The following is a 60,638-nucleotide window of genomic DNA, read 5'->3' as shown; positions in this document are numbered from 1 at the left end:
AACAATCAAAAGTCCTTTATGGGAAAAATAAAAACTTTGTTCCTACAGAAGTACATGTGATTCAGCAGCTTGAGCAGGTTCGGTGGCCTGAGGGGGGGTTTCAGGAGAGTTTGTGCAGCTGGAGCCAGCCCTCACAGCCATCCTTGGCTTCCTGTGGAATACTGCTGGAAGAACAATGTGAAAAAGGGAATTATTTTAATTTTTTATTTTGTAAAACCTTTTAAATACAACAAATCCACATCTCATCGGGCATTATTGCTTGCAAAATAGAGAAAAACCACTTTTTATAAATTCACATATAACTGCATTCCACAAAGCCCACCAAAACAAAAGTTAATGTCATGGTCAGCACAGGACTCATGTGGAGCATTGCCTCTGCTGGTGTGGGCACAGTGCCCCTGCCTGGCTGTGCAGCTCCCGGGCTGTGCACGGGCTGAGGAATCCTTCACTGCTCTGCTCCTGCCTTTTTGTGTCTTCCACAGCCCCTGGGGAGCAATTCCAGCACCTCTGCAGTGTGCTGAGACAGGGGCAAAGCCCCCCCAGCCCCCGAGACCCTGCGGGATGTCAGGTGTGAGGAGATGGGGATCAGTCCCAGAGAGGAACATTCCATCCATCTGATCATCGCCGGCACTTTCCATTTGCCTTCGTGGGGATGATTCCCACACCTTGCCTAGCTCTGCTCCTGGGTTTTGGGACTGGCTAGAAACACAAGGAAGCTGAGTTGAAAATTTCTTTTGTACCAAGAATTAACCTTTCTTTCCCAAGTGACTTCATGTTTTCCTTGTTTCATAAGACTCTTAAACCAGCTGCACTGAACTTCCTTCTCCAGCCTCATCTTCCCCAAAAAGCAACCCCCAACAGAGAGACATCAGAGCACTGCTTCCAAAAAACTTCCAAAACTTCCCACTCCTGTTGCTGTTCTTGTCATGCCACATTGTCCCTCAGATTCTTGGCTTGTTTGGTTTTATCTGTATTATGCACATTAGTACCAGGCATGTCTCAAAATCCCTCAGCAAACAAGAACAAGCCAAATGCTATTTTCCAAAACCTTACTTTTCTGGAAGCACAATACTGAGGTGTCCCACCAAGATCTGCTCAAGCCATCCAAGTGCTGTGACTGTGCTCTGGGATTGAGGGATCCCACAGGGACAACCTCCCTGTGCCTATTCACAAAGGGAGTTTGCAAACAAGCCCTCCCTTCCTTAGCAGCCTGGGGCCTGCATATCCACCTCACTCTTCAGAGCACGCTGCTTCCCATGGCTTCTGATGCTTCTGTTCACTGCTGGGAAAGACCAGAACTGCTTCAGTCTCTACATAATTAAAATTAACCCAAATTCTCTTAGAATAGCCTTGTCACAAGGGTAAGAAAGCAAAAGGAAAGGGGAGCTGAAGGGACACCAGGGTGACAGGACACAACCAAAGACCTTTTTGAGACATCTCTGCTGGAGACCGGCAGTTGAAGGACCCCCAGGTGGCCTTGGCACCCGTTGGCAGAGGGACAAGGGGACAATGTGATGTGGAGGGGTGAGAGGGAAGAAACAAGGGGCAGCTCCAGACGTGCCACATCACATCCCTGTGTGCTGCAGGCTGAGCTTACTGCACAGCCTGGGTGCTCCTGGGTCTGCCCGGGCTCTGCACAGCATAACCAACACAGCAGCAGCTGTGCCCCATCCCTGGCAGTGCCCAAGGCCAGGTTGGACAAGGCCTGGAGCCACCTGGGATAGTGGAAGATGTCCCTGCCCCTGGCAGGGGCTGGAACTGGATAGTCTCTAAGGTCCCCTCCAATCCAAACTATTCTGTAATTTTTTTTGTCATTCTGTTTGTGGAACTCATCCAGGAGCAGACCCTCAGTTTGTCTGGGATGCTGAAGCTTTGCTGCAAAACAATGACACAGAATGAGACCAAAGCTCCAGCCGGGAAGGAGGGCTACCTGCAGCAGGGACAGGTGTTTAAGCTGCCTCATTGTCCTCAACAGAACACAAATGCATTTGATATCATGACAATCAAAATTGTAGGTTTATTTACACTCATTTTCATACAGCAGTGTTTTCAAATGACAGGTATTACACAGAAAAATGACTTGAACAAGATAATTTCCCCTCTAACACTGGTACAATGCTCACTTGGAGAGAAGGAAGGGAGATGTGTTGCACTGCAGTCACTCTCACTTTGGATCTGGTGTTTTGTTGAACTGTGAGTGTGGTGAGAAAGAGAGGTGAGGCAGCGTTGCACAGGAGTTCATCTCTCCTCCTCCACTCCGAGGACAAGGAAAGGTGGAACCTGCTGGCTGGAGAGTCCTGCCTGGGCCAGGAATTCCGTGGCTGCCCAGGAGCTGTTGTAACACGGGACGCTCCCCACAGGAGCCAGGGTCAGCCTGCCAGGACAATCTGCACCTCAGAGTGCTGTGACCACTGCTGAGCCCTCCAAGGGCAGCACGTGTCAGGGCTTTGCTGCTCCTACTCCTGCCCTCCACACAAGTGTGCTTCATTTCTACCAGTGCCTGCCCTTCTGAAACCAGCTCTGCCTGGCACAGCTTTCCTTTCTGTGAAAAACGCATATTTTATGATTGGCTTTTTGCAAATATTAAAGTGAATATTATATGTGTTGTGTTAGAAAGTAATGCTGTATTAATTATCTTAGGAAGTGTGTTAAATATAGTTTTAGGTTATAAAAAATGTTAAAATAGAAATGATGCTATGTAAGATACTTTTTTTAAAGAAACAACTTGCAGTGAGATAGCAGCCACAGGACACCTAAATCTTTCAGAGAAAAAGAATTTATTGCCCTCTGATCAGAAGAAACGAACTTCTTCCTGCCTCAAAGGCATTGTCAGGATTCAGAGGAAGAAGTTGACGATGACCTGACAGAATCCCGTGTTTGAATGGAATTTATGCATCATGTATGAAGTGTATGAATATGAAACAGGCTGTTGTTTTTAAGGGTTAACCCTTTGTTAACGGGTGTCCTTTTTCGGGCTCGTGATGCCCAGAAAATGGTACCCGGACGTCCGTAACTCTTTGTATTTGTTGTCTCGAATTGTCCTAATTCAAATTGTCCAAATTATTATTACTCTAATTGTATTACTATTTTTATAACCATTTTATTACTATTAAACTTTTAAAAATTTAAAAACAGGTGATTGGCATTTTTCACACTTTCCCTGCCTAGGGGCCACTTTCCATCACTGAGCTATGGAAGAGCTTGGGTGCTACAGGAGCTCTTCCTGCTCTGTCTGATTCTTTGCAAAACTTTACAACCCCTGCGTGGTTTGGATGTTGATAAAAGCGATGCAGGTTTGCTCGCAGGGTGTTTGCCGAGGCCTGACTCCCCTGTGTGCCCGGAGCAGCCCCGTCGGGCCGGGCAGCAGCAGAAGGGGGCTCGGAGATGGTCCGGGCAGAGTCTCCAGCGGGTACCCGGAAGGTGACCCGGCCGGCCGGCACTCGGTGGCACTTCCAGACTTGCTGCCCCAGCTGAGGGACCCCTCAGGTGACCCTGCAGAGCTGCAGGACGCTGTTCATCACCGCTGGGGACGGGCACCCGGAGCTGCTGGCCCAGCAGCGGCTGCTCCGTGCCCTCCGTGCCCTGGGCGGTGCCCCGGGCTCGGGCAGGACGCGCCGCCGGAGCTGCTGCAGTGCGCGAAGAGCCGCGGTGCCCAGGGCTGCCCTCAGCCGTGCCCGGGGGTGCCTCGGCCCGTGCCCGGCCACAGCAGCACGGACCGGGCAGCCCGGGCAGCGCAGCATCCCTGCCCGCCCGCAGCGCCGGGAGCAGGGCAGGCTCCGGCACCGCTCTGTGCCTGGGCACACTCGGGACAGCGAGGGAACAGAAGGGCACAGCCCAAAGCCAGAGCATCCTCATCCTCATCCTCATCCTCACCCTCACCCTGCTGCAGGAGGGCAGGGCTGGCTCCTGCTCTCCCGCTCGGGCTGTGCCCGGGTGAGCAGCAGCGCCCAAAGCCAGCGGGCAGTTTGTCACCTGTGCTCGAGAGGGGCGTTCAGCCCTTGGAAAAACAAGGATAAACTGCTGCAACTCCATGGCAGAGCCTGGCTCCATCCAGCTCATCCTCGTGTGAAAGCAGCACACACTGACGGGGAGCACTGCAAACCTGGGCAGAAACAAGCTGGCCACATTCCAGATCACAATTTGTCACATTTAGTAAAGGCATATTTTAAAAAATTATTTACTTTGTGTTTATTTTACTCCTTTTAAAATAGTTTTCGTTTTTCCCAGTCCCTCTGTATTTTGTCACTGACACTTCCATGACAAAGTTTCAGGACAAATTCTGCTTCAGAGCTGTCAGATGCCTGCAAGGGCCAGGCTGAAATCAGCACAGGTACTCTGCACACACACATCTCTGCAATACAGCCCTTTATTTCACAATGCCCATGTCACCTGTACCAAGGGAAACATCAGGTATGTCTTGGTACCTCATGTTAAATTTATCAGATCTTAAATTCATTAGATGATAAATTCATCGGATCACAACAGATGGGCTCAAGATACTAGAGACACTGGGCCAATTGGCAGATTAAAGGTGTCCATGTTGGATACATCTGTGCTATACTGATGTTGCTTTTAAACAGAAAAAAAAAAAGGAAATTATTTGGAATACCTTTACTTCTTTTAGCTGAAACTTAGGGGCATAGGTCTCATCTTCCAATTATTTTCAATTTTCTCTTTTTTTGCAATGCAGGCCATGATTGAGCAGAACCCTTCAGAACATGCTTTATTTTAAGATTCTGGATAATTGCTGTGAAATTGTAGTTTGGGACATAGGAGTGCCCTTTTGAATCAAGACCAAAGTCTTTTACTCCCAAACATACACATGGTATCCAGCATCAGAAGTTGGTGAATTCAGTTAATAAGGAGGAATGGAATCTTTCAAAGTGTTTGGTGACATTTCATGCAAAGTTCTGCACTGACAATGACTCGATCACATATTTTGCAGCTGTTCATAGAGAACCTCCATGCCCAAGGGCCAGATCAGGGCTGGGACAGAGCAGAAAACCCCAGACCATCTCCAGAGAGGTTCAACCCACAAAACTGCCTCCTTTCCCTTCCCACAGAGCCCGAAGAGGTCTGCTCCAAGACACATTTACAAACTGTCCATCCTTGGTCAGTGACCAACTCTAGTGCTGATGACAGAGAAATAAATACATAGATTTGGTGTCCCTGTGGTGAAGTCTCTTCTTGGTGGCACAGAGCTTGTCACAGATACAACATTGTGCTTCCCCTGTCCCAGCGGAGGGCATGGATGCACTTGGATCAGGAAATGCTGCTGGCGGTGCTGTCAGTGGGAGCTGCTATGCTCCCCTCATGGGTGGCTGCACTTCAGCAGAGCATGAAAACACCTCAGTTCTCTCTCAGCCCAACGTGCTCCACTGGGCTGCTCTGGGATCCACAGCTCCCAGGAACAATTAGTCCAATTATCTGCCCTGTGGCCCTGACCACCCCAAAACCAGCCCATGCCCTCGAGTGCCAGAGGGTGGCACAGACAGGGAGCCACAGGGTGCCTGGGGAGGAAGGTCAGGGTGAGTGGTGTCATCACCAAATCAAAGAGCAAGACAACCATAAGCAGACATACATATATAATATGTACAGTGGCCATGGGTGCATTTGCACCATGAAGGAAAACATCACATTTTAGACTGCAGAAAATGATCAAACTCTGGATTTTTTCAGTGCCAAGTGTCTCTAACTAGCCAGCAAAAAGAACAGGAAATGTCCAAATGTGGGCTGAATGACCTGGTGCAGATGTCAGCTGGGGAATTCTTCCCTTCTCAATTTCAGACACGAAATGCAAGAGCATTCTTTTATTTTTGCTACATGCTGTGGACAGAAAATTATCTCAGTAGTGTTTGGTTTGGTTTCTACTTTTTCTCTCACTCTCTTCAGCTTTTCCAGTAGATTCACTAGGACTGAAACACAGAGCTAAGGTACAGCCATTAATTCAGTCAGCAGAAATTCCCAAGCTTCTCTGTAGGAGTGACCCAGGCTTTTGGAACAGATTGAGATAATGCAGTGGAAGAAAAGCTCTGAACCCACCTAAATGCTCTCCATGTGGTCTTCAGTCAGTGATCTGTGGTTTTTCACTGTGGAGTACTGCTAAGATATCTCCAAAAGTGTCTAAGAAAGTTAAACCTGCTACCATTAATCTGAAATTCACCAGTGAGGAGGTTAAACCTCTGCAAGAAAACTACTGGGGGGTGCACAAGTTGTTGGAGGAAGAAGTTGTTAGAGCTGGTGAAAACCATTGCTCTGGTTACAAAATCAGACTGTCACTGAGTCTGTGCAGCAACTGGATTCAAAATATTTACTGCCAAAATTCAAAGTAGGTAGTGATGTGGGCACAGGAACCTCCCTGGGACGCTGCACGTTGGCAAAAATCAGCTGGCCCAGATGGAGTATTAGAGGACTCCCCAATATTCCAGCTGCAGGCACCTACAAACATTACATCAGGCTGTATTAATTACTGGCTTGCACTGGAAGCAAAGAAGGAGCTTGGGAAAGACAGGGAGATGAGGATAATCACCATCAATAATAACAGCAGCAGCAGCAGCTGTTTTTCCCTTGCTTATGTTCCTGGTCCCTAAAAGTAAGATGCTGGCTAGAACTGAGCTTTGGAAAGGCTGAACTATTAGCAAGACTGACAAAAGAAAAGTGCTCCTGCCACTCCTATGACAAGGCCCGGGCTGCTTGCAATCCAAAGGACTGAAAAATAAAAGGAGAGCTGGATGTTGCTGCTGCTGGCTCCTCTGTGCTGCCAGGGTGGGGAGTGCAGAACACCTTCCCACAGTGTGGGGGCTGGGGAAGGGGCCACTTCAGAACATGCACATCACAGGGTTGTGTGTCAGCCTTGGCACAGCCCACGGCCCCTGGGAGCTGCTACAAGATTGTGGCTCCAGCAGCATCTGCACTCCTGGGGTCCTTCAGGCCAATGATGAAACTGTTGGTTCTCCTGGCCCCGTGCACCAGGGACACCACTGGGACTTTATCCACCTGATGGCCCCTGGCCACAAGAAATGCAATGTCTTCTTCAGGAAACTCACCTGCAGGGATTTGAAAAGAAAGTTGGTAACTGAAACCAGGGTTGCCTTGGAGGCAAAGGTCTGTCTAACACTGCTGGGGCCTGCAGTGGGGGAAACCTGCCTGCTGCTCTTTCAGAATGTCCAAACTCACAAATTAGGACCTTGTGAAGTTTCAGATTTAATTCCATTTTAACTTCCAAGTCTGCAGGGCACACCACAGGACAGATCCTATTTAGATTTTCCTCTGAAATGGGAAAAGCCCAGGAACTATGGCTATTTGGTGTGGAATGAGAACCAAATTTCACTTATGGTTGGCTCTGGTGAAGTCTGGGGCAGTGTGAAAAACACCAAATAGACCAAGACTGACAGTAACAAGGACAAGAGCTGACAGTACAGACTGCAGAGGGCCAGCACTGATGCTGTGTTTTCAGCACTGTCAAGCTACAGCCCTTTCCATAAGCCTTGCCTTCTTCCCAGCTGCTGGAATTAAGAGACATGGACTGAAAAGTGAAGGAATATAATTTATGTCAGTGGGAATAAAGTGCAGGAAGTTTTAAGCACATGTCTGGATGAAGCTGAGGCTGCAGCCTTGCTGAGTTGGATATTGTCCATGGCATCTGATCTCCAGAAGGATTTTAAGGACAGGACAAGGCCACTGCCAGGAGATGAGCTGGGACAGAGGAAGGGCTCGGGAGAAGCACCTGAAAGAGCTTGGAGAGGTGGTGCCAGAGGGGTCAGGAAGCATTTCCAGGACAAGAGGGAAAGGACATGGCTCAGCAAAGGCTCCAAGCTTTGAAGAAGTTGAATTCTGATTTTCATCTTCCCCAAAACCCTCCACACCCCTGGGGACCCTAGAACACGGTGACCTGTGGTGCTTCCATTGCACTGTGCTAGGGAAATCCTGCTCTTTTCCTAAACTTCTGGATTTGTGTCCATCCGTGTCCCACCCAGTGTCCATACTCACTGTCAACCTGCAAGGTGTTGGACTGAAGCTGGGGGTGAAGTCGACCAAGTGACAAACTTTCACTCAGATTCTTGTTAAACATTAAAACATTTACCAAAACCTGCAAGAGAATAAATTATCCTCAATAATAAAAAAAGCTATGAGAATAGGAGAAGCCAACTTCCTGAGTATGCCCCAAATTGGTGGCTCCAACATCTGCACATGCAGCAGGCAAAGGAGATTTTGAACCATTTACTGAACTGCATGAACTGCTGCAGGGCTGTGCACACTCTAAGAGGTCCTTGGAATGTGGCCTGTATATTGTTGCTTGTAAAGCATGACATTTTCAGGATAGCATGGGCTTTTTGTCACATAACTCCTGCTAAAGTAGCAGAGTTGTGTGTCTGGAGCATGATGTAAGCTCTAAAAGTGTTTGTTACAGCCAAAAGCTCAGCATGTGACTTCTCCAAACAAAGCACTAGGAAGCAGTTCTTGGCTTTGGTTTTGCTCTGAAGAATGCTTTCCAAAGGTAAGGAAACTGGGAGCCCTTCTCAGGCTTTTCTTTTCAGCAATCCATTACTGCTGTACATGCAATCAAGCTATTGGCAAGTACTTCACCTCCTTTCTTACAAATCATAAATTAAGAGGAACTGCCCAATTTATATTCAGTGTTGAGCTGGAAGAATTCAGTTGGAAATGCCCTAAAAGGAGCTTTTCATGTGGAAAAGGGTTAAAGGGCTGCCAGTTTCCTGCAATTTGCTGAATAAAAAAATGTGATTTGCTGAATAAAAAAATGCTCCTTCTTTTCTTAATCATCCTTAAGATGAGTTTTGAACAGGTACTAGAATGACAAAAACCATTACAGATTTTGCCAAAATGCTTCTCTTCTACAGTTATGAGTGGTGACACCAGGAAAGGTGCAAGAAAAATAAACTGGTAACCCTTAGAGATTTGAAACAACCCAAATGTGGAACTGGTGGCACCAAAGTTTGAACCAGTAACCTGTGGCCACCAGTTTTGACCCAGCCTGGGACAATTAGGAAGGGAAAGGAGGGGACCCTCCTCAGCCTTGAGCGAGCAGCTGCCAGGGAGGACAGGGCACTGACCTGCACGATGCTGCTCAGGGCTCTGTCGCCGTGGTTGGCTGCCAGGCTCAGGTAGGTGCCACACATCCCCTCCGAGGGCCTGACGATGGTGGGCAGCAGGAAGGAGCGCGGCCGCTTGCCAGGCTGAGCCAGGTTTGGCTGCAGCTGAAGAAAAGTTACACCAAAAAATGTCAACAAGCCAATGCTCCCACAGAAGGAGCATGGAGCTCATCACCCTCTTCAAAGAAGAGGGTTTTACAATGCACAAGGCAGCCCTGGAAGCCGCCAGCACAGGTCTGCATTTGTTTCTTTCCAAAGCATTTTTCCTGCTACTTGTTACTTTTTAACCTGAAGGGCAACAATTCATGAAGAAACTGCTTAATACAAGTCCACATTGTTACTTAAAGCGCATCTGGGCTGCAGGGAAAGCAGGTAATGGTGTTGTTTGATAATTCTGCATTGTAATAATAACTTATGGACACGGAGCTCTCTGTTTTCTCACTTTCAGTGGCTCATATTATGAAAAATAGCAGCTTTCTACAGGCTGCTGTCTCTGTTATTAATAAGGCATTAAATAGTTCCTCTGTTGTGAAGATGAGAATAATACTGGAAAAAGAAAAGGTAAATAAAGAATTTGCCATGCCATTCATTACCGGCCTGGGAATGGAGTGGTTCATTGTTTTATTTTGCCAGGAGAAGTCCAACATCTGGCTGTTCAGGAGGATTCCAGAGGGTGTTACTATTCCACTGCCAAAGGGACGATTCAAAGAACTGAAAAGAAACACAGGAAATTTCATCAAAATCACTCCAGAGATTTTTGTACACCTCAAGGCTCTCAGGGCTCAAATTTTCTGTCCCACCTTGTCTTGATAGAGATTCTTTGATGGTTCTCTAGGGCTGGTGACACTGAGGAGAGACCAATGCACTTAGGAGCAGGAGACACCTATGCCACAGTAGTCTGTCCCTCCCTGTGTTTGAGGATTCCCCTTGCTGAGATGGATCTGCCTCCATCAGTCCCACATTTGCCACCCCCTCTCCCTGGGGAGCAGGTCCAGGCCACTGCAGCCACGTTCCACTGCCAGAGGGCTCCAAGGCTGCACGGGGCAGAGCAGCACCAGCCCACACATCTCAACCCACTCTCCCATTCCTCTGCTGCAGGACTGACTGGGACAGAGCAGCCTGCCTGATCCACGTCTGCTCCCACCCTGCCCTGCTGCTCCTACTCCTCCCCCTGCTCCCACCCCAGCTGTAGAGGAGGAAGAGGCCAATCCTTTACCTCACCACAGCGACGATGAAGTCATCGGGGCCCATGACCAGGACCTGGCTGGCAGCAGCCCCACTCTCCAGGGGGGAGGGAGGTGTGGACAGGAAGGACTGGGAGTCATTGATCAACTGGCGCAGGGAATTGGCTTCTGATTTGCTTCAGCAAGGAGGGAGGGAGAGAGGAAAGCAAGCTGTGAGCCTGGGGAGCTGGATGTGTCCTGGTGTCTCACACAGCTGGGGCTGAGGGTCCCGAGGGGCTGCACAAGGACAGGGGGCTGGTTTGGTTCACCCCGAGGAAGGAAGGGGTGACAAGGTGGCTCAGTCTGCACCGAGAGGCGCTCAGTCTGCCATGAGCCTCCAAAGGCTCTGTCTGCCCCTGTTTGCCCTCACCAGGAGTAAAGCCATCCTCAGTGGCCAAGGTGACAACCCCAGCTGAATGGCAGTCTTCAGCAGGAGGACAAGTCAGGCCAGCCCAAACACCAGCCGTGGCTCAGCCTGGCTCTGAGGGGGGAAGCTGGGCTCAAACCCCAGGCCTGGCCTCTCCTGTACAGCTGGGTGTTCTGCAAGGCCCCGAGCCCCACAGAGGGCCAGGGGAGGCAGAAGTGGCACGTGTGGCCATGTCCACAGGGACAGCTGTCTGTCTGACCCACTCAAAGGGAATGTTTAGGGTTGTGGCAAAGTGGGAGGAACCCTCAAGCTCAAGCTGGCTCCAGGAAACCTCTGAGTGAGGACATCCTGCGACCCATCCCCAGAGCCCCGTGCCTGTGCTCAGCTGTGATCCTTGTAAAAGAATGAGCCCTGGGAGGACACTCAGGGTCTGACCCTTCCTTCATAAAACAGAGGGAGAAAAAGCTCAGGGCACAGCACACCCAGGAATGATACCCAACCCACACATCCTGCAACTTCACCTGCCTGTCCTCCTCAGACATACCTCACCATGCCTTCTGCTGTGTGAGTGACAGACACGTCACCAGATGGGTCTCCCAGGTTGCTCGCCAGACTCAGGGCTATTTTTAGTGTCTAAAGAAAGAAAAGAAAGAAAGGAGAAAAGGAGGAGAGGAGGAAGAGAAGGAAAGGAAAAGAGAGGAGAGGAGAGGAGGAAGAGAAGGAAAGGAAAAGAGAGGAGAGGAGAGGAGGAAGAGAAGGAAAGGAAAAGAGAGGAGAGGAGAGGAAGAGAGGAGGAAGAGAAGGAGAGGAAAAGAGAGAAGAGGAGAGGAAAGGAAAGGAGAGGGGAGGGGAAAGGAAAAACATTTATGTGGCCCTGGAAATATAGCTTCTAATACTCCAAACTAGAAGAGGTATCTGGTGTCCTCGTGTGTTGGCTAAAGCTTGTGAAGAAAAATTACCAGAAGTCTGGGTTCTGGGAATACCTCAGTGCAAAGGCTGCCACATGTGGGTATGGGAACCAAGGAGCCTCAGTCCAGCATGGCAAACTGTGCTGGAGGAGCCAAGTGAATCCAGCAGTATTTGTACAACCACAGAATCACAGAATGGTTGGAATTGGAAAGGACCTTAAAGCTCACCACATTCCATCCCCCTGCCATGGGCAGGGACCGCTTCCCATGTTTCTCCAACCTGGTCTTGAATGCTATGAGGGATGGGGTAGCCACAGCTTCTCTGGGCAACCTCTGCCAGCAGCTCACCATCTCACAGGGAAGAATTCCTTCCCTATATCCCCTCTAACCCTGCCCTCTGGCAATAGGAAGCCACAAGTGCAACATCCCTGGCAGGAGCTGATGTCCAGCTCAGCGGTTCAGCCTCACAGCCAGCTGGCACACAGGGTCTCCAGGATGCCATTTACCTTCTCATTCCATTCCTGAATGGCCACCACAACAGCAGGGACCAGACTGAATCCCAATGGGACAGAGGTGCTGGGCTCGCTGCTGCCTCTGGACCCCAGCTCTGCTGGCCCAGCACCAGTGCTGAGCAGAAATGAGCTGTTCTGCTCTCCAGCTGCTGCCCAGCTCCTGGCTGTAAACCATCCAAAGGGCTTGAAAAGAAAGCATCAGTCCCAGTACACATCAGGGAATGATGGTGCAAAAGGAGGAAAAGATTTGGTTTCTCAGACATGCAGAATCCTGCCTGAGCCAGTCCATTGAAAATGGGAAGATGCAATCTCAAAGGACAGGGTTTATCCAGCCCTGGGACCACAGCATAGCCAGGGCAGAGCCATGAGGAGAGAGTTGCTCCTCAGCCAAGCCAGCCTTGAGAGAGAAAGGCTGAGCAGAAACACACTCAGCATTCAGCTGGCAGGTTGGGCCATGGTCATTCAGGATCCAGAACAGCCCACTCCCCTGCAGGCAGCCAGCGAGACGTGGCTGCTGCTCTGGAATGTGCCACACAGCAACAGCCTCTCCTTGGTTACCAGCTGTGTGGAGAGCAGAATGTGACAAAGCTCTGGAGAAGGCAGCATGTCCATGGAGCAGTGTCCTGACCACCACACCGTGTCAGGGGGACAAGGGTTTGGAGGCCAGGCAAGAGCTCCATGGAAACAGCAGAGCACTTTCACCCCAGAGGCTGAGGAGCTCTTAACCTTGGTCCTGGTTGTCCCAGGGCTGGATACCTGAAGCTGGCCTAGCACTGAACCTCAGCCCCATGCTGAGCTGTGAGACCCAGGCAATCAGGATTACACATCTCCTGAAGTGACTGCCTTGGAGCTGGAGGGTGCTGCTCCAGGATAACCAGCAGGTGAAACTCTTGGCAGAGGAAATAGATTCACCCAAAGCTTCCTGAAGAGAGCTCAAAAATGACTCAGGTGAGCCAATCTCCTATGCCTCTGCACAGCGTGTGACATCTCCAGTTGCTGCATTTTTGCTGAGACACTTCCATGCACTCATTGTCCTGTCTGCTACAAGGGTGTAGTTAAATCCTCAATTAAAATTCCCAGCTGTTAAAGTCCAGCTGTGGATCTGTAAATTACCAACTCATAAACCCTATCTGTACATCTGTGGAACATCTAAGACCACAACTCTGCTTACAGAGCAGGAGACAGAACACTTGTTCAACCTCCTAGAAAGCTGCAAGGTTTTGGCAGGAGAGTCCTAAATACTGGAAAAATTCTGGACCTCAGAGATCAGGACATGGGCAAAAATGTAAACATTTTTTTAAAATGTGAAGTATTGGGTAGGTTTTCCTTGTCATCACCGTGTAGAGGCTTTTCTTGCAGCACACCTTGCAGTGCCTCAGGTGCTCTGCAATGGCAGAGGTGGAGGAACTTGATGGGACCACCCTCAGGTGCAGTGGGGTCATTCTGCAGAGATGACTGTATACAAGAGAGGGACAAAGCCACAGTTTGCTCTGAAAAAGCTCTTCCTAGGCAGGAAAGATGCTCCTGCTCAGCCTCTGAGACAGCAGCACTGCTCAGTTTTACACCTTAGCAGTCTATTTGCTCATTCTCCTCTGGGAATAACATACAAACATTTTTGTACAACCACAAAATAAATAAATCATTCTCTAGCAACACAAGCAATTCAGCCAAATGTTGAACCTCCTCTTACCTCCACCATCCAGTGCAAGATATTCCCTCTGGATCCTTGCCTTGTGATGTTAAAGCCCTCGAGGATGTTCAGTGCTGAGATCAGTGCAGGCCCTGCATGTGGAGGTGGGGGGGTGAAAACCAGGTGCCCTGTGGAGGGAAGAGAGGAGGAATGAAGCTGCTTTTGTCAGACACCATCCAGTGAGAGCACTCATCCATGAGGACAGCAAAACCCTTCCTGATTCAAGGGGAAATAATAGAAAGCAACATGATTTGAGAAGGGTTTCCCAGAACATCCCTGTTGTATCTTTCTGTTTCTTCATGAAGGATGAAGGAAGCCCAAACAGAGATACTTTTTTACTTCTGAAAGTCAGTTCTCATTGGTTGGCTGTTGGTTTCTAGACTGCAGTATGGAGGAATGGAGATGGAGTTATAGAAAACCATAATGGTTTGGGTGGGAAGGAATCTTAAAGCCAATCCAGCACCACCCCCTGCCCTGGGCAGGGACACCTTCCCCTGTCCCAGGTGCTCCCAGCCCTGTCCAACCTGGCCTTGGGCACTGCCAGGGATCCAGGGGCAGCCCCAGCTGCTCTGGGTACCTGTGCCAGGGCTTCACCTCCCTCACAGGGAGAGATTGCTTCCTAACATCTATACTAAATCTCTTGTCTTTAGCCTGAAATCATTCCCCTTGTCCTGTCACTCTCTGCCCATGCTAAAAGTCACTTTCCCTTATTTTTTTATTAACCTCTTTTACATACTGGAAGGCTACCTAAAAATTTTGCAACATTACAGCTATAAGGAGGGTAAATACAGGGACTGCTAGAAAATATTGACATTTTAGAAACTTCTTGCATAAAGTTAGCTTTTTTTCCCTTTGGGAACTGTCTTCAGCTGTAGGTCCAGCTTCTATTGAGATGTTGCATCAAGATATGACCATGTTGCATCTTTAAACTTCCAAGGGAAAAAACATTTCAAAGTACTGAAAATCTCCTGTCCCACCCATGATGCCTCAGTGTCAGCAGGAAATAGCAGGAAACTGTTTGGAAGGCCTTTCTGCAGACACTTCAGCACAGCTTTGACTTCAACTCTTGCTCAATGCTGTTGCCACCCCTTGCAAGGTGAAGAAAAGCTTCCCCTGGAGCTGCATGGCCCCAGGGTGAGGGTGTACCTCGATAGGTTGTGTGCACAGGCTCCTCCACAGTGACACTGTAATTGCTGAAATCCTCCTCCACCAGGACTCCCCCGTAGCTGTGGACCTGCACGAGAGCAAAGCAGCGCACACTGAGCAGCCTGGGCCAAGGCTGTGTGTGCAACACACCCTCACTGCCAAACACACTCCACTGAGATGCCTGAGCAGGTGCCAGGTTCCTTAGGGTACCCTGGGCATCTGTGCTCTCACAGCCCTGGCACCTGGCTCACTGTTCAGCATCTCAGGATGCTCTGCACTCCCCTCCTAAAGCTCACCCACGCCAAGGGTGCTCCCAGGACATTCTGTCTGCCCAGGAAGATGGGGATTGGCCCTGCCCTGCAGCCTCCCTGCCCTGGCTGGCAAACAGGAGTGTGATAAGGGGCATTGAATACTGCCAGGATTATGGGTGCAGGAGACAAGGAGCTTGGGTGTAGCAGGTGGCCATCACTAGAAATATCAACTAAAAAAATCACTGTTCTCACCCTATCTGAAATTATTTCATCTGACAGTGGGTCTGCTGTAGCCTTGGTCTTCCTGTAAGATTCCTGTCAGAGGTACAATGTACCAGGGCTGGCACAGGAAAGATGGGCCATCCTCTCCACTGCAGGTCTTCTGTAGCTGAGTCACGATGGACATGAGGGAGGGCTATCACAGAGTGCGGGCACTGCCCAGGCTCCCCAGGGAATGGGCATGGCCCCAAGGCTGCCAGAGCTCCAGGAGTGTCTGGACAATGCTCTTAGGGAGAGGATGGGATTGTTGGGACGCCTGCATGCTCTGATCTCTAACCCAGTTAGCCTCCTTGGCAGGAAAACTCCTCTGGCAAAACTGAATGAATCACTGGAGCAGGACAGCTAATGCAGGGTATGCTGTGGGGCCAGAATGTCAAGTGACCCCAAAGCTGCTAAAGATGTCTTTCCTACCTGGGATCCCTGTTTCCTTCCCAGAGAAAAGGCTGGTTGGACCCCAGGGCTGTGCTGAGCCAGGACCTGGCTCCCCAGATCCAGCCAGTGGGGAATGGGGCACAAGGAGCAGAGAAAGGGGAAGAAGCCCCAGTCAGCCACACACTGCAGACATCCCAAATTCCCAAGAGAGTACTATTTTGCACCTGTGCCTGGAAGCAAAGAGTGGGTGTTTTGGAGCTGTTGATTTCACCAGATGGATGCCCTCCCTGTGCTAGAACAATAACCACTTTGTGAAGGCAGCACTTTGCTCTGCAACCAAAGCTGGAATTGTGCACTGGATCCCAGAGCTTGTCAGGATCTTTGATGTGGCAACCCTGGCCCTTGCTCCTCCACAGGGAATTTGTGCTTCCCTGTGGCAGCCCCCAGGTCAGGAAAACACAGTGACAAAGCAGGGTTTAGCTGTGGAGATGCTCACAAGCTTGGGACTCCTCCTGCTCCTCATCCTTCATCTCTGCCGTAGTTCCCACAGATGTCTGAGGCTTGAGTGGAATGAACACATTCCAGATTCTTGATGAGCTATTGAAGGAGCACCACTTGAACCATGGTGGCACAATAAAATAGTGCTCCAACTACCCCTACTGCAGCCACACAGATATAAAAGTTGCTATGGTTTGTTTGGGGCTTTTTTCACCAGAATTACTTTATCTGTTCTGATATTTTTTCCAGAGCACCTCTAACAGGAGTTAAACTAGGGCAACCCCAAGTGGGACCAAGCCTTTCTAATCCTCTGCTCACAAGACTCAGGTTTTTTTTCAAGCCATCTTCCTGGAGTCTGTATCCTACAGTCCCATTAACCACAACAACTTGTTTCTCAACAGCCTCTTGTCCTGGGGAAAAAGGCTTTGTCACCCAAGTGAACAGAGCCCATAGCCCAAAATGATTTTTGTTTTCCTTCCAGACTGTCCTGGTTATAGAGGAAATGGAGGTTTCACTTCTGTAGACTGTGGGAATGGCCTGTGTGTCAGTACTCCCACCACTGCAGGGACAGGAAAGGAAAAGGAGGCATCTGTCCCCATCATTGTGCTGGCACTTGGCTTATCTCCAGTTTGTCACCTTAAGCAGGTGGCAGCCCCAGGCTGGCAGGTGCCAGGGGCAGTCCTGGCTCACCTCAGAGATCATCTCCTGGCTCAAGTTCCCGCTGTAGAAGGCTGCCACCCCTTCTGCCCCCAGCAGCTGCAGCACGGCCGCCAGGTCCGGGCGCCGGACGAACATCCCAGGCAGCAGGGGCTGCCCTCCCGGCAGGAAGAGCTCCTGGAATCGCTCAGAGTAGTTCAGCTCCTTCAGTTCACCCAGGGCTTTGGCTGCAGGTGAGAAGGGGAAGCACATCCAGAAAATGCAGGGGTCAGGAAGGCACCAAGGACCTCGAGTCACTGTGCACCTGATGGGGATGTTGGAGACCTGCTGCTGCCTCTGGCCCTATTGCAAAACTAGGGGGGAGCTGGACCACTGGTCCTTTGGAACTGGGAAAGAAACCCAAAGAAACCCCAGAACCCTTCCCTGCCTGGCCCTGGGCACTGCCCAGTGTGGTTTGTCTGCCCTGGCTCTGCCCAACCATGGCAAAGGGCTCCCATTTGGCCACCACCACACTGTCCCCTGGCAGACTGTGGCTCACGCATTGCTCAGCTCCCAACAGCATCCAATCTCCACGTCCACAAAGCCCTGATTTCCCACGACTAACCCCCTGCATCCCCAGCTGCCTTGTACAGTGAACTGCCTTGAGCTGCCCATCAGGTACTCACCCAGGTCATGTGTGACATTAAAGCCATTCTGGGCAACATCAGCCACGAGGCCCAGCAGCTCAGACCAGGGGAGCCTGCCAAGGGAGAGAGGACAAGGAGAAATGGGCCTTGGAGGGCTGCAGTGGGGCAGGGTGCTGGGGAGCTAGCACAGGGCTTGGCTCGGCAGTCAGGGGCTCCTGGGACACCAGGCTGTGAGGCCAGCAGTGGCCAAAAGGAGCACTGAGCTTTCAGTGTTTCTCCTTAACAGGATCATGTCAGGGCTCCAGGATGTGCCCCAGAGAGGAATGGCAGGGCATGGATGGGGGAAGGGCTGTGCCAGCAGCAAAAGCTCAAGCCAGGCTCTGGTGGTGAGCAAGTCATTCAGATCCCTCTGTATCCCAACAGAGCACCAAGGACGGGCACACCTCTTAGGGTCCAGCTAAAGAGACAATGAAAATGCACAGACATGCAGGGCCATGTGCTGCAGCTCTAACAGAACATTCATTGTACATCTTCTTAGCCAACAGTTCACTTTGCAGAAAACATGACCACGCTGAATTTTTTCTTTTGTACATGAAATAGCAAAAAAATAAACATCTCTTTCAACACAAGCCTCTAAGTACCTCTTTGCTGATGGTTTTGACTGGTGGCTGAGAACATGGTCTGATGGCAAGGGCTCATGTGCTCCCAGCTTCCCACAGGGACCCGAGGGCACAGCCTGTGCCAGCCTCATGTCTTACCTGCCATGTAACTGGTGTGCCTGGTGCATTCCTAGGATCATGCCTGGCACCCCTACGAGCAGACCTGGCTGTAAAACAGGACAAAAAGGAAGAGAGTAGTCTCCTTTCCATGAGGACATGGGACGTGGTCCTCAACTGCAAGGGGAGGTGGAAAGCATGTTTACTTTGGAATTATCTGCATAGTTAGGAGAGGGGAAGAGTCTGTAGCAACACACTTTACTATGGAATAAAAGGTTTTGGAAAGAGAGAGGCAAATTCAATCTTGTTCTCAACCCAGGAGAGAGAACTCAGCAGAACAACCTGGGATTAGGCTCCTTCCTGGGGCTCTTGTCCTCCCAGCATCCTGCTGATGCCTGCAGGGCCCAGGATGTCCCATGATGAGAGAGAACTCTTGCAGCTTTGCTGGGCATCTGCCCCTCAGCCTGAAAGTTGGAGGGAGGAGAGCTGGAGACAATGGCTGCGGGACGCTGGTTCTCACCTTGGTGTCCTGCTGTAGGTCCCCTTCCAGTGGGATGCCCAGGGGAGCCACCTCACGGAAGTCGATCACCCAGCTCCTGTTCTTGCGGATGTCGTGGACCAGCATCACCCCGCCCCTGCGGCGAGACAGGGTCAGGGCGCGGCACGGCTCCTGCAGCACCGCGGCCGAACGGCTCGGGGGGCGCTGAGGGCAGGGCGGCCCCGTGAGACAAGGGGCGCTGCGCCAGGTCACCGGCCCCAGCAGGGCACCAGGTGGCCGGAGTAGCAGTGTGTCCTTGCCTAGGGCACACACCGGGACAGCCAAGGCAGGGTTGGTGTGGGACACAGGCAGCTCTGTGCTGAGCCTGGTGAGGCTGGAGCAGTCCCTGCCTGCCTGGTCATGGAGCCACTGGCTCTGTTCCACTGCCAGGCTGGGACCATCGGGGATTTTCTTTCTAATCTGAGCAGTTTTGCAACAAAAGATGGTGTTTGCTTACAGCAGCAATGGGTGGTGCAGCTGGAGCAGTGATCAGGTGGCTTTGGTTTATACAATGCTGCTGAACCCTCCGGCAGAGCCAGGAGCAGCAGGTTCGCGTGGATGCCGCCCTGGGAATGAGGGCTGGGAGAAGGACACCCCTCCCTGGCAGCTTCCTGGAGCTGGGCTCAGACCTTAGCCTCAGGAGCGAGCTTGTGGAAGGCAGAACTCAGGCTCTGAAAGCACTGGGGCTGAGCCCAGGGTGTTTGTAGCTCCTGGCACAGCTCCCCTGGCTGGGGGGCCATGTCTCCCTCTGCCCCTCACCAGCCCTCTTGTGCCTGGGACTTGGATGCTCCCTGCAACCACTTCAGCAGAAACAATTCCCTGCCTGGGGTTTCTGTCCTGTGCTGACAGCATGGAGCACAGGAAGGGTCACTGTGATAGATGTGGACACATCCACTGCCTGATGTCAGAGCCCTGGCACCACACCCTGAGCCTGGTACTGCCACGGAGGCATTTCTCAGCTGCAGAGGGACTTTTTACAAGGGCAGATGGTGACAGAACAAGGGGGAATGGCTTTACACTGACAGAGGACAGGTTTACATCAGGTATTTGGAAGAAATATCCCTCTGTCTGAGGAGGAGGTAGGGGAACCAGGCACTGGTGCAGGCTGCCTCATCCCTGGAAGTGTCCAAGGCCAGGCTGGACGGGGTTTGGAGCACCCTGGGATAGTGGAAGGTGTCCCTGCCCCTGGCAGGGGGTGGCACTGGATGGGCTTTAAGGCCTCTCCAACCCAAACCATTCTGGGATTCCATGAAACCACTCCCTTGGGGACAGCCAAAGCCAGGAGCAGAGGCCGAGTGCCCCACACTTACCCTCCCAGCCCCGAGGTGTGGGGGTTGACGATGCCGGCGCACAGGGCTGAGGCGATGGCGGCGTCCACCGAGGAGCCATGCTGGGCCAACACGTGTGTGCCCAGCGCCGTGCAGCGCGCCGCGTCCGTCACCACGGCGCCGCGGTGGAACAGCTGCGGGACAGAGGGGGCACGGCTGGGCACTGCTGCTCCTGCCCGCCTCTGCACCCACCCGTGTGCCACCTGAGGCCTGGGGCCAGCACCGGGGCTGATCCAACCTATGCCAGTGGGCACCGTGCGTCCCTTGGCACATCCCCGCTCCAGGGCAGCTGCAGGCAGCCACGGCCACCGGTTCACACAGCTTTCCACACTTTGTGTGCCAGGCTGGGGGCCACGTCTCCCTCTGCCCCTCACCAGCCCAGAGCTGTCCCTGTGCTGCAGCCAGGCAGTCACTAGGAATGGGGATATAGCTCTAAAGAACGCAGCAGGGCCCCAGGACCACAGCGTGTTCTCATCCTCAATGCAGTGCCATTGTGGATGCCATGGGACAGAGAGAGAGAAACGGCAAGCATTTCTCACAGCGGCTTGCGAGAAATTTTAGGGAGCTGGAAAGATGTGATAACCTGTTGACTATAAACAACTTTCAGGTGCTGTTTTGCTACTTTATTTTTCTGTTCCTCTCAAGGACAGTGCGTGAGAAAGATGTTTCTGTTAGTTAGCCAATAGAACAGAATCTATCATACCACTCTATAAAAAGCACACAGTTCTTTTGAATAAAGCCTTCTTTGCCTTTGCTACGATCCTGCCCCTCGTCTGCTCCTGCCCTGACCCTGGCGCACGAGTGACAGTGCCATGATATTTTAAAGAGTTGATTTTGTCCCTATGGCACAAATTGCAGCATCTCAACAAGAGCCAGGCTGGCCTGGGGACATGAAAAGACAGAAGGGCCATGGCTACATGTGGAGATGATGATGGTGACTTCTGGCTGACCGTGACCCTGGCAGAGGTTCTGCAGGAGGATCCAATCGTGTGGCCATACTGCCTAGGCTGTGCAATCTAGCACTGGGCCGTGGGACAGATTAGCAGGAGGTTCACCTCTGTTTTCAGCTATTTCCCTGCTTAGTCCTAGATGAGTCTTCCAGAGGTGAATCTGGGCATGTATGCCATAATCCATAAAACTCTGTCCACGTGGACAAGATGCCTACTGTTTAACTCAGGATTATTTTCTGAAAGCACTCCCATCTGGTTCAAACCACAGCTGCAGTCACAGCAGTGGGGTTTTCTGTTCACCCCCAGCAGCAGCCCCCAAATCTGCCTGACACAGGCCCTCACACCTGGCCATGGGGCAAGCTCTGAGAGTCTGGCTCTGCTCTCCAAGCACAACCTCCAGGTGCAGGAAAAGGCTTTCAAGCCAATTTGGGGTGGAACCAGGGGGAGACTGAGCACCCAGGGCCTCACTGACGCCAGCCATGGCTCCCCAGTGCTTCCCTTTCCGAACTTCTGACCAGGAGGAAAGTCAGGAAGCTCTCCCATCTTTGGAGCCAAAGCCCAATCACAAAGCCACAGTTTTGTCTTACCTGAGGGTCCCCAAAATAGATCTGCATGATGAGGGCCACGGTGACACCTGTGGCGAAGGTCAGGCAGGCGGTGATGATGACGGTCAGCCCGTCCTGCCGGCAGCTGCAGTCTCCTGAGAAGGGGTCCTTGCTGGTCTCCTGCAGAGGGGACACGTCCTGGCTCCCCATCTCTGAGGAGGACGAGGGCAGGCGCTGGAGACGCGCAGACTTCAGGAAGGAGTCTGGGTCTTTGTGGGCAACAGGGAGAAAACAGGTGTGAGTTATTGAGCAACTTGGGGCTCTTATTGCAGTGTTTACCCAGCACTAACATTACACTGAGCCCCTTCCAGCACGGCTATCACCTTCCCTATTGATCCCAGCCCTCAGGAGCCTTTCTGGCTCAGGTACTGCTTTGAGTCATTCTACTGATCCTTTTCTTTAGCTCTGGTTATTCCAAACTGACTTCCCTGGAGATTAAGAGAGACAAGAAACCCTTGAATTTTTACTCCATTTCAATCCATTCATCAGCCTTCAGTGACAGGCCCACTCTTATGCTCCATTTGGAGGGGTTCTTAACACAGCAAACAGGTCTGTGAAATGCAGCGGGACTGAAGAAGAGGAAATTAAGATATGAAAAAAGATGCAGCAGCTTTACTTGGAGCTGTGATTGAGCTAAAGCACCTGAGCAAAACAGAGGTAAAGCAAAATATTTGGCCTGGGAAGAGAAAATCCCTCTAGGGAAGCGAGGGCAGGGAGGAGCAAACCTGCAAACTGGAGGCCTTGAAACATCCACTGGCTCCTCTGCAGGAAGGACTCTGCTTTAATTCCTTGCTTCCTCTGGCAGATGAGGCCCACTGTGGAATGAAGCCACACACTGGACACCCAGCTCCAAGATGGCAAAGCAGTGGGGCAGGAGTTTGCTGGGCCTCAGCAGGATGAAAAAGTCTCTTTTTTGCTCTGAAAGATGCCTTGAATCTCTGTGAATGTCAGCTGCTGCCCTTGTGCTGGGAGGACACCGGCCAAGGATGCCCGGCCTGTCCTGGTGCTGCCAGGCACACGGAGCTGCTGGGGCAGCTGTGAGGTTGTGCCCATCCCTCATGGGCTCTGAAGGGGACCAAGTAACTCAGGGCATCATCCAGGGCTCCTGGAGGAATTTTTTCAGGGGCTGCAGTACTCTGTGCATCCATAGTGGAAGAAGAGGCACCGAGTGCAAAAGACAAGATGAGAAACTTGTCCCTCTGTACAGATGTTTCCTGGGCTTGGAAAAGGAGAGGGGAGCGAGCAGGAAAGCCCACATCCCCCATCAACTGCCTGTCTGTCTGCTCTGGCAGGTGCTGAGTATCACCCTGGGCACTGCCAGCCCAGTCCTTGTCATGGCATTAACCTGACCTGGCTGCAGCTCTCCTGAGGCCAGGGAGGGAAGGAGTTTTAATTTTAGTGATGCTGCAACCAGGAGTAAACTCCCACAGCAGGAAATCCCCTCAGAGGGAATTTAATCTCGTTTGTGCTGTGGTGGTTTAGAAGTGGGACTAGGAAAGGCTCAGCTTTTGCAGCCTGAGCCTCTGAGCACACACTGAGCCCCTCATGGGCTTGTCTGGTCTAAGTGAGCTGGACTGAGCGGGAGGACTGGCTGGTGGCCTCAGTGGGGGCCACAACTGGCCTGGCAGGGGCTGCCATTGGGGTGGGATGTCCCATACAGCCCCTGGCACACACGAGTGAGGCCCCAGTCCCACCTGCAGGGAAACAGTGAGGAGTGAGCTGGATTCCAGGACACCATCCCTCTGCTCTGGTGACAGGCCAGCCCAGCATGAGGGCACACAAATATCTAGGAAGCAACTGTAGAAGAGGGCAGACCACAGCCCTCCCACCACGCAGCACCTCCATTCTCTGCCACAGACATCCTGTTTTTAGTCTCTGTGACCACTGGTGTTGCATAGGGACAGCAGAGCTGCAGTGTGGGGATGGGAGCAGCTGGAAGGGGTCACTTGGGATCAGAAGCAGCCTGCACAGCCAATGCACAGCTGCCCATCCCAACACCAATGTGCATGCTTTGAAAAAGAAGCCACCAAATCCCACTTGGCTTCCGTAGGGCCGTGAAGGAGTTGTGGCTTTAAGTGGGAGCCAATGCTCTGGAGAACCAGGGCCACCTCAGGTCTGGAGCTGCTGCAGAGGAGGCAGCAGAGACTGGAGCTGCTGGTGGGCTCTGCAGGTGCTCCTGCAACAAGTGTCAGGAGAGCAGCAGCTCTCTTCTCCAGCAACCCCACCTGCAGGTGTTGGCACTGCCAAAACTGCACCAGATTCTGGCTGTGTGACAAGAGGCCTCGTGCTGCCAGGAGAGCTGCTCCCACACTCCTGCAGGCAGCGGCTTTGCCTCGACGGTCAGGAGAGCACAGGGTGGGAACAGGCAATGGGGGCTTCACCCGTGGGCATGGTGGCACAGGGCAGAGGGCAAGGGGAGCCTGGGGCTGTGCAAACATGGGCTTGGGGGCTGACAGGCACCCGGACTGGGAACCAGCCCCAGGGGGAAGGGCAATACCGCCAGAAGAAACACGACATGAGGGAGAAATAGCATTTCTCTCAACTATGGAGGAGGAAGCAATCAGTTAAAAATAGGCAGAGGGTTTTCTCACAGTTCAAACGATCACCTGACTTTATTCCAGCTCAGCACCGGAGGGATGAAGCATCCCGAACTGAGGGATGTGCAAGGAGCACCCCGGGGTGGGGGGATGCTCAAGGAGCATCCCAGGTGGAGAGACGCTCAAGGAGCATGCAAGAAGGCCATGCACAAGTGGTCCAGGCCGGAAGGCCAAGCAGGCTGTGGGAGAGCACATTCCAGGCTGCCCTGGGAGGCTCTGTGCCGAAGCCCCGGATCTCTGGCTGCCTTCCGTCCCTCAGGGTGAAGGCGGGGCCGGGGCGCAGGGACGGCGGGAGCCGGGGAGCCCCGCTCCGGGCGCGGGGCCGAGGGCCGGGGGTGCCGGGGGCCGCGGGCGGGCTCTGCCGCCGCCCCTCACCCGTGTCCTGCTCGCCCAGGAACGCGTCCTCCTCCTTGCGGGCGCGGAGGCCGCTCTCGGCCGCGCCGCTCGGCTCCTCCTCGGGCAGCCGCGGGAAGCTGGTGATGCTCATGTAGTCCACGGGCGAGCCGGCGGCCAGAGGCCCGCTGCCGGCCCGGCACCGCCTCCGGCACTGCCATCGCCGGCTCACCCCGAACCGGGTCACGCCGAGCCGGGACACCCGAGCCGAGCCGGGCCGGGCCGGGCCCACCGCGCCCGGTCAAACGGAGCCGCCCCGCGCCGGCCGGGCGGGGCCGCCGGAAGGGGCCGGGCTCAGGGGCGGCTCCTCCCGGGGCTGGGGGCGCTCCGGGCCGCTCCGGCAGCCCGCGCTTGTCCGGGCCGCTCCGGCCGGCAGCGCCGGCAGGCGGGGAGGGGCCGGGCCCCGCTCCAGCCGGGGCTGCTCCGTGGCCCGAGCTCCCCTTCGCCCCTGACCCACGCAGGGGGATCCGCCCCGGCCACGCCGCACCGGGCGGGTTCCGGGCCAGGTCTCCGGGGAGCTGGATCCGAGATTCCTCCGTCCGCCTCCAGAAGGCTGGAAGAGTTTTCCAGGGGATGTACATGGACATTATGTCGCTGCCACAGCCAGCCCGTAGCAGGGGTCTCACATTTCACCCCTTGTCACGGGGCACGGGGCCGCCAGCGCCCAGTGGGACCAGCAGCAAGAGATGCTGTGACATTGCCCCAGAGCAGCCGTGTCTGCTCTGCCACAGCCTGCCTTCCATCGCTGGCTGCTCGTGCCTGTGGCCCTCTGGGACGAGAGCTGGCCACCGCGCTTCCCTCTGCAGCACTGGGGGTTTGGGTGCCGTTTGCAGGTGCAGCTGGCCAGGCTCACCTGGCACTGGTGGCTCCCTGCTCCTGGCTCCAGCAGCACTGGCACAGGTGTCAGGAGGGGCTGAGGCTGCTGGGCAGCACAGGGAGCCAGCACAAAGCCGGGGGGAGCCCAAATGGGGGCACAGGGCCAGTTATGCTTGGGGCAGGCCTGAGCTGTGGTTACCAACAGCTCCCATTTGGCAAAGAGTTGTGGTGGACTTATATGTGTTGAGGGGCCTGGATTACATTGATGTTTCTGAGATCAAATTGGCTGAAACATTTAAATTTTCCCCTGCACTTCTTCCAGAGATTGACCTAAAAACCACCAGTAAAATAACTGTAAGATGGAAGATGTTGTTTCTCTCTGTGGTCCAAGTTTGTGAAAATTCCTTATCCCTGCAACAACACTGGCCTCTCTCGACTTGGCACAGAGACTGGTCTCTTTGGCTGCCAGATCTGAAAAATCCCTCTACTGCCCCAATGTATCCTGGACATCTGTTGTTTTGGGAGGCAGAGCATGTGAAGTGCTGTTTGGATCTGGGGAGGTCACCTGACAGGTACGTGTCCTACTTTCTCATCCTCCAATGAGCCAGCTAATCCCCTGCGTGAGCAGCTCCACTGGCTCGGTGCTTCTCAATGCAGGGATTTGTAAATCTTCCTTTGCTTAGGCACTGGCAAGGTTTTGGTTGTGCCTCCAGCAGCCCGAGGGCATCATGACCATTGCCAGCTATAGTAAATAAGTAAATAGAAATAGGGACAGGAGTAGGATAGTTTGGCTTTTGCAAACCAGTCTCAGTCTGCTCCACTTTCAGGCATCTGTCCAGTCTCTCCATCCCCAGCAGCTGGAGGGATTTCTTCCCTACCACTGCATCTTCAACAAGGCCAGGAGCTATGTCCCTACTGCATCCTCTTCCACCCACTGCCTGCAGAGGGGCAACCCACCAGCCCAGCCTCTGCCTCTCTGGTGTTTAAGACAAGCCCAAACCAATTGGCTGTGGCAGGAGCAGCCACCTCAGCCCCTCTGGCTGGTGACGTGCCACCCCCCTCGTGTCACGGCTGGCTCCAGCCTGACCGGCCCCTGGGGCTGTGGTGGGGCAGAAGGTCAGAGCCCTGGTCGGGAAGGTTAATGTGGCTCTGTCCTACCACAGATCAGATCCCACAGGCTCTGGAAGGAGCCATGCTGAGGGACAGTGGAGTTGCCCCTCAGAGCTGTGGGTCAGCAGTCGGGGACTCTCCCTGAGGGCTCAGCTCCTGGAGGCTGAGAGCCCTCAGCTCATTGCATAGGGATTGTGCATTACAGGGGACCCTTCTGAAATCTAGAGAATTCCTACAGTCAGGTGGTTCCAATTCTACTTCACAGCACAAATTTGTATTTATCTGTTGGCTGAGGTTTAATTGGTTTATCTAGTTTAATTGGTTTATAAAAGAAGTTTATTTGAATATATTGTCTCAATGTTACAAGCTTCGTGACACCTGTAGGCAGTGGAAAGCCAACAGCTGTGAGCAATCTTTGCAAGCTTGGAAATCGACCTGGGGAACTGCAGAGATGGTGACACCCCATGAAGAGCACAGAGGCTCCTTGGGGAGTGCTGCCCCCCCAACAGGCACTGCTTGGTGCAGGTCTAGCTGGGCTCTGACAGCTGGGATTGGCAGGACTTGAGATGCCTGGGGGCACAGCCACCATCCAACACCCCTTGGCACCCACCCCAGTTTTCTCCCTTTAACACCTACAGTAACTTGCATTAATTTCAGCACATTATGTACCTGGAGGCCAAGGACACCAGAAACTCCTTTACCAGTTCCACCACACGAAACACTTGCTGCTCACCTCTCAGCAAGGTTAGGCCAGGGGATCTCTCTCTCCTGCCAGGGACTGGCTGCTCTTTGCTGAAAGCCAAGGTGATGTTCTGCAGGTCTGCAGCTTAGCAGGGAGCTGCACCGTGGGCAGTGCAGCCTCCATGCCAGCTCCATGAGGATACAGCCCAGCTCTCCAGTGCAGGAAGGACATTGTTCTCCCTGAGCTGAGGCTCTGTGGTAGCACTGGTCCCCACCAGCCATTGGCTCTTTCCCACCAAGGAGTGCAGAGTGCAGAGCAAGCTTGTTGTGCCAGTGCAGAACTGTGAGGGCAGGGGTGCTGCCCAAGCCCTGCTCTCCCATAGCATTCCCTGCTCCTGTCAGCCAAGGCTCTTCTGTCTTCCCAGCACCAAACCCTGCTCTCTGCTACACTGTTCCTGTCTCCAATCTCTGCAAGTGCTCCCTGTATTTACAGTTCTCATCGTTTGCAAGATGCTCAGCTCCCTTCTGCTGGCTGCCACATTGCCTTGAGCTTAAAATTAACTCTCTCCTTCATGAGCAGGCACCAAAGATTTAGTTCTCCTGCTGACCAGCACAGGGGATACCAGCTCCTAGCCCCCGAGACACCCCTTAAAACAGGAAGCTGAAGAGAGAAACACCTGCAGCTGGGCAACAGCAATCAGTAAATTCTTTACAAGGAGCCCTAAAGATACCAGAGGCCAATGTCTGTTCACAGTCATGATCCTCCTTGGCTCAGGTTCAGCTTCCAGCCACTGGAACTGCACTGAGCTGTCCAAGGAACTGAGCTGGTGGGAGCACAGGCAAGCAAGGAATAGAGCAGAGGGTCAGGGAAGCAGCTCTGCACTCTCTCTGCACATGGTGCAGCGGTGCTCCAGGTCCTGCTCCAGATCACACCTGAGCACTCTGGAAGGAGCACTGGCTCAGTGTCACAGGGCAGGAACAGTCACTAAAAGAACAGCTTGAACAGGCAACACGGCTTAGCCGCAGCATGGATCTAAGCATTAGCTACCACTGCAAATGCTTCTGGCCTCTTCTCAAAGTGCAGCACAAGAGATGTAAGAATCCCAAAAACTTTACCAAAAATCCAACTCTGAAAGGAATCCCACACTCCCACCATTTTACAAAACATCAAAGACCAGAGGACACAGAAGCTGCACGGTGGATTATTCAGGCAACATTTATTGGAGCATTTCAAGTATACAATAGTTTTACTGATGGCTGTAAGCAGCTAAGATGCAGACAGATGCCAGCAGGAAAGGGTGACCTAGCACTAGCAGGTTATGCAATTCTCATAGGAAGTTAATGATTTCAGCTGATAGGAGAGGAAGTAGCAGACTAAAAGTTTGGGCAAGTTTGGGGATAGGGAGGAGAAAATAAGAAGTTTTTTTGAGATAATTTACTTAAATTGGCCACTCACAAGTAGCAGAAGCTGTCTGCTATTGCACTCTTCCCTTGGCATCCCAAGGACCTAAAATAACCAGGGCTGTTTCTTCACCAAGAACAGACAGGTTTTCCCTGGTAAGAATGGAGGCTTGCCCAGGCTCAGCACTTGGAGATTGAGATCCCTGGCTTTGCACTCCCAGTGAGAGCCAGGCTGTGGCACTTCCACTAGAGAGGAGGCAATGCAGGCTTGCAGCAAGAGCACACTAAACTACCAACCCCTCACTATAAGGCAGCATTAGGTCAGGACTCTTTTTGGGTGCCTGAGCTGTTTAGAGAAGCAAGGACCACATGGCAACAAGACTACAAGGTCCCGTGACAATAACAAGGACTGTGCGTGTTTCCCAAGAACTATTTCTGAAAGACACGTTCTTAAAAAATACCTTAAAGCAGAGACTCCCCATTGATGCACAAAAAGGGCATGACTAGGGAGGGACTGAGCTATGAAGTGATCAAGCACCTCCCAAACCACAGGTTGTGTACTCTGCCCAGTTTGCAAGTTGGTACTTCTGCATTTAAGATAATAGCTGCCTCGATTGTGTTTTAGTGTCCTGCATTTATGAACAAAGAGCAGTTGAATTCAAGAGCTTAAAACCAAATTGAAACACTAACATTTAACAGGGTATCTCCAGAATGACTCCTTCGAGACTATGAAGCTCTGAGGTATGTGATGGCAACTCGGTAGTCAGGCTGGCAGAGTGCAGTGGAGCTTCTAAGCCTCCTGAATACATCTTGGTTCACCAAATGAATCAGTTCTTCCTAGCAAAATCACTTAAAAATTTGTCTTCAGCAAAAAGCATTTAAAAATTCAGATTGACAACTGATTTGCAAGTAAAACAAAATAAAAAAAAATTAGAAATGGTAACAACACAGTCTGTTTAATCAAATCAGATCTGGTCACTACAAAAACATGCTAAGGACAGCCACCAGCTCATGTCCTGGGTGCTGCTGTGCCTTCTGCCCATGTACCTACAACTGCTTTTGAAACACTGTTTGTCTAAAGGACAACCATGGAAGACAAGTCAGAGTTTAATGACAGATTTCAAACAGAAGGGCATACATACATTAAATTAATAGATTCAACCTTCAGCACAGGAGTTTGATAAGAGTTACTGGCTAGAGTCACAGAAAGTTCCAAATTTGAACAGTCTTGAACCACTTCCAAAAATTCCAATGGCTTTTTAATAGTTCCAATAATTCACGGGTATATAAAACGGAGACAGGCTTCTCCAGCAGAAGAGTTGGGGCTCCTCCAGGCTACCCAGACCACTGGTACAGAGGAGAGCTGGTTTGACTTCCCCACTTTGCCACCAGTCCACTAAAAACTAGGATTTATTAAAACCTTCTCTATTTATTGACAACTGATTTAACAGGCAAATGCTGCAGACTGTGTCAATCATAGTGGATGGCAGTATAGAAGATTATCCAAACCACCTGTGGGAAGGAAAGGAAAGCAAGGTTATTTGGATGCCTCTGGAGAGGTGTCAGACACAGCAAACGAGCCTCAGGCCCTGCTCCCAACAGGGGACTGAATTCCAGCTTCGAGGTGATCTTGGGGAGATCTTAGGATCACCACTTGCCCCAAATGGTGGCATTCAACTTGTCTGCCAGCCTCTCCACATAAAAATCCCACCACAGCCCCTCCAGGGATTTAGAGGCACCAGCTAATCAAGTGCTGTGATCAGATACTTGGGGGAGGGGAGTAAAGGAAAAAAAAAGACACCCAAAACACCAGTCCAAATGTAACTAGTTCAAGATGGAATGGAACTCCACCAGGGTATCTGGGACAGAGGAGGGAGTGGTTAATGCATCCATTCCTACAGAGAAACCCCAGGTGTCAGCACTGTGTTTCACAGGCAGCCATCCCAATCACTGGCACTTGGTGCTAACACATCTGCCTTCTCTCACCACTTCCCCTGCTCTCTTCCCAGGTCTTCAGAAAGTGCACCAACACAATTCACAAATCATCTTAAAGACAGCAAGAGACATTACCAGAAACAGTGCAAACGATGTCATGAATCCCTCCTTCGTTAGCTCCCACGTCCCACCGTATTCCTCCTCATCTATCTGCTGGAAGCTGCTGAAGTAGAGGTACAGAACACCAGCATTGATCAGGCAGAATCTGCAGGGAGAGGTTAGGAACCATCAGTGCAGTGGTACAGGCTGCAGGTATCCCACATGCCATACAGTGAAATATCTTGTATCCACAACAGAGAGGAAGCAAAGAGGAATTCTTTTCCTGCAATGCTTCCCAGGCAGCTCAGACACTTCCTCGAAAGAGCCCCTCCAGGTGAGCTTGCCAGGTTGGGATGAAGTTCACTTGACAAGGCACAACCTACTCCTAGTAGGGCTCAAGAAGCAGAAGTCAAAAGCTGGAAGTATCCTCAGATGTGCAAACCTGCAGGTTCTCCTGTCCTGCAGACTGACAGCAGCTCTGCCTCCACAGAGAACCTGTGTGTGCTTCTTGATTCTCAGGCAGCTGAGAGGGAAAACTGCCACCTCCCTGCTCAGGGTTGGATCTCTGTGAGCATCCCAGGACCAAACAGGGAAGAAATAAGGGCCACAGAGACTCAACAGTGCCCTGGAGCCCCAACACTAGGGTTCAGTCTGAGACACCTCAGTGCTCTCCAGTCTGTGCTGAGCAGAGAGAACAAACACGACCTTCTGTTTGTCCTAAGGCAGGTTTGGCTTTACAGCAGCCCAGCCTGGGGCTGGGACAGGTCTGTGTCCTGCAAGGAAGGCTGTGTGGGAAGGGTGGGATGACAACACACACACAAAGTGAGTGACCAGCAGCAGGCTGGAGCAGCTGTGTCACTGCACAGCACAGAGAAACCACACACACCCTTCCAGAAACTTTTAGTTTTCCACTGTACGCCAAATCCTTCCTGATTACATTTAGCACAGGAATGGGCTTAGGTGCCTGAAGGTGCCTTGTCAATTCATGGTGACTAAGTAAGAACAATGAATGTTCCTGGGGGCACTTCAGATTGAACTGCTTGTTGTAGCTAACCTGGCTCCTGCTGGAGCATCAGACCTCCCCTTTCTTGCCAAAACCAGAATACTTGGGACGAGGGACAAGATGACAACTGAATTTTGCTTAAGAAAAGCTGTGAGGCTGGAGCTTGACCATTGAGATCTTGGCTAGGCAGAGATATTTGCAAACAGAGGCTCCCCAGAGCAGATCCAGCATCTTCCCAGAGCAGATGTGCAGAGAGCAAGACAGTGTCCCCACCTCTGCTGGTCCTTGAACACTTCCAGGCACATGTCAGGCCCAAACAGATTTTCTCTTCATAACTCACTGCAGCCTTCAGACACCTCTGGGGAGGTGACCTGGCTCCCAGGGATTCTATGCACACACACCCCCTTCAGGCACTGCCTTCCCCACCCCATGGCTGAAAGGGCCACGTCAGGAAGCCAGGAGTGCTGCCAAGCTCTGCTGGTGCCACTGTGCCAGTGCCACTGTGCCTGCTTGGGACCTCCAGCCTCTCATGTTCTGAGCAAACCTTTTCTTCTTCTCAGAGCAGCTGCCCTTGTCTGCTGAGAGAGCCTCCTGTCTGAGCAGGGCTCAAAGACCAGGACATGCACACCTTCCCCCATGGATGCTCCTTCCTGGGTGATCACAGCAGGCCCCACACTCCCCGCCCTCCCACACGTACAGGACACACACCCAGGCAATTGAAATGCTAGCTCCCTTCTTCTGCCATTGCCCCTTTTAATAGCAAAACAAATAATAATGTTTAGAAGTATTAATCAGGCTGAGGAGAAAGAGACACGTTATGCTTTGGGTGAATTTCATGGCAGCCAGCAGTGGAATGAAAGGCTGGCTGTGAGACACAGAGCAGGCAGAGCCTGCCTTTAGCCAGCCCACTGTTCACAGCACGGCCTCAACCACGCTCCCAGGCCGGCCCAAACGCGGGAACGTACACGAGACAGAAAAGGAAATGAACCTTACACTGCTATTCCCACGAATCCCTTCAGTGGAACTACTCCCCAGATGATTCCCAAAATAACCGCAATGATCTGCCGGAACCAGTAGATCACATCTAAAAACTCGTCCTGAGGAGACAAAGCACAAGAAAAATGTTGGCATTTATTATGTTTCTTTTTTTTAAAGCACCACACAATTAACAGGTGAAAATTCAGCATCCTGAACACTTAGTTCCCCACTCAGAGTATCAAATATTGCACTCAGAACAGATAAAGCAGCCTGAGGCATTGTGCACCCTGGACTCCTCTGCTTCCACATTACACACACAGGTCTGCCCTCCGATGGGCCAGCTGCAGAGGCCAACAAGTCTCTAGTCCCCTTATTTACTAAAGGTGCAATAATGCCCTGGAATAAAAGCTTAACGAACTGTTTATGCTTTGAGAGTGCTCTACCCACGTTGGCCCAGGCCCTCCTGCACCCGAGAGCTCTCAGGGCTCAGGACAGCTCCAAAGCACAGCTGTACCTCACTCGTGCCATGAGAACTCCTGTGCTTCCTAAGCAGCAGGGCTCTGCTCATCCCTCTGTCCAAGGGCCACGCTCCACTAGCTACTGTAGCCCAGCAGCAGGGCTCACACTTTACTAAGATTCACTCCAGCTCACATCTCTTTTCTCAGCCTCTCCAGAACTGGGATTGTCCCAGCATCCCCCCAAACACCAAAGCCTTTGAGATCCCCCAAAGCCTGTGGCATGTGCCAGCTGTTCAGCTCCTCACAGAAGACGGGAATCCGTGTAAGATACAGACATCTCTTCTGGTCACTGCACTTGACAGGCAGCTCAGCCTTCAGTTCACCTCCTGCTGTATCAAAACATTGGCACAGCCGTCCCTGCTCCCCTGCTGACTCTGAAATTCCAGCTCCATCTGCCAGAGGCGAGCGGGCAGGGACACACGAGCCCCACCAGTCCGGGGAGCCACAGGTAAGGAAAAAGCGACACAGATTGCTGTCTGACCGCCAGGGAAACGGAGCGTGCCCCTTCCCCAGGCCAAAAGCAGCGGGAGCAGAGGCCGAAGCCGCGCTGTGTGCCCGGGCACGGCACGGCTGCAGCGGCAGCTCCGGCCACAGGACGGGCACCGCAGGAGCACACGGCACACGGGCACGGGGAAACCGGAAAGCTCAGGCTGCTGTTCCTTGAACCATACAAGAGACATTTTTATTCTATCCGAGAAGAGTGTTAAACCACAAGCCAAAAGTAACCGAGGTGTCTCAACGCCGTGTTTCCCTTGGCCCCGCGCCCAAAGAGCAAAGAGCCGGGCCATGTGCCGGCCACGGGGGATCGGCAAACACGGCTGCGCTCCGCGAGCACTCACCGCACAGCCGCCCCCGCCGCTCCGGGCTGCGGGCACGGGGCGCTGCCGAGCCCCGGCACGGCCCCGGCACAGCCCCGGGACCGCCTCAGCCCGCCGGTCCCCGCAGGGGCTTCAACCGTGCTCGGGGACGACGGCTCCTCCGGCACCCCCGCGGGACGGAGCCGCCGCGCCGGGCAGGTCCCAGCCCCCCCTCAGGGCCCCCTCCGGTCCCGCCGCCCCGGTCCCACCTTGTCGTGCCAGGCGGAGTCGCTGCGCAGCGCTTTGCCCCACACGGAGCCGCGCCCGGCCGCGCCGCCGTTGGCCACCGCGTGGTGCTGCGGGTGCGGCGGCTCGTCCCGGCGCCGCCCGCCGCTCATCCCGCTCCGCCGGGATCCGCCGGGATCCTGCGCCGGGATCCGCCCGCCCGGCCCGGAACCGGCCCGGCCCGCGCGCCCCGCCAATCGCCGCGCGGCCCCGCTGCACGTGACACGGGCGGGGCCGCGCCCTACGGCGGCCGAGAGGGGCCGAGAAAGGGAAGGGAAGGGAAGGGAAGGGAAGTCTCGGCCTGGCAGGGCCATTCCCCAGCGAAAGGGCCAGCCAGCAGTGCCGGTGTTGCTGGCTGGGAGGGGCACAACCCTTGGCAGCCCTGCAGGGTCACCGAGCCATCAAACAGGCCGCGCCGGGGGATCCCGGTGCTCAGCCAGGCTGAGGAGGCTCCACAGAGCCGGGGGGCTGGAGTCTGTAGGATACACAGGGTTGTGCAGCTCCTTACCTGATTATTCACTTGAGCTTGGAGCAGCTGAACGTGTGGGGACTGTGGGGAGAGTTATCACAGGTGCAGCCCCAAAGATTTGACTTTTTCGTGTTCTTTCCTTCCAGGAGCAGTGGCACTCAGCGCAGTTGCACTCCTGGAGAAGCATACAGGAATTACTCCTGCATGCTGTGGGCAGGGTATGCTTGGCTCTCCCTCTGTTACCTCCTCAGCACGGGGTTGTGTGGGTAGAGAGGGGCCTCAGTGACAATATTCCAGGTGTCCCTGGCAGCTGAGTGGCGCTGCTGGGGCCACTCTGGGCACTGCTGGAAGCCCTGCATCCTGTGTGGAGCCGTTCCTCCCTCCCCTGCTGTGCACATCCCCCTGGCACTTGGCACACCGTGAGCCCTGCTGTTCCTTTTTCCCAGAAACAAGCCCCAGGCCCGAGGTGCTGCATTTCTTGTTGTCCCACAGCCTGCAAACACGACGTGCTGAGCGTCTCCAGAGCCTGCCTGCAGCTCCAAAGGCTCCAGCAGCAGCTGCTTTGCTGCCAGCAGGGCCTGGAGGCCGTGGGTGCAGGCTGAGCCTGCGTGGGCTGTGTGGGGTCCTTGTCCCAGAGCTCTGATCACTTCCAGCTGGGGAGTGTAATTTAAATACAGATTATGCAATATTCTAATGGACTTATGGAGAAGTATCTTGCCCTGCTCCTGCAAGGCCATCAGGCCCTGATCACCTCCAGCCCCTTGGGCATTTGCCAGAAGCCAGAGGCTGCTCCAAGGCAAGGCAGCCTGGCAGCATGGCCAGGAAGGGGCCAGTGTGAGGTCATTGCTGTGTCTTTGGCAGCTCCTTTGCCTCTGACCCCCATGGCAGGGCCAGGCCAGACGTGTCCTGGCTGCAGCCCTGCGCCCCAGACACTCCTCAGGTGCTTGGGGAGAGTGGAAGCAGTGTTCCTGTCCCTGTCCCTGTCCCCACTTCACAGGGATGGGAATGCCTGCATGGTGATGACAACACCTGGGTCAGGGAACTGACCTAAAATTCACACTCTTTTAAAAAATGGCTTGTTTTACTCTATTTCCATTGCCTGATGCTGAGAAAGAGAGAAGCAAATTGAATTTGGGCTTGAAAGAGCCAGAGGGAGACAGGAGAGGTGCCCGAGGGCACAAACAGGCCCTGGTAAGGGATGTGTGTTGGCAGACACATGGAAGCAGGGCAGAAGGATGACATGGGCAGCCCTAGGCACAGACAGGGAAGGCAGGAAGGGCTGGAGGGGCTGGAGGGACAGCAGAGGTGGCCCAGCTGCAGCGGCTGCAAAGCTGCAGGGGCTGTGATGTGCCTGCAGCCCCCTTCAGCAGCTCCCCTCGCAGGGGCTGGCTGGGCACTTGCCCAGAGAAAGCAGAGCTCAGTGAGGGGCTGCAGGTGGGTCCTGCTCCTGCTGGGCTCCTGGGAACACCTGGACCCTGCTGAGGCTGGGCTTCTCCAGCATGGAAAACTCTGGGCCCAGCCACGGGGTGGCAGCTCAGGCTGGCTGACTCCCGACTGGGTTGGTTTTTTTTAGCGTTTTTTCCTTTTTTTTAGTTTTTTTTTTTTTTTTTTGTGTGGTTTTTTTCACCCCCTCTTTCCTTATATTTCTTATTAAAAAGACAAACCTTCTGTGGCCTCCCTGTCCAGCTCACGAGCATGGCAAAGGTTCTGTGCTTTCCCTGGCTTGCCTCCACTCTGGCATAGCATCCAGCAGCATTTCCAACTCTGCTCCTGCATTCTGCTGGCTTCTGAGCTCACAGCCTGTCCTTCAGAGGGGCTGCAGGCAGGATCCCTGCTTCCAGCCAAGGGTCAGCAACCTCTGTGGCTCCCCAGGGGAGGCAATGCCCCTGCAGATTTCATCAGCAGCACAGGGACACGGGGAGGATGTCCCCAAGTCAGGCGGGCTCATGGCTGAGAAGGTCACCGGCCTTCTGAGCCAGTGGGAGCAAGCTCCATGCCTGGGGCAGGGTCTGGCCAGCCTGCCAGAGGGCACAGCCACTGCTTTTATATCAGGGCTGAAGCGGTTTTTTGGGGGCTTTTTAGCTGTTGTTTGCAGTGATGCCCTGCAGGAGAATGGCAGCTGAAGATTAATTTGTGCCACTGCTCATTTCTGTTAATCTGTGCCGCTGCAAGTGCAGCCTGTGTGCTCCATGCTGTCCCCTCTGATCAGGGTCAGGTCCTCAGCCTCAAGTTCCCCCATCTCTATGGACAGATGGATCTCCTGGGAATGCTGAAGCTGGGCAGTCCTGCTCTGGCTGCCCACTCAGGGCTGGGTCCCCAGAAGAACAGTGCCTCTCAGAAGTACTCCTTGTGTCTCCCTCTTCCACCTTCCTGCTCCTCTGCAGGCTCAATTCTGCCCCTGCTGTTGTGGGACCCCACAAAACAGAGATAAACCTCCTTTGGGATGATGTCTGGAGGGGCATAACCTTCCACAGGACCAGGAGCTCCTCTTGGTGGCTGCAGGACTGTGATGAGGCTCAGGGTTGCTGATGGGAAGGAAACAGTCAGCAAGAGCTGCTACCCTGGAGAGGTGTCCCTTAGGGTTCGGGTGTTCCCAGCGTGAGTCCTGCCTTGGGTGGAGGAGCTCCCCATCTCTGTTTCTCCACGCTCTGCATCCCTGCTTGGCAATGGGGCAGTTCCCCAGCCGTTCTCTGCCCCAGGCCACTTGTTAGAGACCCTTTGAGGGGCTGCTTGGCCACCGTTCCCTTTGTGTGGCCCCCACGGTGCAGCCTGTGGACGCTCTCTGGCCTTTCCAGGGCCCCCAGGGCGCTCGGGTCCTGCAGCAGCCCCAGCAGCCGGGACCTGCCCCGCCACGGCCAGAGCTGCCCCAGTGAGCCCCGGCCCGTGTGCCCCGGCAGTGCCACCCTCGGGCCGTGTCCCCCGTGTCACCGGGCGGGAGCGCGGCTCGGCGGTGCCCGGTGCCGCTGCGCATCCCCCCGCGGCACGGGGCACGCGTGGGCGCCGCTTTCGTCTATATAAGGGCGTCCCGGCCCCGCGGCCCCGGCCCCGCCGCATTCTTCTGCCTTGTATGGGCCGGGCCGGGCCGGGCCGGGACCCTGGGCCCGCCCGCCCCGCGGAGCCGCGTCCCGCAGAGCCGCAGAGCGGATCCCGCACGGCACCAGCTCCGGCAGCGCCCGCCGCTCCCGTGAGGGACAGGTGAGGGGACGGGAACGGCACCGCCCCGGGACGGGAACGAGCGGTCCGGGATGGGAACGAGCGGCCGGGGATGGGAACGAGCGGTCCGAGATGGGAACGAGCGGTCCGGGATGGGAACGAGCGGTCCGGGGTGGGAACGAGCGGTCCGGGATGGGAACGAGCGGTCCGGGATGGGAACGAGCGGTCCGGGATGGGAACGAGCGGCCGGGGATGGGAACGAGCGGTCCCGGGATGGAAACGAGCGGTCCAGGACGGGAACGAGCGGCCCGGGATGGGAACGAGCGGTCCGGGGTGGAAACGAGCGGTCCGGGGTGGGAACGAGCGGTCCGGGATAGGAACGGCGGCGGGGATAACGAGCGGTTCGGGGGAACGAGCGGTCCGGGATGGGAACGAGCGGCCGGGGATGGGAACGAGCGGTCCGGGATGGGAACGAGCGGTCCCGGGATGGGAACGAGCGGTCCGGGACGGGAACGAGCGGTCCGGGATGGGAACGAGCGGCCCCGGGATGGGAACGAGCGGTCCGGGATGGGAACGAGCGGCCGCGGCGGAGAGAGAGGAGCGGGAGGGATGGAGCTGGAGGGACGGAGCCTCGGGGAGCAGGGGAAGCAGCCCCAGCCGTCCCGGGAGAGCAGGGGCAGCTGGCCCCGCTGCCTCGGGGAGCAGAGGGAGGCAGCCCCGCCGTTCCTCCACCTCTGCGGTGCTGGAGCTGGTGCCGAGGTCAGCCCTGGGGACGGGTCGAGGCGGCGGGAGGATCCCCGGTGTGCCCTGCCGGGCATCCTGTACCCGGGCAGCCTCTTGCCACGCCCGGCAGGAATGTCCCGGCAAGGGCAGGTGGGGATGGGTCCTGAGCCAAGCTGAGGGAAACTGTCTGCAGTGCCTTGGGGCTGGGATACCCCCGCTTCCCCGGCATGGCAGAGCTGCAGGAGCAGTTCCTGCTGCCCATGGCTTCACCCACCTCCTGATCTCTGAGACTGTTCCAGTCTGGAACATCTGCTTTTCCTCCAAGTCCTTTTGCTGATGACCAGGGCCAAGGTCCGGATGCATGCATGATGCTCCAGATGTCTCCCCAGTGGCCTGGGAGTCAATTCAGGCAATAAACTTCTTTAAGGCAGAAAAGCTTTATTTAGCTCATTTCCTTCAGCCTTAAGTGCAGAGGGATGTTGTGTTTTGTTTAGTCTTTCCCATGAAAACTCGAAGCCCTCTTGGCTTCCCTCCCAGCATGCCCTTTTGGTACAAAATGTTTCGACTGTGATAAAAGCCAGGCAAGCTCTAAAACATGGATGTGTAGGAGAAGGGGGCGGCCGGAGCTGAATTCTTTGGAGTGGAACATCCCCAAGTGTTAACAACCACCGCTGCTGACCAAAGATGGTTGGGTTCCTTCAGTCGCTGGAATTTTTTCCTCTCTCCCTGGCAGGCTCTGTGCGGTTGTAGGAGGAGTTTGCGGTCACCTCCCCCCTCCGAGGCGCTGCGGCCACATTCCCCCGCCGAGGTGAGCCCCTTAATTCCCCTGGGAAAATAGCAAACTCCGGCCAGGACACGTCCTGCTGACTGCCCGAGGCCACGGAGACCTTGTGCCCGTGGTCCCTTTCCCGGCCTCCCCGGGCATGGGAAGGGGCTGGGTGCTTTGCACACCGAGGGTGTCTGTGCCAGGGCTTCTCCTCGGGGGCTGCAGAACCTGTGCTGTGGAGGGGTGTGCGTGTGTCACACGGTGAGCTCCTGGTCTCCTGCCTTGGTGGGAAGCAACTAGTGCAGAACCATCTGCTGAACTTGCAGCTGAGCCCCACAGCTGTGCCTGGACCTGGCCAGGTCCCCAGTGCCCGGTGGGAGCTGGGGAGGGCTGGGATGAGCTCTGCTCCCGGGGGCCGCTGCACACTTTGCTCTGACTGATGCTGCCCTGGCCCTTCCTCGCTGGCATCAGTGCCGGTGGCTGTGGCTGGGCTGGAGACACAACCCAGGGCTCAGGGTCTGCTTTTCTCTCACCTCCAGGCTCCCTTTCCCACACCTCTAATAAGGCCATAAAAGGAGCAGAATGGCAGCTGCCTGCATTCCTGCAGTGTCCAGTGGGCTGAGGAGTCCTCCTGCAGCTCCCGCTGCCTCTGCTGGCAGTGGGGCTCCCCTGGCACCAGAAACCCTCCCTGGTGAAGCTGAGCAATGCCACATCCCACAGGCATCCTGAGCAGGGCTGTGCTGGAGGAAAGGGCTGGTTTAACAACAAAAGAAGCAGGGAAGATGAGCTGCTCCCTGCTCCCTCCCCCAGTGTGACACCCAGGGCTGCAAGAGGTGCCTGAGGCTGGCAAAGCTTTAGGGTGGAAGGATCTTCCCCCATCCTGTGCCAGGGGCATGCACAAGGCACCAGCTCACCCTGCTGGCCCTGTGCCACCCTGGAGCAGGGTAGGACCTGCTGACCTGCTGGGGGCTGCACGTGCTGGGGCCAGTGCTTGCCCACAGTGAACGTGGCTGCTCGTGGCTCGCTGGTACTCACAGCTCTCCTTGGGGAGCGGTCCTGGGCAGAGGTTGGAGCACAGTCCCCCCTGAGGAGCCGGTGTTTGCCCTGCAGGAGTGTCCCTCGGGCCAGCCCAGGCTGCTGGAATCGCTCTTTGCCTCCCTGACCAAAGCGTCCAGCAGAGACACATGGTGCCAGGATCCTGGGGAGGAGCTGCGGAGCAGATGGCCCTGGAGCAGATGTCCCTGCCTGGCTGTGACAGGGACGGCAGAGCAGTCCCACTGCAGCCCCCTCAGCACGTCCAGAGGTGGCTCCTGCTGGAGCAGCCTCTGAGCAGCCCCCCTGGGAAACCCTTAGCAGCATATCCTGGGAGATCATAGCTTCAGGATCCAGGTGAACACTCCAGGGACTGGGGACAGGCTGCTGCCACCTCTGCCGGAGGAGCTGCCCTGTCCCCTGCCTGCCACTCCTCCTTTGTGCCCCCCGGGCTGTCACAGCGCCCTCAGCCCAGGGTGAGATCCTGCCGGGACAGGCAGCACGGCAGGAGCTGCAGGGGAGGGTGGAAGCAGGCAGGAAGGGAAGGATGGGGCTGGGACAGGCTGCCTGCCCTGGTGGCACTGCCCTTTGGTGTCCCTTTGGCTTGTCCCACCCTCCCCAGCACAGCCAGGAAGCAGCACCAGGATGGAGTTGCTTGCTTGGTTTTTACCAAGGAGGAAACACATGCAGTTTATATTTCTGATAACTGTGAGTCCTTTCCTCTTTCAAACAAAACTATTTACTAGTTTATGAGCTCTTTAGGTCAGCCCATGGTCCCTTGGGTCTGGCTCTCAGGTGGGGAGGCACAAGCCTGGCAGGAGATCATTTTGCCTCCACTGCAGGAGGCTGGGATATTTTGGCAGGAGCAGTGGCAGAGGGACAAGGGAACAAGGGCAGCTGTGACAGGGTGAGTTGGGGACCAGATCAGCGTGTGGCTGTCACCCAGCACTGACCTCCTTGGCTCTGCTACCAAGTTCCTGGGCTGGGGCAGTGCTGGGATGGGAGCAGGAGCTGTGTCCGTGTGTGTCCCTCCTGCTGAGGGGACGCTGGAACTTTGGTGGCTGCACCATTTGTCTGAGCTGAGGCCAGCCCAGCTTGCAGGGCATCATGGCCAGGCGTTCCCTGCAATGCTCCTGCAGCTGGGTTTTTGGGAATCCCAGAAAGCATGGCTACCAGGGGAGCGTGGCCATCAAGCCCTCGTGCAGAGCAGGGACTGCTCCAGCTGAATCAGGTCTGGCTGCAGATCCCTGCACAGAATCCATGCACAGGGACCTTTCCCCACACTGACCCAAAAATCTCTTCCCAAGTCCCAGCCAGCCCAAGGCAGCTGTCAAACAGCACAGACAGAATGACTGAGCTGGACCTTGGGACTGAGCATCTTTCCAGGGCACATTTTGGATCAAACTGCAGATCCATGTGCTGTCAAAATTGTACTTAACCCTGCTGAAGAGCACTGTCTCTGTGGAGGTGGTGCCAAGCTGTGCTGCTGCTGGTCACAGCCAGGGCAGGGTAAATATTTGGATAATATTAATTCATGTGGTGAGAGCAAAACTCCTGCTTATTTCTATAGTCTTCTGCTAATAATTTTGCTAATAATTGGATGTGTTTTGAAAGCTGAGCCCAGTGCCATGGGCCAGCAGCAAAGCTTTTATTTCTGTCTCTGACTTGGCCTGGTGGTGTTGTGGTGTTGAACTGAGTTTCTCATGCTGCTGCCATGGGATGTCACCGGCCCTTTCCACCTGGGGTTGTCACTGGTGCCACCGGGGGGTGTCACTGGTGCTTGGTGGTGCCTGGCAGGGCAGGCAGAGAGGGGCTGGCCTCCTGCAAAGAGCTCTGTGGGGCTGGAGGAAGCAGCAGGCAGAGATGGAATGGGGGATGAGGTCTCTGCTCACCCAGTGTGGGCACAGCTGGGCTCCCAGTCCTGCTGCCCCCTTGGCCGGCTGGTGACAAACATCTCTTCCCTGCTGGCACTGGGAAAGGAGGGAGAGTTCAGGGGATGGGGGGGGGGTTTGGTGGCTGCTGTCAGGGGGTGAGGTCAGCACAAGGGAGGCGGCTGAGGCAGGTGTGGATTCCATCCTGGAATGGGAGGCATATGGGGGATGAGGGAGGACTCCTGAGGACATGGGGTGTGTTCCCTGCACATGAAGGGCCCTGCCTGGGTTCTGTGGGTGCTTCCACAGTGGGATGGGAACTTTGTCAGGGTGTGGGAAGAGTGCCCAGCCCCCTCTGAGCTTGGCTGGTCACCATGGTGTGTTGGGCTGCGATTTGCACTGCTTGATGCTCTTGGAATGTCCTTCCAGCACTGCCCAGCTGTGGGAACCTGGAGACCACAGCAGGCTGAGGACCAGGCTGGTGGTCCCCTGCCCCAGCCCTTACCTCTGCTACCCCTTGAAAGAGTGACAGCAGGAGGGGAAGGAGAGACCTGGAGAGTGGGTGTGGTGTGGGGAGGGCAGGGGGAGGCTCTCTGGAGGTTGTTTGCTCTGCTCTGGTCCATGCCAGCACCAGGGGATGTTCCCCAGGTCCCTGTGGTCCCCCTGGGGTCAGCACTAAGGACCCAGATGGGAAGCAGGTCGCAGAGCAGATCCCAGGGCAGCCCTCTCACGGTGTCCAGCCCAGCAGGGACAGTCCTGCTGCAGCTCCCTGGGCTGTGTCTCCATGAGAGAGGATGTGGCTCCTGAATTGCTCCATCCCTGGGCACTGATGGGGAGCCCAGGTCCTGCTGCCCACCAGGCAGGGGGCACACAGAGCACAGGAGTCATTCTCTGCTCTTCCACCGTGGAACCCCTTCATGATCCATTCATTTGCTATTGCCCCAGCAGCTGCTGCCCAAGCCAGACGCTGGCCAGGAGCAGAGCCAGGGCTGTGTGTGAGGGAGGAATGGCTGCAGCACAAACACGAGGGCTCAGAGCTCTGTCCCTTCCCTGGGCTGGCCTTGGGCCAGCCTGTCCCACAGGACCACCCCAGCCTGTCCCACAGTGTCCCACAGGACCACCCCAGCCTGTCCCACAGGCCAAGCTGGGCTTTGCTGCCATCCTGCAGGGCTGAGCCTGGCAGGATTCCCCTGGGAGGAACCTGAGCATCCTCTTCTCAGGCAGAGTCAGCGGAGCAGGGTGCTCCAAACCCTGGGTGCATCCCTCAGCCTGGCAGCGTGGGGACACAACCAGCCCCTGCTGGGAGCCCCAGGGGGACTGGATGCCATCCCGGGCTGGGAGTGGGCTCTGCTCCAGCCCTGTTCCTGCTGGGGGCTCCAGTTCCAGCTGGGCACAGCAACCCCCACCTTGGAAGGACCAGGTTTTCCTGCTGTCATCCTGCCTCAGTGGTGCTTGGGGTCCGCATGGTCCCTGTGCCATTCCCCACGGGACGCACACTGCCCCAGCCGTGTCCCCACAGGTGGGACTGTCCCACTGCTGCCCTCCCTTCTCCTGGCATTCATTACCTGTAACAACAGCACCATCCTCAGCGCCCTGGGCTCCTGGCTCCTCTCCTGCCTCTGCAGCCCTCTGAGGTCAATGTCCCCTCTCCCCTCTGCCTCCTCCCGTGGGCTCCCTGGGCAGGGTGAGGGGCACCAGGACAGGGAGGGCAGCAGCAAGAAAACTTTGAGCCACCAGGGGTGGGAGGGATGGATGGATGGAGGGATGGATGGATGGATGGATGGATGGATGGATAAGGGATGGATGGATGGATGGATGGATGGATGGATGGATGGATGGATGGATGGATGGATGGATGGATGGATGGATGGATGGATGGATGGATGGATGGATGGATGGAGGGAGGGGATGGATGATGGATGGAGGGATGGATGATGGATGGATGGAGGGATGGATGGATGGATGGATGGATGGATGGATGGATGGATGGATGGAGGGATGGACATGGGAAGCAGTGGTGTGTGAGGAATGCGCCTGGAGCAGATAACCCCCTTGTTACTGGGGCTGCTTTGGCACTGTGGCACACAGGGCAGGAGGGTGACCCTGGCAGCTGGGCTGGGCCTGGAGAGCCTGCCAGAGCAGAGGGAGGTGGAGAGGCACGGCCACAGTGACTGAAGTGCTGAAACCTCCATGCCATGGCCCCGGGACTGGCACCAGGCAGGTGCTGGGCCGGGTGTCTCTCCTGTGCCTGGATATGCAAGGAGGACAGGCAGCGAGGGGGTTTGGGCCCTGCAGCCCTGGGGGACAGTCCTGGGGAACTGCAGTGAGTGCTGCCTGCTCTGTGACTCATCAGAGCTCAAGTCCTGCCCATCCCCACGTCTGACCCTGTGTCTGTCTCATCTCCCTGTGTTGCCCAAGTGTGTGACAGCTGGGGAAACTGAGGCACAGCACTGGAGGTGCCACGGGCAGGGCGTCCCTGCTCTGGCCCCCTGGCTCAGCCTGTCCCCAGCCCTCCTGATGCTCCTGCCCCCAGGTACTCCTCCAGCCACCAAGATGTCCAGCAAACGTGCCAAGGCCAAGACCACCAAGAAGCGCCCCCAGCGCGCCACCTCCAATGTCTTCGCCATGTTCGACCAGTCCCAGATCCAGGAGTTCAAGGAGGCTTTCAACATGATCGACCAGAACAGAGATGGCTTCATTGACAAGGAGGATCTGCATGACATGCTGGCTTCCCTGGGTGAGGACACCCTGCCCCGTGCCCCCGCAGGTCCCTCTGCCCCCAGCACCAGCTCGGGAGCAGGGAGAGCTGAGGGTGACCTCATGCCCACACTGCCTGTGCTGGATGCCTCAGAGCGCGGGGTGGGATTTCTCTGCTCCACCAGCTGACAGAAGGGGTGTTTGTGAGGCGTCTGAGGGCAGCAGCTCTGTGTGCTGCTCGCAGGTGCACTCACCAGAAGGGAAGAGAGCCTTGGAGCTGGAGAAGCTCTGCCCTGGGAGCAATGACCAGCTGCAGCCAGCAGAGTGTTTGAGTAGTCTCACCCCAGCACGTCACTAGGGCTGTCCCGTTGCTCTCAGCTGGGGTGACCAAGGCAGGTCCCCGTGCTGGTGCGATAGCTGGGCTGGTCGAGACTTGCAGCTCTGCACCCACTCCCTGCCCCGAGCCATTCTCCTTTGCTGCAGACCATGGCTCCCTCCTCCCACCCCCAGTGGTACCTCCGCTGCGCTTTGGGAGGTCTGTCAATGATTGACCTGGCAGCCAAACCTGTTCTGGAGGTCCTGCCTGACCACGGGAGGGATCTCCCTCCTCCCAGGGAGCCGGAGCTCTGGGAGCAGAGAGGGGCCAGCGCTGGGGGCACGGACCTCAGCAGAGCAGCTGAACCATCCCCGGTGCACCCACGGGGGGAGCAGGGCTGGGGACACCAGCAGCACGAGGCTTGTGTGAGGACGCTGCTGCCCCTCTCCTCAGAGCTGTCAGGGGATGGGAATAGCCACGGGTTTCATTGCAGTAACCCCCAAATCAATTACTGCACTTCCCCCAAGGCAGAGCTTGTTCCCAGGTGAGATGAAAGCTTCAGGAAAGGTGCTGAGGGGGCAGCACTAGGCAGAAACTCCCTTCCCATGTTCGTGGGGTGGCTGAACAACAACCAGCAGATCAATCTGCAATGGATAAAAGTCATTCCAGCTGTTTGCATGGGAGCTGGGGAGCAGGGCCCTGCATCCACCCCTGCCTGTGTCCTCAGGGAAGAACCCCACTGACGAGTACCTGGAGGGGATGATGAGCGAGGCACCGGGGCCCATCAACTTCACCATGTTCCTCACCATGTTCGGGGAGAAGCTGAACGGCACCGACCCCGAGGACGTGATCCGCAACGCCTTCGCCTGCTTCGACGAGGAGGCCTCAGGTAGAGCCCAGCCCCTGTGCCCCAGCCAGCACGGGGCTGGGCCACACGCTGCAGGGACAGTCCCCAGGCAGCTCCAGAGCGGGCGAGGCGCTGTGCCCTGCCCTCCTGGTGCCCCCTGCTAACGCTGCCCCCTGCCCTCCTGGTGCCCCCTGCTAACGCTGCCCCCTGCCCTCCTCCCAGGCTTCATCCACGAGGACCACCTGCGTGAGCTGCTGACCACCATGGGGGACAGGTTCACTGACGAGGAGGTGGATGAGATGTACCGGGAGGCGCCCATCGACAAAAAGGGCAACTTCAACTACGTGGAGTTCACCCGCATCCTGAAGCACGGGGCCAAGGACAAGGACGATTAGAGCCCGCGGCCGCTCACCCCTTCTGCCCATGCCCTGCACATCCCCCGCCCCCTGGCCCCCCTTGCTGCCCCACAGCAGACTCCTCCCACGAGAAACACCTCCCAGGACCATCACCCTGCACCAGGACACGCTTGGAGGGGACGCACTCCCGTCACTGTGCTGCCGTGTGCCCATCCAGCCTTCCCCTCCCATCACCTCTCCCACACACTGGGCGCCCCAGCCTTGCTGTGACCTCCCCCTCAAAGCCACCGTGCCACTGGTCCCGGGGCTGGGGTGAGCATCCCCTGCTGCCCTGCAGGGATCTGTCTGGGTCCAGCCTGAGCGAGCCCCATTCAGGCCATAGCACAGAGGAAAAGCCTCTCTCCCTCTCCTCCCACACTCCCCCTTCAGGAAAGAACCCCCACTTTGTTCCTCCTCCCTGGCTGTTTTATGGTTTTAGAGCCTGGGATCTGAGGGACTCAGGAAGCTGGAGGGTGTATAAAGGCTGATGGGTGTGACAGACGTGTGCTGTGTGTGGCTGTCCCGTGCCCCCCGTGCTGTGCCCAGGGCTTTGGGAAGGTGGCTTTGGGCCCTGCAGCTCCTCACCCTGCTGCCCCTGTCAGCCAGGGCCCCTGGCAATGGGGCAGCCTGGCTTTGAAGCCAAATTGCTCTCAAATGATGTAAAATCAGCTTGAACATCATTTTCTGCCTTAGCTGGTGGGCTGAAGGTTGTTCTGCTCAGCCCCTGTGTTGGGACGGGCAGTGCCAGCCATGCTGCCCACATCAGCTGGCCCAGGGTGCCAGGGGCTTGGCCCCCTTCTGTGTCACCCTGCATGGGTGGGGGAGCAAGAGGCAGAGAGGATAAGAAATGGGGAGAAGCTTTGTCCCCTTGGTTTGGTTATTTGTCACCTCCCTGCCAAGGGTGTGGAGCATGGGGCGCTCCCACCTTGTGAAGCTGTGGTCTTAAAATGCTGCTTGAAGGCTGCCCTGGAGGGAGGCACGAGTTTCCAGCAATTCTTTATTTAAAATGGGGGCACAAACCTACAAAACCTAGTGAGGGCATAGTGCATGGCAGAGATGTTACCAGTGCTGGGAAAGCTTGGGTAGGGTCTGTGGGAGCTCCACGGGCGTATGCTGGGCTCAGAGGCATCAGAGATACTCCAGGCCCCTGATACTCTCTCACCTGGGAGATGATCCACGAATGAAAAGCTTCTCCTCGCTCTCAGTGCTCCTATTTTGCAGGCACTGCCAACACCAGGAAAAAGGAAGTAAATTGTCAGATGTGAAAGGGTGACCTGTGATCTCCAGGGGGTTCCCCAGGGTCAGGGCTTGTGCTCTGCAGCAGCAGCCCCAAAGCAGCCCACCTCCAGCCTCATGGGTAGCAAGCTTGTTCCTTAATTCACTGCTGGGGAAAAAATTTCACAGGGAAAAACTACAGTTCTCCCACAGCCAGAGAGAATTCCCAGGCCTGAAGGCTTCTGGGAATGACAAAACCTTCACTGTGACACCCAGCAGAGTGAACACCCACTGCCATCACTCTGGGCCAGAGGAGCTGGTGCTGGAGCTGGGGCCACATGGGCTCCCAGGGCAGCTGCATGTGGGAGTGCTGCTCAGCCCCTCTGAGCCCGGGCTCCCCCTGGGTGAGCAGTGCCAGGGGTGGGATGGACTCACTGCTGCTCCAGCTGGGAGCTGCACAGCTCCAGCCCGGGGCTGTCAGAGCTGCTGCCTCAAGCAGCTGCCAAAATGCTGGGTCTGTGCTGCCTCTTCACTGGCAGGGCTGTGGTGGCACCGTGGGACTTTCAACCCTGAGGCAGCAAAGCAGAACAAATTTGTTATTGGACACTGAGGTATTTATGGGAAGAGTAAATAAACTTACTCCACTGGCACAGGTTTCCCAGAGCAGCTGTGGCTGCCCCACCCCTGGAAGTGTTCAAGGCCAGGTTAGACAGGGCTTGGAGCAGCCTGGGATAGGGAAGGTGTCCCTGCCCATGGCAGGGGGAGGAATGAGATGAGCTTTAAGGTCCCCTCCAACCCAAACCCTTCTGGGATTTGATGAATCTATGAAACTCCAGAACTATCTGGGCTCACGTGAACCTGATGGAGCTCAGCCAGGCCAAGGGCAAGGTCCTGCACCTGGGGCAGCCCCAGCACCAGCACAGGCTGGGGCTGGCTGGGGGGGAGCAGCCCTGGGAGAAGCACTTGGGGGTGCTGCTGGTGACAAACTGGATGTGACCTGGCCATGGGCACTGGCAGCCCAGGAAGTCACCTGTCCTTGGGCTGCATCAGAAACACCAGAGGCAGCAGCTGGACCTGACCTGACTCGTTTCAAAGGTATCAAATAACAGCAAAATAAAGACATTAATTTCAGAAATGTTCACTTGGGGCCCAGGGACACCAACTTAGGTGAACCTTTTAGTCAGTCTAGAAGAGCTGCTCCCAGTGCAGAAGTGTCTCCTGAGCTCGGAGGGCCCCTCCTGTGGGTCACTTTGTGCCCGAGGCCCCCGGGGCTGTCCCTGGCCCTGTCCCCTCTGCAGCCTCCCCCTGGCTTTTCATCCCCAGGGATGAGATGCCCTGAGCCTGCTCTGCTCCAGGCTGGGCAGTGCCAGCTCTCTCAGCCTCTCCTCGTGGCAGAGACGCTGCAGTCCCTCCATCAGCTTCATGGCCCTGTGCTGGACTCTGTCCAGTCTGTCCCTGTGTCCCGTCCTGGGCAGCCCAGCTCTGGGCCTGCTCTGTGACAGCTCCCAGGGTGCCCCAGGACCCCCTGACCCCAGTGTTTGCTTTTCTCAGTGCTCTCAGCACTGCTGTGAGCTCCTGGTGTCCCCACACTGCTCTTGCCATGTCCAGAGATGGGAATTAGAGGAACATCAGAGAGGAAAAGGGCCCAGCAGTGCCTGCTGAGAGGGTCTGTCCTGCCTTATGGCCTCCAGGAAGGAATCAGAGCAGAGCTTCCCTGTGGGAAGGGGCAGGAGGAGATGGAGGGACTGCAGTGCCCAGGAGAGGGGCTCCAGGTGCATCCCAGCTCCCAGGACCAGGTTTTTCCTGCTGGGGGAATCCCAGCCTGCAGCACTCCGGGGGCCCTGAGCAGGGAGCAGGGCCTGCTGCTGGAGCAGTGGCCCCAAGGGCAGGGTGGCAGCAAACAGCCAGCACAGCCAACCACAAATCCAATTTGCCTTGCTAAAAATGCAGATTGAAGATCAGAGGGTGGGCAGAGGATGGAGAGAGTCCGGTCTGGGAAGTGTCCATACCTGGGAGGCTGGCTGGGGATTCCAGCATCCCCCGGGGTGCCAAACATCCCCTGGGAATTCCAGCTTCCCCTGGGAATTCCAGCTTCCCCTGGGAGTTCCAGCTTCCCCGGGATTTCCAGCATCACCCTGGGGTTCCCAGAATCCCTCTGGGTTTCCAGCATTCCCCCTCAGGCTCTCGTTGGCTGATTGTTGTTCAAATTGCTGAAGTTTAGCGGTATTATCATGTCAATGGGCCCGGGCGGGCTCAGCACGGACAAGGACGGAGTGGGAAGGGCGGGGAGATGCACCTCAGCCCCTTCCCTGGCCCCTCATCCCCGAGGCTCCTTAGTCCCCATCAGCCGGGAGCTCTCTGGGATGCCAGGCTGGGCTTGCCCAGGGATTCGGGCTCCTCCCATCAGGCACCCGACGGGATTTTCCCAAAGTTGTTCCACACTACCGGTCCAGGGAGCACAGGCAGGTGGAGGGACCCGGGGGGTGGCTCACGGCCCAGCCCTGGGGGGTGGCTGAGCTCGGGGACCGGGTCCCGGTTGTCTCAATTCGGTGGGACACGAAACCAGCCTTTCCCAACAGGCGGGAGCACGAGCAGCCTGCCCAGGAGAGAGTGAGTCCTGCCCAGGAGGAGAGTCCTGCCCAGGAGAGAGTCCTGCCCAGGAGGAGAGTCCTGCCCAGGAGAGAGTCCTGCCCAGGAGGAGAGTCCTGCCCAGGAGGAGAGTCCTGCCCAGGAGGAGAGTCCTGCCCAGGAGGAGAGTCCTGCTCAGGAGGAGAGTCCTGTTCATCAGGAGAGCCCTGCCCGGGAGGAGAGTCCTGCCCAGGAGGAGAGTCGAGTCCTGCTCGGGCACTGACCCGGCCCGGGGGTTCTGGGGGCTCTGGGCTGCCCCGGGCCCGGCTGCAGAGGGAGCAGAGGGGCGGGATGAGCCCACCCCGCCCGGCCGTGGCTCACAGCGGGCAGGACCAGCCCGGGGGTGCTCCCTGCCCGGGGCACCCTGCACAGGGTGGCAGGTGCTGCCAGGGCTCCCCTCGCCCACCTGCGCTTCGCCAGCCCTGCTGCCTTGGCACTAGTGCAGCCATAGCAGGTTGGGACACAGTTCCACCCAGGTCATGGAAGATTTAGAAGCAAAAAAATAAGTGATTTAAGGAGTTCTCCTTTTTCTTTTGCTATTTAATCCCTTATTGCACCACATATCCTGCTTTTCCCAGACCAAAAATAGCGCATAAAAGAAGGAATTTTGTAGCTTTTTTCAATACATGAAGGGATTCCCATCTTTTAGCCGGCAAGCAGCAAAAAGGGGAGGAAGGGGAGCTGCAGCACAGAGGTGGTGGAGCCTGGGAGGGGAGAGCTGCCGCTGGGGCAGGGTCACATCAAGCCAGGGGTTGGTGGGGAGAGCTGGAGCAGGACCCGGTGAGGTTTGGGGGCTGTGCCCCAGCAGCACACAGGTCCTGGGGGATGCCCACGCTGTGCTTGTGCCCAAGACAGGGGAGGGACATCTCCAGGAGATGCCCCGCAGGACAGGGGGCTCTGGGCTGGCTGCAGGACAGGGTTCCCATGGTGGCACTTTGTCCATCACAGGCTCTGGGATGTGGCACCTCTGCTCAGAGCAGCTCCTCTCTCTTCTTCCCACTGATGAGGGCACCGCTCCAGGGGACCCCTGATGGACCCAGCCCCCTGGGCTCCACGGAGCACCTGGCAGAGGGGGCAGTGCAACCCAGCCCCACAGCACACAGGGGCACACAGCTGAGCTGGGGAAGTCTCATGCGTGTCACACCCTGGACTAGCAGCACATAAACGGAGCAAAACCAAAACTCCGAAGGTGAACTTGGGCTCTGCTGTGGTCAGGGAGAGGCACAGGGAGAGCAGAAAGGCTTCCAGAGACCCTGGCCAGCCTGATGGCCGTGGCACAGCAAGGGCTCCACCTGGTTCCTTCTCAGTCACCACCTTTGCTTGGAAACACCTTCCTCTGTCACAGGAGCAGTGATGTGCTGGGCTTCTGATTTCCCATCTGGTGAAGACAAAACGAGGCACTGGTTGAACTTCAAAGTGCTCTGAGGTCCCCAGGGTTGTCACCCACGCCTGCCCCTGCAGCTCCTGTCCTTGTCCCTGTCCCCTGCCCACAGACACCGGTGACCCCTGGGGCCCAGCTACAGGATTCAGCCAGGGGGAAGGAACTCGTGCAGTGCCTTGTGGGGCACCCCTGCGTGGATGTCCCTGGCTGGGAGCTCCAAAGCGGGTGTCCCTGCTGGGTGTCCCCAGGCCTGGCTGTCCCCACGTGGGTGCCGTGGCTGGGCCCCCGTGCGGGGGCAGCTCCGCGGGGCCGGGCGGCTGCGGGGGCTCCGGGGCTCCCTCTGTCCCTGCCCCCTCCCGCCGGGGGCCGTGTCCGGCAGCGGGGCCGAGCCCGGGGCTGCGCCGGCGCCAGGTACCGGCCGGGGCTCGGCGGGGCGGGGGGGCTCGGCGGGGCGGGGGGCGCCGGTGCCCGGTGACAGCCGGGGGCGGGCGGGCCGGGGCCGGGGCCGGGGGCGGGGGGCCCGGCGAGTTCCTGCCTCCTCGGGAACAAAGGGAACTCTGTCTCGGCATCTGTCACCGCCGCCCACCCAAAACTTTCCGCCGCGCCCGGCTGCCCGCCCGCCGCCGCGGGACGGCCCCGCACCGGCCCCGGCACCGAGACCCCGGCGCGGCCCATGCGAGCGCCCAGGCGGCGGCGGCCCGGGGGGTGAGCGCAAAGATGGATCCCGGGGGGCGCGGGGGGAGCGGGGCGGCCCCGCGCCTTTGTGCGGGACGGGGCGGGACGGGCCGCGCCGGCGCTTCCCGAAGTTTGCGGGAGCTGCGGCCGGGGGGTCCCGCCCGGCCCCGCCGCCGCTCGGAGTCACGGCGGAGTTCGCCCGCCCGGGGACGGCTCGGGGCCGGCGGCGGAGCGCGGGGGCCGCTCTCCGGCCGCTCTGTGCCCGCCGGGGGCCGCGGCCGCCGCTGCCCCGCTTTGTGCGGGCGGCCCCGGCCCCTCGCCGCCTGTTGCGGCCGGAGGGGCGGCGGGGCCCGGCTCAGTGTCCCGCTCCGCCGAGCCCCCGGCCCGCAGCGCCGAGCCCCGGCCCGTGACAGCCGCCCCCGCCTCCATCCCCGCCGCACAATGACCCCGCGTGGTTCCTCTCCCACTCTCCAGCTCCGGCCTCTTTCTCCCGCTGAGATTGTTTTTGTTTTTAACTTCCCCTCCTCCACCCTACCCCACGCTTGATTTTTTTCCCCCCCGTTGCGGTGCCCCCCGAAGCCCGAGGTCCCCCGAGCCCCGTGCGTGCGCTGAGATCCCCCGCACCACCGGGGCTCTGCTCGGTGCCCCTGTTGTCCCGCCGGTGGTTTGTGTCCCCCTCCCCCCCGGGGGTCTGTGCCTCGGGATTCCCCCTCAGGCGGGCCCGGAGGGGGTGAGACCCCCGCTGGAGGCGGGGGGAGGTCGGTGGGAGGCCCCTTCCCCTCCCCCGAGCGGACACCGCCTGAAGCTCCCTTTGGTTCCCTCGCCAGGCTCCAGCCAGGGGGGTCCCGCGGGCAGCTCCACCATGTCGGACAGTGACCCGGGGGACGAGGACGGCGCCACATCCCCTGACCCCTCGCAGTGCAAGAGGAAGAGAAGGGGCAACCTCCCCAAGGAGTCGGTGAAGATCCTGCGGGACTGGCTGTACGAGCACCGCTTCAACGCCTACCCCTCGGAGCAGGAGAAGCTCAGCCTCTCGGGGCAGACCAGCCTCTCCGTGCTTCAGGTAGGAGCCGGCCCCACCCGCTGGGGACACCGCTGGGGACACTGCCATGCTGGGGACACTGCCATGCGCTGTGCGACAGGAGAGCCCCAGCGAGGATCCCAAAGGTCTGGGCAGGCTGGGATCATTCGCCACGGAAGGGCAGAAAGGAAGCGAGGGAAGGCATGTTTGGGAAGGAAAGGCACCTGTGTGAAGGCAGGGTCTTTTCTGGGGGAGGTCTGAGCCCTGGGGACCAGCTCTGCTGGAGCTGGAAGGTGGAGGGACTGGAGTGGGGACAGGCTGGATGTTGTCAGTAAAAGCTGCACGGGTGGGAGGGTTTTGGGGGATGTCACTTTATCCTGCTCCCCTGGACACCCCCAGCAGGATGAGCTCCCCCTGCACACAGAGCTGGGCACAGGACAGCCCTGGGGTGGGCAAGGCCTGGAGCTGGACTTGGCGATCTCTGTGGATCCCTTCCAGCTGAGGATATTCTGTGATTTTAGCCAGAAGGGAGAGGCTGGGCTGCACTTGGGGTGCCCTGGCCTGGCTGGCCGCTCCCAGTTACACCAGCTGCATTAAAGGGGAGCCCTGTCCAGGAGCCTCCCTGTCCTGCTCCCAGCTGTGGGCTGATGTTCTCCGTGTGGCACCAGGGTGGGTGCCCAGGCAGGAGCCCTGGGCAGCAGTGGGGGTGAGCAGCACTTGTCCTTCCCACTCTGGTGTGGTCCCTGCTGTGTTTGGGGTGCCTGGGAGGGCCTGCCCAGCTGCTGGCCCTGTGCTCCATGCTCAGGCCTGGTGCCCTGGGCCCTGTCCCCCTCTCCCAGCCTGGCAGGGTGTGGGGTGCACTGTGCTCTCTGGCTCTGGGCTGCACTGGGGTGCGGGCAGCAGGCAGGGGCCAGTGGGTTTGCTCCTCTCCTGGAGCTTCCTCTGCACCTCTGGCTTCTCTCTCTGTGGCTCAGCACAGTCCTGGCCAGCTGTGCCAGCCCAGACACAGAGTGTGGGCAGGGCTGTCTGCTTGCCCTCTCCCCGGGCAGCAGGGCAAACCTGCTCTTTCACTTCAGTGTGTTTCTGTGAGTGCTGGCTGTGCCACAGAGCCGCGTCCAGCAGCTGCTCGGGGTCAGCCTGCAGCCCCTGGCTGGGGTGGGGCTGAGTCAGGGGGAGCAGGGACAGGCCTGGCCTGTGGCAGCTGGGCTGGTGCTGGCCCGGGTTGGCCTGGCAGTGCCTGGCATACCCGCCCCGGGCTCGGGGGCACTGGCAGGTGCCCGGCTCTCTGTGCCCCATGGGACCCGGGAGGGGCTGGCACACGGGTGGGCTCTGCTGAGGTGTGGCCCTGCTGGTGCCAGCTGCTGTTTGCCCCAGGTGACCCCACAGCCAGGGGGTGACCCCACAGCCAGGGGGTGACCCCACAGCCAGGGGGTGCCCCCTGTACCCGCTGTGCAGGGGGTCCCAGCCCGGTGGCATCCCCAGTGCCAGCCTGAGGGGCTGCAGCAGGCGTGGGACACCCCATGGTCTGGCTGTGGGGTTCAGTCTGTGGTGCTGATCTGGCCCCTCCAAAAAGCCTCTGGAATGCCGGGCTCTGCCACAGCCACCAGCCACCCCCCCAGTTGTTTCTTTGTGCCCCCCCGGCTGCTGCAGTGGCCTGGGGAGCTGGAGCTGTGCACGGCAGCCAGGGGTCAGGGGGAGCAGGAAGCCCTGTGCCTCCCTTGCAGGAATTCCAGCACTAGGAAAGTGGCACCTGCTCCCACTGAGGCTTCCTGGACAGCAGCAGCTTGCCCAGCCTGTGCCCTGCTGTGGCATCTGGGGACAGACCCTGCCCAAAGGGACAGAGCAGGCTGTGCTGGTGGGAGGAAAAGGGAGGGACTGAACCCAGTAAGCTGCTTCAGAGCCAGAGCATGTCCCAGCTCTGTGACAGTGCCTGCTGTCCCAGTGGCTGTGTGTCCCTGTCTCCGTGCCCCGTTCTCCAATGGGAATTGAATGCTGGAAGGAGCATGGTGCTGGGGACAGGCTGGATTTTGGGGGTTCTCAGCACTGAGGAGTTGGGCTCTTCGTTGGGAGTCCATCTCTCTAGTTGGGGATCACAGTGGTGGATGGCCAGGATCGTGTCAAGGGGAGCCAGCTAAGGCCTTCAAGGGAGGGGGTTTGGAACAGAAAAGGGAGTAAGACTGGTGTGTTTGAGAGTTTTAATGCCAAATGTTGTCATAAAGAAAAAAACGACAACTGAGATCTTGCTGTGGTTGAAGTTGTGGCAAGTTCTCTCTCCTTGGGGGAAATATTTCCCATAGCTGTTGATTTAGGAAAGATCAGACTTTTTTTTCCCCTTGATTTATTCTCTTCTAATTGTTTTCTAGGAAGAAGGCAGTTATTTAAATGCAGCATTTTACATAAAGATGCTGAAACAATTCATGGCTGAGGCTCAGTAATGGCAAAGGGCTGCCAGACGTGCAGCCTCCATGCTGTGCAGTTTGGGAGAGCCTTTAGCATGAGCTGTGACCCTGCTCGTGGGCAGAGGCACAGGAAGGTGTCTCTGCTGTCCCATTCCCGGCCCTGTTAGGGGCTGAGGAGCTGCAGCTCCATCACCTGATGGCTTCTAGGGTTTTCCATCTGTGCTGCTCTCCTGCCATCCATCTGCTCTGGCAGCCTCGGTGCTCCTGTTCGGGTTGGCAGCAGTGTGGAAACAGGGCTGAGCTTCAGGATGGGTCACCCGGAGAAGGAAAACCTGTCCCCAGGTTGGGGACCTGCAGGGTGGGCTCTGGGCTGGCTCTGTGCAATGCCACGGGCTGGGCCAGGGCAGGAGCTGTGCTGTGCCTGCAGCCGGGGCCTGTGGCACAGCACGGAGCCCCTCGTGCCCCGGGGGCGGCTCTGCCGAGGATCCCCCCGGGGCTCCGGGCACGGCTGCTGTGCCTGGGGGGCTCGGCCGGGGCAGCGCGGGCTGTGCCCGTCCCGGGCCGCGATGGAGAGCAGGGGCCGCGGGCACGGCCCCGAGGGGGCTGGCAGGGCCGGGGGCAGCCGGGCCAGGGCCAGGGAGGAAGGGGCTGCCCCGGGCAGGCGGTGCCGGGCAGGAAGCAGCCGGCGCTGGGGTTTCCGTGGGTGCGGGTGCTGGCTGTGCCTCTCCGGAGCCGCACGGGAAGGGGGTGCCGGGCTCAGGGGGACCTGTGGGAGTCCGGCTGTGTGGGAGCCGCTCGCCTGCTCTGGGCCGGGGCTGCACCCCCGGCTGACCCCGCCGCCCCTCTCTCCTCGCAGATCTGTAACTGGTTCATCAACGCGCGCCGGCGGCTGCTCCCCGACATGCTGCGCAAGGACGGCAAGGACCCCAACCAGTTCACCATCTCCCGCCGGGGGGGCAAAGCCGGAGACGCGGCCGTGCCTCGGGGCGCTGCCGCCGGCCCCGGGGTGCTCGTGGTGCCGCCCGCGGGCGCCTCCAAGGTGCTGTCGATGTCGGTGTGCCCGCAGGTACTGTGCCAGCCGGCGCGGGCGCTGGCCGTGGTGAGCGCCCACAGCCCCGAGTGGGAGAAGCCCCCCGGGCCCGAGGCCAGGGCGGGCCCCGGCAGCAGCACCCTGACCCTGCTGGCGCGGGCCGAGGCGGGCAGCCCCACACCCGGACTCTTCAACACGCCGCCCCCGACGCCCCCCGAGCTCTTCGGGGACGACTTCAGCAGCTTCCAGCTGCTGGTGGAGGTGGCCCTGCAGAAGGCGGCCGAGCTGGAGCGGCAGCGGCAGGGGGGGCAGCTGCCCCTGGCTCCCCACGCCGAGCCCCCCGCAGGCTCCAAATAGCCCCGGGCCGGGTCCCGCAGGGTGCCCTTCCCGGGGCTCCGACCCTCCCGGCCTCCGCCTCGCCCCCGCCGCCCATCCAGGAGCGGCTCCTGCCCCCGGGGGCTCCGGTGTCTCTCGGCAGCCGAGGCGGCAGAGGAAGGCCGGTCCCACCCCGCCATCCTCCCCGGAGATGCCCCGGCTGCCGAGCGCGGTGCCCCGGTGTGTGCCCGAGCCCGGCGCTGGCAGTGCCCTGTCCCTGTCCCGCTGTGTGCCCGAGCCCGGCGCTGGCAGTGCCCTGTCCCTGCCGCACGGCCGGAGCGGGCACTGCAGCTCCCTGGAAAACCTGCTGATCTCCTCCTCTCCTGCAAACAAGGGTCCAGCCAGCACCGCTTCTTCAGGGAGACAGAGAGAACCTGGGTTTTTTAATGCCAGTGTAAGGACTGTGGCTGAAGAGCTTTGTCTCCCAAATCCCTGATCCTTTCTCCCTGCCGCCCTTCCCCCCCGGCCCCACTTTTGTTTTGGGGGGCTTTTCTGTTTCCCGGTGCTGGCCAGGGGGCCTGCCTTGCCCAGGGAAGGGCAAAGGACAGATGAACTGGAAACATGGAGTCTGTGGCATTTTATCGTGGAAAAAATAGGACCCTCCTCTTCCTTTTTAGGTTGTTCTGGATGCTGCCAGTAGAAATTTCTATGGTGCTGTTTAGCAAGTTTTTTGTTGAAACATTTTCCCTTTAATTGTGATTTATTACATGATTATTACTTTTTTTTTTTTTTTTTTTAATCTGTAAGCGTTTCCACACCTTCCCCACGGTCCCCTCGAGTCCATGCGGAATGTGTGCACGCCGTGCCCGGAGCAGTGAGCGCGTGGCCAAGCCCGGGCAGAGCTGAGACTGTGAATTTCGTACCCGATTTCATTTCCTTTTTTATTTTATTTTATTTTAATTTTTTTTTCCCCATAAAACCTTTGGAAAGAGGCGTGGTGCGGGCACGGCCATGTGCGTCCTGCAAGTGCAGCGCGGGGCTCCCGGGAGGCAGCGCGGGCGGGCGGAGCACGGAGATGTCGCTCGCTGTCCCCTCCCCTCGCAGCGCGGCTGTGCGGCGCTGGGGACCTCTAGTGACAAACGGGCGTGAGCTGGGATGGCCGCGCCTGCGGGGACCGGGGCAGCTCCTGGGCTCCGGGGCAGCTCGTGGCTGCTGTCGCTCGCTGTCCCCGGGCAGCTCGTGGCTGCTGTCGCTCGCTGTCCCCGGGCGCTGTGCCGCGCCCTGTGGGAGGCGCGCTGTTCAGTGGCTGTGCCCGGCGCGGGCAGCGCTGATCCCCTCGGTAATCACCGAGCCGGATGAGGTGATGGCTGGAAGGGTAAAGCCGCCGGACTGGGAGCTCTGCAGGGCGGGGGGAGAGCACCGGAGGGGAGGCAGGGGTTGGAAGGGAAAAGCGCTGATTTGGGGGACTGGTGTGTTCCCACCCCCCATTTCTTCAGAGTGCCAGGGAGGGGCTGCTGTGGGAAGGTTTCCCAACAGCATCGCCTGGGCAGGTGCCCTGTGCAGTGCTGGGGTCACCGGGGCGGGTGGGTGCCCATCGTGTGCCTCTCACCCCCACTTCCATTTCTGTGTCCAGCCTTCGTTTGCCCTTTGTCTCCTTCCAAGGGAAAATTCTCAGTTCTGGGACTCTCACCTTGTCACCCCCCTGCAGCTCTGTCCCTTGCCCTGGGGGAGGGAGAGGCTCTTTGGCCTCCTGCTCTCTTGCCCCAGTCAAACCCAAGTGGTTTCCTCGCCCCGAGCTGCGCCTGTGCCAGGGGCTGGTGCTGCTGCCCTGGGATGGACCAGAGAGTTGGAAGGGCAGGAGGTATTGGGATGAAATTTATGGAGAAATAACAAACTACTGTAAATATCTTTTTGTTTGTTTTTCTACTGTCAAATAAAAGTTTTTTTAGTTTTGGTTGTTATTTTTAAATATGAGCTGTGTGTCAGAGTGAGACGTGTCATTTGTGGGTGCCTCACTTGGTTCTCCACCCCCAGGAGAAGCCCCTGGGCCACCCTGGAACAGCACCCGGGTGTCCCCCACTGTCCACGGGCTTTGTGCTCAGGGTGAGGGATGTGGGATGGGGCACATTCCCATGGGGAGTGCGGGGCTGGAGCCAGGGCAGGGTCTGCCAGCCCAGCTCGGGGGTCTGCACTGTGACAGGGGTCTCAGCTGGGGACACCACAGCTCTGCTGCCCCTCCTGTGGCCCCAGGCAGACCTCGAGGCTCCCGAGCGGCACACGGGGCTCTGTGCCTCCGGCAGGGCCCCCAGGCAGCTCCAGCAGGGAGCAGCAGCTCCCGGGGGCTCGGGGACACGGGGCTGGGCAGAGGTGCCGAGGGACAGCGCGGGGCACGGGGGAGGCGCCGCTCGGAGCTGCCCCGCCTGCCAGGGCAGCCGCGGGCGCTGGGAGGATCCCCCGGGAGCGCCCCGGCCCTGCAGCCCCCGGCTCTGACCCAGGCACACGCAACAGCCCCGCTCATGTGACACTCTCTGCGTCCAGGGTGGTTCGGGTTGGAAAGACCGTAAAGACCATTTAGGCACAGCCCCTGCCACGGGCAGGGACGGCTTTTCCACTGTCCCAGGGTGCTCCAAGCCCTGTCCAGCCCGGCCTTTGATTCTTCCAGGGATGGGGCAGCCACAGCTGCTCTGAGTAACCTGTGCCAGGGCCTCCCCACCCTCACAGGGAGGAATTTCTTCCCAATATCCTTGATCTGTGATCATGTGAAGCCATTCCCATCCCTTGTCCCGAGTCCCCTCCAGCTCTCCCGGAGCCCTTTAGGCCAGGAAGGGCTCTGAGGTCTCCCCAGAGTGTTCCCTTCTCCAGGCTGAACACTCCCAGCTCTCCCAGCCTTTCCACTTCTCCAACTACTCCGCCACTGCCAACCCTGCCCCAGAGCTCCCCACCGGTGGGTGAGGCTCCGGGACCCTCCCTGGCAGCGCTCCCCATGGCAGGGCCGGGGCTGTGCCCGGAACAGCGCAGGCAGCGGGGACCGGGGACGGCTGTGCACCCCCGAGGGTCCGGGACCGCTGTGCACCCCCGAGGGTCCCGGGACGCCTCCGCCTGCCGAGGGTCCCCAGCCCCGCGGCTGTACCGGAGGCAGCGCGACCCCCGCGCACGGACGGAGCCGGGAGCCGTGCTGGGGTGGCCCCGGAACAGGCGCTGTCCCGCTCCGGGCGGGGACCGGGCCGAGCCGGGCAGAGCGAGCCGAGCCGGCCCGCGGGGCATTCCCGGGGATTCCCGGGCATTGGGCCCCGCGCGGCGGGGGCTGCGCACG

The 60,638-nt window shown here is 57.2% G+C and overlaps 4 protein-coding genes across 4 annotated transcripts; 2 read left to right on the top strand and 2 right to left on the bottom strand.

Moving 5' to 3' along the window:
• Positions 1 to 4,065: 4,065 nt before the first annotated feature.
• Positions 4,066 to 24,930, bottom strand: GGT7 (gamma-glutamyltransferase 7). The gene is given in 16 exon segments (XM_030963531.1): positions 4,066 to 7,046; positions 7,990 to 8,089; positions 9,075 to 9,212; positions 9,707 to 9,824; positions 10,330 to 10,473; positions 11,248 to 11,336; positions 13,814 to 13,941; positions 14,960 to 15,047; positions 17,050 to 17,243; positions 17,682 to 17,755; positions 18,401 to 18,468; positions 18,879 to 18,993; positions 20,207 to 20,358; positions 21,762 to 21,988; positions 24,752 to 24,890; positions 24,892 to 24,930. Coding segments are annotated over 16 exon segments (1,977 nt in total). The 3' UTR covers positions 4,066 to 6,882.
• Positions 24,931 to 29,868: 4,938 nt separating this feature from the next.
• RAB5IF (RAB5 interacting factor) lies at positions 29,869 to 34,583 on the bottom strand. The gene is made up of 4 exons (XM_030963496.1): positions 34,377 to 34,583; positions 32,808 to 32,911; positions 30,848 to 30,977; positions 29,869 to 30,289 (listed from the first exon to the last, which is right to left on the bottom strand). The coding sequence occupies exons 1-4, from the start codon at positions 34,503 to 34,505 to the stop codon at positions 30,248 to 30,250; spliced, it is 405 nt and encodes a 134-aa protein (XP_030819356.1). The 5' UTR covers positions 34,506 to 34,583; the 3' UTR covers positions 29,869 to 30,247.
• A 3,348-nt stretch (positions 34,584 to 37,931) lies between these two features.
• On the top strand, positions 37,932 to 47,158 carry MYL9 (myosin light chain 9). The gene is made up of 5 exons (XM_030963157.1): positions 37,932 to 38,056; positions 39,471 to 39,545; positions 44,940 to 45,143; positions 46,147 to 46,308; positions 46,489 to 47,158. Exons 3-5 carry the CDS (start codon positions 44,960 to 44,962, stop codon positions 46,659 to 46,661), a joined length of 519 nt encoding a protein of 172 aa, XP_030819017.1. The 5' UTR covers positions 37,932 to 38,056; positions 39,471 to 39,545; positions 44,940 to 44,959; the 3' UTR covers positions 46,662 to 47,158.
• A 5,048-nt stretch (positions 47,159 to 52,206) lies between these two features.
• Positions 52,207 to 59,294, top strand: TGIF2 (TGFB induced factor homeobox 2). The gene is made up of 3 exons (XM_030963522.1): positions 52,207 to 52,296; positions 53,388 to 53,623; positions 56,837 to 59,294. Exons 2-3 carry the CDS (start codon positions 53,423 to 53,425, stop codon positions 57,365 to 57,367), a joined length of 732 nt encoding a protein of 243 aa, XP_030819382.1. The 5' UTR covers positions 52,207 to 52,296; positions 53,388 to 53,422; the 3' UTR covers positions 57,368 to 59,294.
• The last annotated feature ends 1,344 nt before the right edge of the window (positions 59,295 to 60,638 follow it).

The sequence above is a fragment of the Camarhynchus parvulus genome, chromosome 20 (genome assembly GCF_901933205.1).
Source record: "Camarhynchus parvulus chromosome 20, STF_HiC, whole genome shotgun sequence".
Lineage (NCBI taxonomy): Eukaryota > Metazoa > Chordata > Aves > Passeriformes > Thraupidae > Camarhynchus > Camarhynchus parvulus.
Note: the sequence above shows the minus strand (reverse complement) of the source record. Positions and strands in the feature narration are given on the sequence as shown.

What these genes read in the sequence shown, in the direction of transcription:
- RAB5IF (XM_030963496.1), bottom strand. Translation starts at nt 34,505, where the DNA reads ATGAGCGGCGGGCGGCGCCGGGACGAGCCGCCGCACCCGCAGCACCAC. An exon ending in GGATTCGTGGGAATAGCAGT is followed by an intron (nt 30,978 to 32,807) that starts GTAAGGTTCATT and finishes CTCTCCCTGCAG; the next exon opens with ATTCTGCCTGATCAATGCTG. An exon ending in CATCGTTTGCACTGTTTCTG is followed by an intron (nt 30,290 to 30,847) that starts GTAATGTCTCTT and finishes TCCTTCCCACAG; the next exon opens with GTGGTTTGGATAATCTTCTA.
- MYL9 (XM_030963157.1), top strand. Translation starts at nt 44,960, where the DNA reads ATGTCCAGCAAACGTGCCAAGGCCAAGACCACCAAGAAGCGCCCCCAG. An exon ending in TGACATGCTGGCTTCCCTGG is followed by an intron (nt 45,144 to 46,146) that starts GTGAGGACACCC and finishes CTGTGTCCTCAG; the next exon opens with GGAAGAACCCCACTGACGAG. An exon ending in CTTCGACGAGGAGGCCTCAG is followed by an intron (nt 46,309 to 46,488) that starts GTAGAGCCCAGC and finishes CCCTCCTCCCAG; the next exon opens with GCTTCATCCACGAGGACCAC.
- TGIF2 (XM_030963522.1), top strand. Translation starts at nt 53,423, where the DNA reads ATGTCGGACAGTGACCCGGGGGACGAGGACGGCGCCACATCCCCTGAC. An exon ending in CCAGCCTCTCCGTGCTTCAG is followed by an intron (nt 53,624 to 56,836) that starts GTAGGAGCCGGC and finishes CTCTCCTCGCAG; the next exon opens with ATCTGTAACTGGTTCATCAA.